The sequence below is a fragment of the Rhinatrema bivittatum genome, chromosome 3, assembly GCF_901001135.1.
Source record: "Rhinatrema bivittatum chromosome 3, aRhiBiv1.1, whole genome shotgun sequence".
Classification (NCBI taxonomy): Eukaryota; Metazoa; Chordata; class Amphibia; order Gymnophiona; family Rhinatrematidae; genus Rhinatrema; species Rhinatrema bivittatum.
The window spans coordinates 111,387,780-111,459,868 of record NC_042617.1 but is presented as its reverse complement, the minus strand read 5'-3'; the positions used below and the strand labels follow the sequence as shown (position 1 = coordinate 111,459,868).

The following is a 72,089-nucleotide window of genomic DNA, read 5'->3' as shown; positions in this document are numbered from 1 at the left end:
CCAAAGATGAGAAGGAGAAAAGCTTGGGAAGGCTGCAGCCAAAGGAGAGAAACCCAGAAGGTATGCTGGCAGAGCCCATCTCATCCACAGCCAAAGACAAGGAGAAAGGCCCGTGAGGGTCATGACCCAAGGAGAGATGTCAGGCAGGGATGTGGGTGGAGCCTATCCACTGACTACCCAAGACACAAAGGAGAGAGGCCTAGTAGGACAGTGGGTGGGGTCCAACCCATCTATAGCCAAAACACAAAAAAGAGAGAAGCCCAGAAGGGCCACAATTGGAGCCCATCCCACCTGCAGAGAAAGAAGACAAGAAGAGGCCCAGAGTGAGAAAGCATTAGGGAGTGTGAGTGAGAGAGAGAGAGGAAGCCTGCATGAGAATGTGTGTATGTAATTAAGATAGAGCCAGTCTGTGTCAGAATGTGTGTGTATGTGAGTGAGAGAGACAAAAGAAGCCTATGTGTCTGAGGGAGTGTGTGTGTGTGTGTGTGTGTGTGTGTGTGTGTTTGAGACAGAGAGAGCGAGCCTGTGTGAATGAATGATGGGTTGTATGTGAGAGAGGAAATGTGTGTATGCATGTGAAAGGGTATATGTGCTAGTCGGAGAGAGTGTGCATGTGTTTGGGGAAGATATTTGTATGTGTGTATATGTGAGACAGAGAGAAGAGAGAATTTGTACACAACATTCCCCCTCCCCCCCTTACTCGCTAATCCATGACAATTTTAAGGCATCTAGAAATCAAAAGTTCCCAGAAATGGAGAGTGGATGACCCTTTTTATCCTTGTTAGTTTTAATCATTGGGTGTTTTTTGTGTCTCCTGTTCTGAAATATATTTTGATGTTTGGAACTTTTAAAAAAATGTTTATATGAGTTTTTAATTATTGGATTTTATTCTATTCATCAGTTGTTTTGAAATATTCTTTTTATGAGTATGGGTTTGCTATTATCAATTTTGTTTTTAATTTTGTTTGATATTTTATGAGGAATGGTAAGGATTTCTGTTGTTCTTTGGATGCACTGCATGCAGAGTCTGCACATTTCTATTTATATGGCCTCTTTATTCTATATTTAGTGACATCTGTCTGTTCTGCATGTGTGACTGAGGTGAAGTTTTCTACTAGCATGTAGTTTCTTCTTTATGGGATCTGCCAGGCACCTGCGACCTGGATTGGCCACTTTTAGAGTCAGGAAGCTGGGTTCAATGGACCTAGCATGGCCTGATCTAGCATGGCAATTCTTATGCTCTTATCAATAGCACCCTGATTTGTTCTGTTTTCCTGACAAGAGGTCTATTCTTGTTTTAGGATCTGGTGTAATCCTTGCGGGTTGTCTTTTCATAGGCAGGGTTGTTACTTTTTGAGTGCTGGCAGTTAGTGCTCTATTGGTATGGGAGATTTACTATATTGTAATTATAATTCAGTTTACTCATGGCTTTCTGAGAGCCAAGTCCACACCCAACCTGCATTATAATAGGTCTAATACCAAAGTGTCTTTTTTGCAGAGTTTTCTGATTGGCACCACAAGAGTGCCTTTTCATATAATATACATTTTGTAAGTCATATTTTTACCTCAGACAACTGTATTTTGAAGTCTTTTTTCATGTAAGAACTGTTATTATATATGTATAATTTTTAGTGTGTGTGGTGGCCTGGGAAGAGAGGTAGTCAGGGCCAGTGGCAGGGAGGATATAACACAAGGCTGTAAGGTTCCCCGAGGGCACCTAATACTCTTACACCAGCTCTGGTTAGCATTCATAAACTATAAGAGATCACAGAAAGAGGAAGACAGGTGACAATACCTGGAAAAATTAAGAGAAGCTGGGATAATAGTCAGGAGAGCAAATATGAGAATAGAAGAAAAATTAGCAAATACAGTAAAACAGGGAACAATTACCCTTTTAAAAATGCTAGTGTTGAGAAGAAGTGCAAAAATATAATTTTGTGACTTGGAAGTGAAGGGGATGAATATGTGTAGGCTGATAAAGAAAAAGCAGAATTGATTAACAAATATTTTTGTTCAGTGTTTACCAAGGAAGGGCCAGAAGTAGGACCACAGAAAAAGGACACAAATAGGATTAGAAATAAGGAAAATCTCAAACGATTTTCAGAAGACCGTGTTCGTGGGGAGCTAGCTAACTTAAAAGTAGGTAAATTGATGGGGTTAGACAGGCTACATCTAAGGCCGGCTTTTGTGATGTGCGACCTATGGGTTCATGGTATTTTGGGTTGGAGAGACCCTGAAATCCCTCATGGTTGACATATTGTGGAAATGTTTGAATATTTTAAAGTTGCAGTTTTAAAGAGTGACCACTGGGTGGCATTTGGGAACACAGAATTGTGGTGCTGTATGTTGATCTCTATGGTGGAAGGGTTTTGGGGAGGGTTTCCCTTTAAATCTATGGGATAGTTGGATTGGATGAGAGGCTTTCCTGGGAAAGTATAAAACTGTGAGGATTTGGCGGAAGTTTACCCTTGAGCCAAGGTAGAGTTGATGCTACCTGCAGAGCAAGTCCTAGGGGTCCCCACCGTCGGTAGGCAGAGCTGGCTGGCTGACGGAGGCCGGCTGGAGCTTCGCCAATACAAGCCCTTGTTCCCCACAGGTTGAGCCTTTGGGTACTGGGGCTGGCTGGAGTTAGGTGGGCCTCCATCTGAGGTCTTCTGATGGATGAGGAGGAGGTCAGCCTGGAGCCAGCAGCAATGAGGGTAGCGAGTCTGATCTGGACAAGGCGGAGGCAGACGCCAATTGGAACGAGAGGCAGACATGGGGCGCCTGAGTAAGAGCAGGCCAAAGCCTGAGAAGCCAAGTCCAGTAAGAGTACAGTAGAAGCGTCGTTGAACAGGCTGAAGTCAGGGCAGGCAGCAGGCAAGGTAGGATGGTACGGCAAGGCAATGGTCAGGACCAGGAGATGATCAGTAGTGTGGTCAGGCAAAGCAGAGGTCGGGTCCAGGAGATGATCAATAGTGTGGTCAGGTAAAGCAGAGGTTGGGTCCAGGAGATGATCAATAGAGTGGTCAGGCAAAGCAGAGGTCGGGTCCAGGAGATGGTCAATAGCATGGTCAGGCAAAGCAGAGTTCAAGTCCAGGAGATGGTCAATAGTGTGGTCAGGCAAAGAAGAGATCGAGTCCAGAAGTCAGTCTGTAGAGCAAGTAGAGGATCACAGGAACACAGGAACAAGGGAGTTCACCAGAACTAGGATCAGGAACACAAACAAGACAGGAACCAGGAACACGAAGGAATCACCAGAGGAAGCAATGAAGTACACGACCAGCATGGAGGCAACTAACTGTGGCTGGGCCCGGCCTTATATCCCGGGTCCCAGTGACATCATCATCCGGGGCCGTGGGTTGAATTCCCGCAGTGGCCTAGAAGGGAGAGAAGATGCACGCGCATGCTCCTAAGGAGGGGTGCGGCGCGGGACGGCGGCGTCTCCCCGTGGACCACGCAGGGAGGCCCGCCGTGGAGACTGGCCAGGAAGGAATTCAGGAGAGGAGCGTCGATGGATATCTGTGGATTTCTTAGCCCGAACCGCTGCTTGATGCAACCAAAGATTGGTCTGATTCCACAGGGCCTTAAGGGCATCAGCAGTGGTTTACACGACTGGTGAGGTCACTGCCAGCGGGATAGGCAATGGAGGCCTTGGCTGCCTACCATAGACGATTGTGAACGGCGATACTCCTGTAGCAGCGGTGATGTGGGAGTTATGGGAAAACTCCACCCAAGGGAGAAGCTCTGCCCAGTTGTCCTGCCAATCATTTATATAGGCACGTAGAAAGGCTTTCAGGGCATGGTTCATACGTTCTGCTTGACCGTTGGCCTGTGGATGATAAGCTGTGGTAAGGCTGATGTTGATGCCGAACTTGCAGCATAGAGCACGCCAGTAGCGAGCTACAAACTGGGGTCCTCTATCCGAGACTATGTCCTTGGGAAAGCCGTGCAAGCGGAATACATGGAGAAAGAAAAAGGCGCGCCAGTTCTGGAGCAGAAGGTAGGCCAGGCAGTGGAACAAAATGGGCCATTTTAGAAAACCTGTCGATGATGACCCATATAACAGTGTTTCCTTTAGACAGCGGCAGATCCACAATAAAATCCATGGAAAGGTGTGTCCATGGCTCCTCCGGAGCAGGAAGTGGCTGGAGGAGGACCCAGGGCCAACCGACTGGGGGCTTTTGCTGTGCACAGGTATTGCAGGAATCAACATACGCCCTGGCATCCATGGCCATGGTAGGCCACCAAAAGAATTGCTGGAGTAGTGTAAGTGTTCGTGCCCATCATGGGTGACCGGCGAATTTAGAATCATGTGCCCATTGGAATACTCTCTCACAAAGGGAACGAGGCACCACTGTTTCCCGGCAGGGACTGGGAAAGTAGCAGGTAAGCAGATACATGCGGGATCAATGATGTGACTAGGCTCTTCGGGAACATCTTCAGGTTCAAAGGAAGGAGACAGGGCATCAGCCTGGAAGTTCTTTTCTGCTGGCGGATACCGGAGTTCAAAATTAAACCTAGAGAAGAACAAGGCCCAAAATGCCTGACGAGCATTGAGATGCTGGGCATGACTCAGGTGTTCGAGGTTTTTGTGATCAGTGAAAATTGTAAATTTATGCTGGGCGCCCTCTAACTAGGGTCGCCATTCCTCTAACGCAGGTTTAATTGCAAGCAGCTCCTGATCCCCGATACTATAATTCTGTTCTCTGGAGAAGAACTGGGGGGGGTGACGTTTGAGCCAGGGTAAGCCCAAGACCACGGGATGAATTGATTTTTCTAAGACATGGAATTCCACATGGAGAGCGCCAATGAGAAGGCGAACTGGCTTGGTTATCAAGGAAATCCAGCCAGATAACGGCTCGCCATAAATAGATGCAATACACAAAGAGGTCTCTAAGGAGCGGGTAGCAATACCAAGGAGCTGAACTAAATCCTTGAGAATAAAATTCCCCCCTGCTCTGGAATCAATCAGAGCAAGGACTGGGAAGGACCGGGAGTCCCAGGTTAATGTTACTGGGAGAGACAACTGAGGGGCTGGAGAAGTAGCACCCAAGTTCAGGACCTCCACTGAACTTAGGCCCAGTAGTTTCCCGGACGGACTGGACAGGTCTGGAGATGGTGGCCTGAAGCTCCACAATATAGACATAGGTCCGACTGCCTCCACTGGAGGCACTCTTCTGGGGACAAATGCCCATGGCCCAACTGCATGGGCTCTTCCACTTTCGTTAGCGAGGGAGTCCTGCCAGAGGTGGGACTCATGGTAGGCGGTGAGCAAGAGCGCTCCAAGGTGGACCTTCGGGGCATTCGAGCCTCCCGATGACACTCTTGGAGGCGATGGTCAATGCGGCTTGTCAGGTTGATAAGGTCTTCAAGGGAAGACGGGAGCTCACGGGCTGCCAGTTCATCTTTGAGCTGAGAAGATAGTCCATCCAGGTAAATGGCTTGAAGGCAATCTTCTTGCCAGGAAAGCTCTGTAGCCAAAGTCCAAAATTCTATGGTACAGTCAAATAGGGTCTGTTAACCTTGCCACAAATGAAGCAGATTGGTGCTTGCCACAGCCTACCGTCCAGGGTAATCAAAGGTCCAACGAAAGATGGACACAAAGCGAGAAAGTTCTTGTAGGAGCGAGTCCGACTGCTCCCATAGGGGCGAAGCCTTACCCTCCAGTTGAGACAGAATGAAGGTAACCTTCGTGAGTTCATCCTGGAAGATGGCTGCAGAGCAAATTGCATGTAGCATTGATTAATAAATCCTCTGCAAAGCTTGGATTCACCTTTGAAACTAGGTGGAGCTGGTAGGGCCAGCAAAGCCCTGGAGGAGGAGGGAGATGGCTGTTGGTTGGCTGAAGCTGGTACTGGAACTGAGTGACCAGGCTGGGCATCAAGCCGGCATGGAGACGCTCAATGGAGGAGGCCAATGCCTCAAGGAACTGCTGCTGTTCTTGCACTTTAGAGGCCAGGCCAGGGGTGGCCTGGAGGGCACATGGCTCTGCCGAGTCCATGGCCTTTGCAACCTGTTGCGCAGGATGTGGACCCTTGAGCCGAGGTGGGATTCACACTACCCACAGGGCAAGCCTTACGGGTCCCCACCATCAGTAAGTTCCAGGCAGCCTGACTGACGGAGGCTGGCTGGAGCTTTGCCAATACCAGCCCTCATTCCCAGCAGGTTGAGACCTTGGTACTGGGGCCTCCTGGAGTTAGGTGGGCCTCCATCCGAGGTCTTCTGATGGATGAGGAGGAGGTCAGCCAGGGGCCAGCAGCAATGAGGGTAGCGAGTCTGATCTGGACGAGGAGGAGTCCTAAAGACCCGGATGCAAATTGGAACAAGAGGCAGACAGGGGGTGCCCGAGTAATAACAGGCCGAAGCCTGAGAAGCCAAGTCCAGAAAGAGTACAGTAGAGGCGTCGCTAAACAGGCTGAAATCAGGGCAGGTGGCAGACAAGGTAGGATGTTACGGCAAGGCAATGGTCAGGACCAGGAGATGATCAGTAGCATGGTCAGGCAAAGCAGAGGTCAGGTCCAGGAGAAGATCAATAGCGTGGTCAGGCAAAGCAGAGGTCAGGTCCAGGAGATGGTCAGAGCGTAGTCAGGCAAAGCAGAGGTCAGGTCCAGGAGATGGTCAGAGCGTGGTCAGGCAAAGCAGAGGTCGAGTCCAGAAGTCAGTCTGTAGAACAAGTAGAGGATAACAGGAACAAGGGAGAATACCGGAACTAGGATCAGGAACATGAACAAGACAGGGACCAGGAACATGAAGGAATCACCAGAGGAAGCAACGAAGTACATGACCAGCATGGAGACCTGTTGCAAAGGCAACTAACTGTGGCTGGGCCCGGCCTTATATACTGGGACCCAGTGACGTCATCATCCGGGCCGTGGGTTGGATTCCCGCTGCGGCCCCTTTAATGGGAGTGAAGATGTGCGTGAGCATGCCTAAGTAGGGGCGTGGTGCGGGATGGCGGCATCTCCCTGCGGACTGCGCGGGGAGGCCCGCCACGGAGCACAGACATCTGTTGCGGAGACAGGAGTACCGGTGGTTGCCCGAGGTCGTAGGCGGCAGCTCACAGCCACGAGAGAAGTGGAACCAGATGGTAGAGGAAGCAAAAGAGGGTAAGAGGGCCTGGCCGCGAGCCTGCCGCAGCCTGCACACGCAACAGTAATATGCACTTCTATTTGCAATCCGCCCTCTTTCCAGATGACCTGACTAAGATGACATATATTCTGTCACTGCTTGAAGGGAAAGCCCTGGCCTGGGCTTCACCCTCCTTTGAGCACTCAGACTCCCTTCTGCTGAACCTCTTGGGGTTTCTGGAATGTTTCCGGGCCGTGTTTGAGAGCCCTGGTCGGCAGGCCCAAGCCAGTACAGAACTCTTGCACATCCGGCTGGGCGGATGCTCTCTGTTGGATTACACTTTGGAATTTCGTACGTTGTCCACTGAGCTCCATTGGGAGGAGCCTTTTCTCCCCGCCATCTTCCTAGATGGTCTCTCGTCAAAAATTAAGGACGAGCTAGCGGTGCAGGATCACCCCGTGTCCCTGGATGCACTGATTGACTTAGCGAGTAGAATCAACCACCGACTCCAGGAGAGATCCCTTGAAATCTCTGGAGTCAATCGACACTCCAGTGGGCCCACTCGTCCATGCCCAGCTCTGCCTGGTTCTTGTTCTCCAGCTTCGTTGGAAGCATCCGAAGAAGAACATATACAGCAGGGTCGGGGGCCATTATCCTTGAAGGAACGTCAATGACGGAGGCGGGCCAGACTTTGCCTTTACTGTGGAGCCTCCGAGCATCTTCTGCTCCCGTGTCCAGTGCGGTTTTCAAACTTCAGGGCTTAGGGTTCACTGGGGGAGTGTCCCTAGGCCTAATTTCACCAGTTCCTGACCTTACCTATGACTCTCATTTTACAAGGTCACGTCCTATCCACTCTGGTGCTAGTTGACTCCGGGTCCGGAGGAAACTTCCTTATGTAAGAAATCATGGACCTGCTATTAATTCCCACTCGGCCTTGACCTGTACCACTTATGATTGCCTCGATCCACGGAGGTCCTCTTCCTGGGAAGATCACACACATGACCTTTCCCCTGGAGTGCCATATCAAACCAGGCCACCGGGAGCAAATTTCCTTTTACGTCATATGGAAGGCCATTCATCCAATGGTCCTGGGTATCCCATGGCTCCAGTTACACAATCCGCATTTTGAGTGGATCTCCCTTTGGCTCGACCAATGGGGTCCCTCCTGTCAGCAGACTTGTATCCTTGCACCTACAAAACTCTCCAGTGATCATTGCCCTGACCTACCTGCAGAACTTCCTCCACAATACACACAGTACGCGGATGTGTTCTCCAAGAAAGAGGCCAACACTTTGCCGCCTCACCAGGAGTTTGACTGCATAATTAATCTGACTCTGGATACTACCCCTCCACGTGGGAGGGTGTACCCCTTATCCATGCCTGAAATGTATGCAATGTCCGACTACATCAAAGAGAATCTGCAGAAGGGCTTCTTCTGCTGCTCCAACTCTCCGGCTGGAACCGGATTTTTCTTCGTGGGAAAGAAGGACGCCTCACTTTGCCCATGTATAGATTACCAGGGTCTCAATGCCATCACGATGAAGGATCGATATCCTCTGCCTCTGATAACCGAGTTATTCGACCGTCTACAAGGAGCCGTGTCTTTACGAAATTAGATCTCTGTGGGGCATACAATTTTGTTCAGATTAAAGAAGGTGATGAGTGGAAATCGAAGTTCAACACCAGAGACGGACTTTATGAATACCTAGTCATGCCGTTTGGCCTCTGTAGAGCCCCTGCCGTCTTCCGAAATCTTATGAATGAGATTTTCTGGGACCTTCTTTATGCCTGTGTGGTTGTGTATCTAGACGACATCCTGATTTACTCCAAGACCCTGAAAACCAATCGCCAGGACATCTGCAGGGTACTGCAACATCTGCGAGACAATAATTTATATGACAAACTTGAGAAATGCTTCTTTGAAAAAACTTCCTTGCCCTTCCTGGGATACATTGTATCCAATCGCGGCTTCAGTATGGATCCCACTAAACTCGACAGTATTCGAGGCTGGCCACGACCTCAACTCTACGTGCTCTCCAACAGTTCTTGGGCTTCGCCAATTACTATCGGAACTTCATTAAAAATTACTCTAGTCTGGCTGTGCCCCTGACCGCTTTGACCCACAAGGGGACTCCCATGAATACCTGGCCGATTGAAGCCCTGGATGACTTTCAGGCACTCAAAGACACCTTCCTGCATTGGCCATGCCTTCACCATCCGGATCCTAGACTCCCATTTATTCTCGAGGTGGATGCCTCTTCGGAGGGAATAGGAGTGGTCCTGAGTCAATTCGACCCAGCCGGGTCTTTGCATCCCTGTGCTTTCTTTTCAAGAAAATTCTCTCCGACCCAACAGAACTATACCATTGGCGACTAAGAACTCCTGGCTGTTAAGCTTGCTTTTGAAGAGTGGCAACAATGGCTGGAAGGCGCCCAGCATCGTATAACGGTCTACTTGGACCACTAAAATTTGGAACACCTGCAACAGGCTAATCGCTTTAATCCTCACCAGACCTGCTGGGCACTTTTTTTCATGTTTTGATTTTGACTTGAGCTATCGTCCTGCATCCAAGAATCTGCATGCAGATGCACTTTCCCACTCATTCTCTACCCAAGAACAGCCTGAACCTGTAAGACACATAATTGACCCAGCGCGGGTTATTGACGCAGCGATGCAGCCAGTTCCACCAGGGAAGACGGTGGTACCCCACCGACTCAGAAACCGTGTCTTGACATGGGGGCATGACTCCCATTCCACTGGGCACCCTGGTCGTGCGAGAACTCTGGCTCAACTACAACAATACTATTGGTGGCCCAGTATACACTAAGATGTTAATGCCTACGTAGCTTCATGCCCCACTTGTGCTCTCCTCTCCAGTTCTCCCATGCTGCCGCTGCGACCTGACCAGGCCACTGCCGGGATGTCGCGTGCCGACCAGGCCACAGTCAGGCCCCACGCTGGCCTCCCAGCTAACCCCCTGGATCCCAGGCGCGCGCACCACATGACCCCTTTTCAGCGTCATTTGCGGGAGGGGCCCGGACTTCTCCTCCTAGGCCTCAGGCTATTTAAGGCAAGGCCTGCTCCTCAGGCCTTGCCTTGGCTACTCCTGGCTCCTGTTTGTTCCTGGAAGCTTCGTCTCTTGTTCCTGAGTTCCTGTTCTGCCTAACGTCACCTGCCAATACCCTTGCCTGCCTGACTAAGCGATAAACCGCCTGCCAAGACCCTTGCCTGTCTGACTACGAGATACGCTGCCTGCCAGACCCTTGCCTGCCTGACTATGAGATTCGCAGCCTGCCAAGACCCGTGCCTGCCTGACTACGAGATATGCTGCCTGCCAAGACCCTTGCGTTTTGCGTGATAGAAATTAAAAAGAGCCAATATTTTAAAAGCTAGGATTCCTCTGCTTCACTTTTGGTCTGGATGATGCAGGCACTTCAATATTTGAACATACGTGCGGTTTAAATGCATATACCGTAAATTAAGAGTTTAAACATAGAATTGCATGCAGAATAGCTCACTATTGGGACCATTTATCAAAGGCTTATCGCACACGATAGCATATAAATTAGGGGGAGGGAAGGAGATGGGGCGGGGCGGGAAGGAATTGACGGTGTCTTCGCTGCCAGCGATAATGTTACCAATGTTATCATCGGCAGTAGCGCACCGAATAGCACCACCTTTCACAGTGGCGCTATTCGGTGCGAAAGCTGGCAGCTAGCACATCTCAGTGGTGCGTAGGCTGCGGGCTTTCGCAGACCCACACCCCCCCTTCACCCCCCGTCCCCTGATTTTGCTGGATTAATCATTCATGAGACGGGTTGTAGCCCTTTGCGGACAAGAGCCTAGGAGATTATGGTAAAGCACTCTTTATTCTGATACCGATTCCCGATATTTTAACAATTAAATTAAAATTCATACTGTAAGTTACAGTTTCTCCCACATGGGCAGAGTTTTTGTAGTTAAGCTCTTGCATATGCATATCCTGGCTTTTTAAAACAGCATGGGAGAGGGGCTCAGGGAGGCAGTAGTGAAGATGACTCATTAACACCAGAGCACTGCATGGACAGTGAACTACAGCATCTTTCACTGCTCAGCCACAGAGGCCTCTTCAGGGTGAGAGTGAAAGTATCTTCTAAAGTTATGGGGATTTTTAGCTAAGTTTATTAATAACATTCAAAGCAAGTCAAGGTTATCATGATATTTTTGCTCTGAATTCATCTAGGATATGCTAAATTTTAATTGTTATAAGTATATGATGTGTTAAGAATTGTAGTATAAGTTTCTTATATAAGAGGTATAAGTTGATGTATTATTCTACCTGGTAAAATCTGAAATGTCTGATAATAAAAAGGTCTGATTCTGAGATAAACAACTGTCCTTTCCTGGGTGTCTTGGATTGCATATAAGGTAAATAAGTGGTAATCTTCAGCATCACTGCCACTCCCCAGAGAGACAGGGAAAGAGAGAAGTGGGAGGAAATAAGGCTGTAACCTATAGGCTACAGGATACTCATATTCTTTACACAATATTAATTTGGTTTTTGCTGATATCTACTCCTCTCTAGCCCTGATTCCATTTTAAGGGGATTTGACACAGGAACCTCCTACATACTAATTTTACTAGACTTTAGCTCAGCTTTTGACACCATAAACCAGCTTGGTTCTTTCCTGGTTTTCCTCCTACCTTTCAGACAGACTCTAGCAGGTCAGAATATCATTCATTCCTCATGGTGTCCTATAACTACTGGTGATCCACAAGGCTCTGCTCTCTCTGCTGCTCTCTTTAATATCTATCTTGCTTCTCTCTCTCATCTTCTCTCCACCCTAGGTCTCACCTATAAAATTAATGCAGATGACATATAGGTTTTTTTTTCCCTCTAAAAGCCTTCTGGACCTCCACTGTCAACTATTCTTCACTCTGTTTTTCAAGTATCAATAGCTGGTTATCTCATAATTGTTTATCTCTGAACCTGAAAAAAAACAGAACTTCTCATCCTGGATTGCCGCCTCAAATTCGACATACCAGATTCTTTCTTGTATAGCAACCAAATACTACATATCTCAAAAAAAGTATGCAATTTAGGAGTGATATTTGACCCTATGCTTGCTATGAAACCATACATTTCACACATTACACAATTTTCTTTATTTAAGCTCAAAATGCTTTGACATACCAAACGCTTACATTCAGGTACTGTAGGTTCAGTCATTCATTTTTTCATCTCTAGATTACTGTAATTACTTATTCACAGGCCTACCACAAAACACTATACAAGCCCTTCAGATCACTCAAAACGCAGCAGCACGATTATTGACTGGTACCAATATCTGTGACTACATTATGCCAGTTCTCTTTTCCCTACATTGGTTTCGCTGTCAAATTCAGTCCAAACTGGCTTCAATTATTCACAACCTAATCTACAATCTCACCTCACCCTGGACCAAACCAACACAAACTATACACCCCCAGCAGAACTTTACATTCCACTAATCAACATCTACTTGAAATTCCCTCCTTTCTCAATAGCTGGCCCAACACTTTGGAATTCACTGCCTATCCAACTCCATTGCATTAATAATGACTAAAAAATGTTCCAGAAGGCACTGAAAATGTCTAGAGTGAATTAAGTAGTCCAACTACTTAAGTCATTGATAACACTCTCACAGAAGATGGATCTATAGCCTCCTGCATATATTGTGTCCAGACAGTTGTATTTGTTTATCTTTGTTGCATTTGTTTATGGAACCTCTGTGAGTATTTTTATGTTATCTGCCCCAAACCTTGGAAGGCATGGGAATCAAGCTCTATCAAATAAATAAATAGATAGATAGATAGATAAAGTGAGGAGGTGTAAACAGTCAAATTATTTAAGGAATTGTAGAAATGCTTGCTGCAAGAAGAATGGCCACAAATGTATTAAGTTTCATTGGTGAAGATTCATTGAACAGTTTCAATTCTGTATTGCTAAATATACTATCAATTCACTTTTACAACCCATCAGTAAAATTGAGTTGGAACCTATTCATTCTCAAGTGTGATTATTGCTGCTGTTTATGTTGGAAGATCATCAGTGCTGTTTACAAAGTTTGGGGAGAAAGAGATACTTACAGAGGGGTTCAAGAGGAACTAATGCAAAAAGGGCCTCTGAAGCCAACCTCGCCCTCACAGGGGATCCTGGACTCTCAGAAAGGTTTGGTATGGTAAGAACTGTTGCAAGTGGGGTCCAAAACCTTTGAGATGGAGCCTTTGGGTTTAAAATCAGGGATTTCCCACCCAGGGGTTACATTTAATGTAACTGGTTTAAGGTTAAAGTATCTGGGTACATGTATTTGGATGACTTTGAAATCTAATTGGCAATATTCAAACATAGCCAGTTAGTTGCAAATTTATCAGGCTACATATGACTGGATAATTGTATTCAAGGCTATTCAGCAGGAGGTTTATTCCACTGAATATCTCTGATAACTTAACTGTAGCCAGTTAATACCATTTTTTTTCTAATATTGACCTCTAGAGCATAGACATTTTGGGGGCAGTACCAGGGACTTCTATGAATGAATACACAGGACTCTGCTTTGATGTCTCTATTGGCCAATGCTGGAATCTGATGCAGCAGAGAAGCAGCTACAGGGAACAAGAGGCAAGGAAGGAGTACCTGGAGCAGAGAAAGCATAGAGCAGATCAAGGAAGAGACAATCTGCTCCTTAATTCAACCGCTTCCCTCCTGTTTCTCTTGCCTTTCTGTCATGCAGAGAACCTGATACGAGGGTATGAGGCTAGAGCACAGGTTCTATAATCAGGCAGGGTGAAGTGGCTGCCTCAGGTGGCAAAGTTTTGGGAGCAGCAGCAATTATTCCTCTTCCCCAAAAAAAACCCTGCGGCAGCCGCCTTATTGTGACTTTTAAGCTGTAAGGTCAGTGAAGTTCCCACACCACGCTGGCAGGAAAGACCGTGGCAGCATGGAAGAATGATGCTGGCAGGCGGTCCAACTCCCAGCCAGCATGAAGAAGTCCCCGCGGTGCTAGTGGAGCAGAAAAATCTGAATCTACTCCTGTCAACACGAAGAACTTCCCGCCAGCACATTTGGCACTGGCAGCAGGGTGAGAAGGGGAAGAGACAAAATCAGTGTTGGGGGAGCTGATCAGAGGAAAAGAGGCCCTTGCTTGTGATCTTGCTTGTGCTCGACTGTGTCCCTAGTTTTCTGTACATAAAGATGTCTGGGCCTTACTATTATGAAACACCAAGCATGTTCCAATAATGGGAGGTTACTGGGCAGCAGTGTCACCAAGAGTGACAGGGCAGTTTCATCCCCTAAAAGATGGGTTAAGTAAATGATGATATACGGTGACTCCATGAGTCTTTGGGAGGAGTCATGGAGAGTAGCAGAAGTTAAGAGTTGGAGGAGAGACATCTTTCTTGCTGGAAGCCATGGAGGGCAGCAATGAGGCTGTACCTGTTCTAGAAACCAGTGGGAGGATTTGTTCTGGGCCTGCCAGCTAGTTGTGAGTAACTGAGATTAAAATAAGGGGATTTGGTAGATTTTCCTTATTGGGCTGAAGATACAAAAGCCTTGGCAAGAATTTCTGGGATCCTAGTGTGTGGTATTGAATTTAAGCAGCATAAGATCTTGTGGACAGAGTGACCCTGTTTCCCCCTTTTTGTGTATGCTTGGTCCACCTTAAATCCCACAGAGGGAGAAAGCTCTGTGGGCGGGACCCTGCAGGACAGGGGAGAGTCTTGCAGGCAGGACCAGCTGGGACAGGATAAGAGTGCAAGCCCAGCTGGGTTCAGGAGGCTCCTGTGTCTCCAGGAGAAGCAGCTCCTGTAAATCTATTCTGATCCAAACCAGAAGGACTGGGAATTGTACTGCAAAGGTAGGCAGTCGACTATTGTATTATGTACACTGCCCAGAGTTAAGGCAGTCTACCGTGGTGCTAATAAAGATGAAATTGCATTTGTAGAAAGGATGGAGTCAGTGAGGTTTTCTGCTCCCGCTTAGGTGATTCGCTTACCCTCACAGATCTGATTCTGCATATGTGATTTGTGGGAACATTGAAGAAACTATATTCTATTCTATTTCTGGATTGAATTTCTCTGGACTGTGAAGTGATTCTAACTCTGTCGGACTTTTGATTTTTTTCCTGTGGAACACACCATTTTTTTGTGTGAACTTCTTAGTAACACTATAGGTGTGGCCCGTCCCCGAATCACAGAACCCCTGTGTTCCCATCCTTGCTATAAGTGGTTCAGTGCTCTTCAGCGCATGGAAGTGTGACCCCATTCCCAAGGGAGGGGTGTGCGTGTTACATATGATTCCTTGGAGTCTCAGGAAATCCCTGGCAAGAGCTGGATTTGTGGCCTGTGCCCCAGCATCGCAGGAGACCAGGGGTTCTAAGAGTTATTAAACAAATACCCTTAACTGCACAAAGTAACAAAAGTCTTAACCTTTTCATTTATAGACATCTCAGTAAAGTGAATTACTATGCTATACAGTTAACAGTTCACCATGCACTATTTACTATATTTAATAATTTCAACTGGAAAACCAGATTAAAGATATCTGATGGCTAAACTGAACTCAAAGATTAGCAGGTAAGGTACTGTATCTGACAGGGAGTTGAAAACATCTCTCTTTTGCACCAGGCTGTTCCATCTCCTCCAGGAGGGAGGTTTATAAGGCAGGAAAACAAGCTCACATTTTTTTCTTTCTTATCTCACTCCATGTTGTTACTCCTGGGGGAAACTGTGTGCACAAAAATTTAAAATTCTGCAAACTTTTGCATACTTTATATTGGTCAAAATGACACAATATACATGACAGTCTTTGAGTAATTAATTAAAAATGTAATACAGAAAACAGCACATAAAGATGAAGAGTTTTAAATATTTTGAACAGAATTTCCCTAGAAGTACACTGTGAGAGTGTCCCTTCCATCCTCTCTCCCTAGTCCCCTAGCCATACCCCTTTCACTTTGCCCTCTCAGGCCCCCAACTCCTCCACCCTCCACTATCTCTCCCCTCCTCCTCCAGGCTCAACCTCCCTGAGTTTGACCCCTCTCTCAATATTGCCCTTCACACAGGCTCCCTCTGAGCCCCTCTCTTCCAAACCCCTTCACACAGCCTCCCTCTCTCTCTCTTGCACACACTCCCTCACCTCAAACAGGTTCCTACTCTCTCTCTCTTACATACATACTCCCTTTCACAGGTTCCCTCTTTCTTTTGCACACTCACCCACACAGGCTCCCTCTCTCTGTCACCCATATAAACACACAGACACAAACATACATACCCACACACACACACACAAACACATACCCCTTCACACAGGATCCCTCTCTCACAAACAAATACACAACCTAACTCCCTCATACACACACACACACACACACACACACACTCACACACAGTCCCCTTTTCACACATACCAGATCCCAGTCTCTCATACATATACACACTTCCTCACAATCTTCTCACATAGGCTTTCTCTCTCTCTCTCTCTGACACAATCACCCTTGCACACAGTCTCCCTCTCTCTCTCACATACACCCACATCTCTACACACAGGCTCTCTCTCACTCACTCTCAATGAGTCTTTCACATCTTCACTGTGAGTGGGATGGACTCTATTCACAGAATGCTGGGGCCTGTTCCAACTTTGCCGTGAGCAGGATGGCTCCGCTCACGGCACCCTGGGCTTGCTCCAAATTCTGCGCAAGAGGGGAATTCTGTGCAAATTTTGCACTCTGCAGTAGCGCAGAATTCCCCCAGAAGAAGTGTTGTGTAATGGCTCAACTCTTCCTCTTTCTTTTTTTGATTCAAAGATGTAGCACTCCACTTACAACAGATAAGTTCTTAGCTGAAAGTTTCCGGTCTTTTGCAGAGAAATGGAATAGTCTCCTTCCCATGCCCTTCAAGAGCCCACGCTCTAAAGTTAACCTGTTTATGTCAAGTCAGAAACACAAATGGTAGTTTTGGGGGGTTTTTTTTAAACTAATAAACCCTAACACAAGAGCCAGGAATCTCCATCCAAAATGACACAGATCACAAAAGCTCTTTTTAAAATATCCCTGGAATTTACTATGCTCACAGTGCAATAGGTGGCTAGGTGGTTAGATTGTAGTTTACAGGGTTGTTAAATGTCAATAAAAGTACTGATAGTAAAAAAAAAAATTATATGACCACAAATATAATTTCATGTCCGTAAAAATGTTCTAGGTGATGGGGGTCTGTCTCCAATGTTATGAGGGCCTGCTCTGCAAGGCTACACTAATCAGAGGATGGCAACTATGCCACAGTACATAAAAGATACAATGATTCTGGCCACTTTAATTATATATCACAAAGTTGTCAACACGAAACAATGTATAGTGACATATGTTTATCTCAATCTTTATTACATTGAAACAATTTACAAAAACAGTATTTAAATATTTAACATATCACCCTCAGGAATATGCATCTAAAAAAGCATTCACCAACCCACACTCTACTCATTCATCATACAAACATCATACAAAATAAAGAAAAATTGAAGGATCTGTCGTTTTTCAAACGAATAAAAATATGAGTAGAGTGTGGGTTGGTGAATGCTTTTTTAGATGCATATTCCTGAGGGTGATATGTTAAATATTTAAATACTGTTTTTGTAAATTGTTTCAATGTAATAAAGATTGAGATAAACATATGTCACTATACATTGTTTCGTGCAGTACATAAAAGGACAAAGTAAGTCCAGCTGTGCACAAAATGAGAATGGTAAAATGTGTGTCTGTAAAATAATTGGGTGTAAGGGGATTATGTGCCCTAGGTGAGCCTTCAATCTCATGCACCTCCCCTTACTCACCTGCCTAAGAGGGACAGCTCTCACCCTCTACCAAATACTGCATCCCCCTCCCTTTGACCCCTGTGCACAGTGCCCAGCATCTTTTTCCTCTGTCCCTTTGTCCAACATCTATTTTCTCTTCTTCTCCCCCCAGCATCCTGCTCTTTCTCTCCTTCACTCCCTGCTCAGCACGGCATCTCTCTACCCCCTTTTTGCAATGCCCAGCATCCTCTCACTCTACACCTCACCTGACCAGAATCCTCTCTCTTTCCTCCCCACCCTCACCTGTCCACCACCTCCTCTCCACAACTCCTCCATCCACCCAGCTTCCTCTCTGTCTCCACCCCTACATCTACCCAGCATCCATTACCTTCTCTTTTCTGGTAATGCCTTCAAGGTGAGTAGACAGCAACTTGAGTTTTTTGCTGCCCTCTCCCCCTAAAAGTATGGGGTCCTGAGAGGCAACCAACTAGTTAAACTAATGGAAGAACCCGCCCTGCCATAGGTTGTGTTTGGAGTCTGGAGGCAACATGGAGGGCCTTCAAGACAGTGGCCTGGTGGTACAGGAATTATCCAGAGGGCAAACCGGACACTGTTTACTTCCAGTGAATAGCATGCAATCAGAGAATGTTAAAAACTTAGTTTATTGGCTTGCATGTAGATAAAGTCTCCCACTAGAGTCTGTAATGAATAGTTTCATAAATATGCAAATTCTGCAGAATATTCTTAAATATGCCTGGGACTCTCTGGATTTTATTTTCTCCAGAAGAGTAATGCTGGATTGAGACACAAGACATATAAACTGCAGTTTCACTAAATTGCAAGTTTTACATGTTTTGGTAATGCTACCAAGCATCCTAAACTGGACATAGTTCAGGGCCTCAGCATGTCTTAATCCAGCCCTGAATGGTTGGCAAATATTGTTCCAAAGTCAAGATTACTTATATATTTAGAATCATCATCATCCTCATCACAGGAAGGGAATATAATTGGAATCAAAGCTGCTTTACACTAAAAGAGATCTGTTAAAACAGTTCCTCAGCTTTTGCAGTCCACTGGTCTTGCCTTCTCATTCCCTTTGAATCAGTTTCTCCCTTATGTATGCGTCCCTTTCATCTTTTTCAGTCCCTATTCCTGTGCTCTTGTGCTAAATCTGCAAGGATCAGAGCTTTCCCTCTCCCCCTGCCAGATTATATTGTTACAGTCAGCCCAGGATTAGCAGCAAGGAAACTGGTTAGAAACGCCTCTGACTGCAGCTTGGAGCGCACTCTCTCTATGCGTCTGTCCCACAGGGAGTGGGGGGGGGGGGATGTCACTCCTAGACCTGCTCGGCCGCTGCCTCTCGGCTCCAGATCAGATCTGATTCTCTCACCACCCTGCACGCCACCCCTGCGAAAGGATGGGAGAGATTCCAAGCCTGGTGAAAATAGCAGTTTCGTTAAAAATCCAGCCCAACGACGGACCTGTTTATTTCAAGGTAGATGGCCAAAGATTTGGACAGAACAGAACGATCAAATTGCTCACAGGAGCTAAATATAAAATTGAGGTTGTTTTGAAACCTGGAGCAGTTCAAGCCACGTAAGTACAAAAGAAAGCTTTATATCTTCCGAACTGATAACAGTAATGTTTTCTTAGCTTTTCCTTTCTGGGCTTCGTTTCCGTTATATTTTTTTAGGCATCTTGTTTAAATATTGTTTTTCCTGGCTGACAGATGTTCTGGTTTCCCTTTTTTTCTTTGTTTCATTTTGGTTGACTGATCTATTTCTTGAATGGAAAAACGCTCTACATTTCCTTGTTCTCCCTGGGTCCATACATCCCAGCAGCTTCCTACAAATCACTTGCTTTTCTCCCTTAGGACTAAGCTATAATCTGCAGTGAAGAAAGACCAGGCTTCTTAGGACCAGCTCTTTCTATTGACTTCCCTAGCATCTGGTCCTCTAGGTCGGAGTGAATTTAATGACAATCTTGACAAATTTTTTTTTGCTGACAGATTTGACCATCTGCAGACATGATGGGGAGGGTATCATTGTTTCTCCTTGAGTGGTAGTTCCTAGGCTTAATAAGGTGTCATGTTTGTTTCTGTTTGTTGGATGTATTGCATTTTTTTTTTTAAATCTATTATTGTTCACTGATTTGGGCGGTCCCTTTAAAGCTGAAAAAGCAATTTACAAGTATTTTAATAAAATAAATAAAATCTAAAGCAAAGGATGAGAGAAACAACTGTTCTTTGGCAGTAGAAAGCAATGCACAGAAGACACAGTGGGACTGCGGAACTGAAATGCCTGTTAGATAACTAAATCCCAGATTTATCTATCTCCATAAATAAACCAAAAATGTTAATTTCTGTATCTAAATTATGATACTGCTCTAGTCACAATGCTTCAGCATAAATGTACCGTAGCCATATTTCATTAATCATTGGTAAATGGCCTGCAGTAGATGTAATAGAAATATTTTCTTATCCCTCTAGTTTTCAATGTAAGCAAATAACCTTTAACAGATCAGTGTCCTCAGACAGGAAAGTAAAACATGTGCATAGCCAGTGTCTTCCTGTGTATTCAGATCAGCATTGTCTTTTCTTTGCTGGGGATGTGCAGACTGGTGAGCTCTTCAAGGCCATGTATTTCAGGACTATGAATATCGGAGGAATAATCATCCCCTTGGAAGAGAAAGCCAGAGACCCGCAAATGGCTTGTTATACTGCGATGTATGATACAGAAGGAGTGACCCACACCAAAAGTGGGGAGAGACAGCCCCTGCAAGTCATCATTCAGGTACTGACTCCTCTGGGCATGGCAAGCGTAACGTAAAATGCATCAAAATAAAAATAGCATCATACAGTGAAAGTGAGAAGATGAGGAAGAGGCAGATTTCAATGCATTTCTTTTCACATATCAATGATCAGAAGCCATTCTAATGACAAAGCATTTTAGAGATAAAAAGAAGTGAGGAAATGCTTCGGGTCTGCATCTTCAGGTATGATGGTTTAATCTGGCTTAGGTTACTGTATATATGGTTGTGACAATGTACTAATTCAGTCTTTGCAAGATGGATTAAGATATGCTGAAGCCGTAAGATATGTCAAATTTAAAAGGCCACATAGCATTACCAAAACATGATCAAACTTGAAATATAGCAATTTTTTTCTTTTGTAGGCCCCTCATAACATGATGCCCTAAAATGTAGCTTGTTCCTAAATCCAGCATGGATTCTGTGCATTGTGGGCCTGATGCATTAAAGCAGGAGTGGCCAACTCCAGTGTTGAGAGCCACAACTAGGCCTGATTTTCATGATATCCACACAGGTAGATTTTAAAAGGGTTACACGCACAAGTTATGCGCGTAACCCTTTCAAAACCCCCCTGCGCACGCTGAGCCTATTTTGCATAGGCTCGGCGGCACGTGCAAGCCCCGGGATGCGCGTAAGTCTCGGGGCTTTTCTGGGGGAGGGGGGGCGTGTCAGGGGGGCGGCGCGACGTTCGGGGTGTTCCGGGGGCGTGTCAAGGGCGTGGTGCCGGCCTGGGGGCGTTTCGGGGGTGTGGCCGAGGCCTCCGAAATCGCTTCCAGGCCAGGGAATCGCGTGGCGGCAGTCAATCAACGCGCGCGAGTTACGCCTGCTTGGAGCAGGTGTAACTTTCACGATAAAGGTGGGGGGTGTAGATAGGGCTGGGCGGGGGTGGGTTAGGTAGGGGAAGAGAGGGGAAGGTGGGGGAGGCTGAAGGAAAGTTCCCTCTGAGGCCGCTCCGATTTCGGAGCGGCCTCGGAGGAAATGGGCAGCACGCACAGGGCTCGGCGAGCACAAGGTGCACAAATGCTTGTGGTTGGTCAAGGTCCTATGGAAGACACACGCGAGCTAGCTGTGCTCAAGTAATCCCTTACAATTAGGCACATACTAATGCAGGCAAGGGCGCACACAATTAAAAATTCCAGTGTATCCTCGCTTATGCGCCGATACCTGCGTTTCTGGGTGCATGCGTGCTCATTTTAAAATCAGCCTCTTGGATTGTAAACCCACTGGGCATAGGGAAATACCTACAGTACCTGAATGTGTCGGAAAGGTGGAATATAAATCAACTAAATAAAAAGAAATACTGGAACAAAGTAATAAAAGAACATTTACAGGATACACCTGTGGATTCTGTGCACTTTGCCCCCAGTGGAATAAACATGACTTGGATAATCTCATTAACCGCAGATTCTTTTTAATAATTGACAGTGGATGAGAATAAGTGTGTTCTAGTTCAGAGCGTTCCCTTTAGTTTACTGAAGTTTCTCCTTCCAGATGTTTAGGGTGGGATGGAGCTGGGTCTGAAAAAGTTTGTGGGGACACTTCCATGTCTTGGCTAGATCTATTGCAAAGCCTAGAAGATCCGTTTTACAGTGCTGGACACAGGAACTAAGCAAGGAAAACAAGTTATTTCATAGGCTTCTTTGTTGTCAAGTCCCAGATCAGGGTGGCCAACTCCAGCCCTTAAGAGCCACAAAAAGGCCAGGTTTTCAGGATATTCATATGAATATGCATGAGATAGATTAGGAGGCAGTGCCTCCATGGGATGCAAATATATTTCATGTAGTGCATTATGGATATCCTGAAAACCAAGCCTGTTTGTGGCTCTTGAGGACTGGAGTTAGCCACCCCTGGTCTAGATTGTCTTTGGACCCATGCACCCATGATTTTTTACATTTTTTGAACCACACCTTACTTTGTCTTAAAGTTCTCTCCAAAGAGTGTGCCAGAAATTTCTTTTTCCATAATAGGAGACAAAATATTATGTGTACAGAGGCGTGTGTCTGTGTTTGTGCACTGACATTAGAATTCAGGCCCTTATCCCATAAAGCTTTCTCACCATATTTAGATCTGTGAGAAAAACCTCTCAAATGAATTGATTGAAATATAATAATTTACTGAAGTTCCTAATGAAGAAAACACACATTGTCTTCAACCTCTGCATGGGGTTCCCAGTCGTAAGCCCCTGCTCTAACCACTATTCATCCTCCCTAAGGAGACCAGGGTTCGAGTCCCGCTGATCGCTCCTTGTGACCTTGGGGCAAGGCACTTTACCCTCCATTGCCTCAGGAGGTACAAACTTAGATTGTAAGCCCTCTGGGGATAGGGAAATACCTACAGTACCTGGAATGTAAACGATGTGATATCTCAGATCGAATGTCGGTATATAAAAATAATAAATAAACCAGAATAGAATACGCTGTTACACCCCATTGCATTACTGTACTTGTAGTGCCTGATTTTATTACAGGAACTGAAAAACTGCAGTATCCATGCAATGAGGCAAACCAGAACTGCTTGAACCTGACCCTGATGACCTGGAGCCATCTAGTAATCCTAGCTCTGGATTTGTTTCCTTCCTATTGATATGCCAGTACTATTATAATTTTGCTTACTAGGATTAGGAGTATTTTTGGCAGCAGTGACAAGAGAGGAGCTAAGCAGTAGCAGGTAAAGTAGTTCATAATAATAATGTTATGATTTCTAGCCTGCCTTTCAAATGATGCTAAGGTCAGATATCCCCAAACTTGGTCCTTGAAGGCTGCAACCCAATCATGTTGTTGCTGCGTTTCCCGGCCATAGCAGGTCTGCAGCTGCGCTCACTCACCCCCGACACCGGGCCCCCGGAGCTGGCCCGACCTCCTTGGTGGCAGTGGGCAGTTGCCTCCATGCCCATGTTCCCTCCATGTTCCCGAAACCGTCCTGTGCTGCCTCGAGTTGCTCTGGAGCCAACCAGGCCTCCCCACATGCAGCGCAGGGAGATGCCGTTACTTCCTCCTCTTCGGACTCTTGGTCTTAGGTGTGCGTGCATGTGCGCTTCTCTGGCATTTAAAGGGGCCGCAGCGGGAAAGCCTCCCGCATCCCCAGGTGATGACGTCAACCAGCTCCACTATTTAAGGCAGACACTCAGAGCTTGTCTTGGCAGCAGGTCTCCACGCTTCTCTGTCATGCGCTTTGTTGCTGCTCCAGTTCCTGTTCCACTACCTGTTCCAGTTTCCAGTTCCTGATCCAGTACCCGTTCCAGCTCCAGTTCCTGCTCCAGCTCCTGTACCTGTTCCTGCTCTATGTTCGGACGGACTTCCTTGGCTTGACCCAGACCTGCACCTGACCTCGCCTTGAGCAGCATGCCTTCGACCCTATGTTCGGACCTGACCTCATCTTCAGCCACCTGCCTTCGACCCTTTGCTCGGACCTGACCTCGTCTTCAGCCACCTGCCTTCAACCCTTTGCTCAGACCTGATCTCGCCTTTAGCCACCTGCCTTTGACTACTCAGCCAAACCAGACCCTGTCTCCAGCCGCCAGCCCTCTGTCTGACTCGACTTCAGTTCTCGTCTTGCCCTACTGGAATCCTCCATCCCCGCTGCCTCCTAGCACTCTGCTTCTGGACACCTCCATTGGGATCAACCACGCAGAGGCCCACCTAAGTCCAGCCGATCCCGGTACCCAAGGGCTCAACCTGTGGGGAACAAGGGCTGGTATTGGCGAAGCTCCAGTCGGCCTCCGCTTCCTGCTTGGTCTTGCCTCCTGACGGTGGGGACCCATGGGGGTTTTCTCCTTGGGTGGAGCAAACACCACCTCAGATCAGGGGTCCACCTCCGCAACAAGTTGCCAAGGCCAAGGACCCAGCAGAGCCATCAAGCCTCCAGGCCTGGCACTGAAGATCTAGGAACAGCAGCAGTTCCTTGAGGCATTGGCTACATCCATAGAGCTTGTCAATACTCGTCTGGACTCTTATCCAGCCCCAGTGGCTTCCATGCCAGTCTCATCCAGTTCCCCGGCACAGGCTACTTCGGTCAGAGCTTCACTCTCCCTACCTGCTCTGCCCCATTTTAATGGTGACCCGAAGCTTTGTAGGGGTTTCATAAACCAATGCTACATGCAGTTCGCTTTGCAGCTTCCATATTCCAGGATGACATCACAAAGGTAACCTTCATCCTTTCTCATCTGGAAGGTAAGGCATTGGCTTGGGCTTCTCCCTTATGGGAGAGAGTAGAATCTCTTCTCCAAGAGTTACCGTGATTTGTTTGCACCTTCCAACGGATGTTTGATAATCCAGGAAGGCAGGCAAAGGCAAGTTCAGACCTTCTACACCTGCAGCAGGGCTGATGGGCGCTTAACGAATATACTATTGAGCTTTGCACCCTAGCAACTGAGCTGAGCTGGCAAGAAGATTGCCTCCGATCCATTTACCTAGATGGTCTTTCACCTCAGCTCAAGGATGAGCTTGCAGCCTGTGAACTAGTGACCTCTCTCAAGGGCCTCATTGCCTCCAGGAGTGCTACCGGGAGGCCTGAGTGCCTCATTGCCTAGCTGCAGAACGCTCCTCTTCTCCTCCCTCTGAGGGGCCCACTGCTAGCAGAGCTCCACCTCCTAACAAACTCGAGGAGCCTATGCGGTTTGGGCATGAATGTCTTACCCCGGAAGAGCACCTCAGGAGGAGACATTCAGGCCTGTGCTTGATTTGCGGGGCTGCAGGACATCATCTGTCTTCTTGTCCCATCCATCCAGGAAGCTTGTTGGCCTAAGTTCTGTAGGGGTTCTGAACTGGGGCGCTATTTCTCTGGCCCCCCAGCTGACACTTCCAGTTACCCTGACCTAGAATTCCTGCTCTTTTCCTACCCTGGCTTTGGTTGACTCAGGAGCCGGCGGAAATTTCCTATGAAGGATCTGCCATACACTTAGGTATCCCTACTCACGCCATTGAGATACTGTTACTCATCACCTCCATTTATGGTGACCTGTTACCTGGGAGGATTACACAAGTTACTGTTCCTGTTTGTCTTCAGACTGGAACTTTGGCAAGAGGAGGAAGCTGATTCTTCATACTAGACAAATCCCATCCACCCATTAGTGCTTAGCCCTACCCTGGCTTCAGATTCACTCTCTGCAGTTCGATTGGAGACACTGCAAACTGTCCTGAGTGGAGTCCTTCCTGCCACCACTCCTGTTTAAGAAAGGTGAAACCACCCTCCATGCTCCTGCTGGCTGCTACCATCTCAGGCATTCCAGCGCCTTACGCTGACTTGAGGATGTCTTCTGCAAACAGAAGGCTGACATCCTTCCTCCACATCGGGAGTTTGATTGTCCCATCAACCTCTTGCCTGGAACATTGCCTCCCAGGGACAGAACCTATCCTCTCTCTGTACCGGATTACATCTCTGTCGGATTACATCTGTGAGAACTTGGCTACGGGATATATTCGCCCATCCATGTCGCCTGCTGGTGCATGCTTCTTTTTCATTACTAAGAAGGATGGATTCTTACAACCATGTATTGATTATCATGGTCTAAATGCCATAACTCAAAAGGACAAGTACCCTCTACCGTTAATGAATGAACTATTTGATCGTCTTCAAGGGGCCACCATCTTTAATAAATTAGACCTGCGAGAAGCTTACAATGCGATTCGCATACGCCCAGAAGACATCTGGAAAACCACCTTCAATACCAAAGACGGGCATTATGAATATCAGTGCATGATAAATTAGATATTCCATGATCTGCTGTATATGAAAGTCGTCGCCTACTTAAGAACATAAGAACATACTTGGACAACATACTTGTTTTTTCAAAGATATTACCACCCATCGCCAAGCTATCCAATTAAGCTCGCCCTGGAAGAATGGCGCTCCTGGCTGGAGGGTGCCCAACATCGGTTTACAATATTTACAGATCATAAGAACCTAGAGCACCCCTACATGCCCAGCGTCTGAATTCACACCATGCCCACTGGGCATTGTTCTTCACCCGGTTTAATTTTGATTTACATTATCGCCCTATAGAAAAGAATTTACAAGCCAATGCATTATCCCACTCCTTTGAGGCCAAAGATTCCCAGGAAGAGCCTCAGCATAATAATGACCTGGCTTGTATTTACCTGTCTGCTGTCGTGAACGTGCCTGCAGGGAAGACAGTGGTACCCCGCAGACTCCGTGAAAAGATGCTTATAGTGGGCACACAACCCCTTGAGTTGCCGGACACCCCGGATGCGCACAGACATTGTCCCTTCTTCAACATTACTATTGGTAGTCAACCATGTCTTTGGATACTCAAGCTTATGTGGATTCCTGCCTCACGTGCGTGCATCAAAAATCACCTGTGGGTCAACCCTGGGGGCTGTTACAGCCATTGTCAGCCCAGAGGGAGCCCTGGACCCACATGTCTACCAACTTCATGGTGGACCTTCCTGCATCTAATGGCAATACCATTATCTGGGTGGTTATGGGCAGGTTCTCCAAGATGGTTCACTTTATCCCGCTTCCTAGATTGCCCTCTACACCTGAACTGGCATACCTGCTCTTCTTGCACATATTCCATCTCCACGGATTACCTGAACATATCACCTCGGACAGAGGACCTCAATTTGTCACCTGCTATTGGTGTTCCCTGTGCAAGAAATTTGGTATATCAGTTGGATTTACTATGGACTACCACCTCAGGCAATGGCCAAGCTGAGCATATGAATCACTCTCTCAAGTTGTTTATGCATTTGTATTCCAATGACCAACAGGATAACTGGGCTCAACTGCTTCTGTGGGCAGAGTTTTCTCATAACTCACATGTCTCTACAGCCATGGGAGCCTCCCCTTTCTCCATGGTATATGGGAGACAACCACGGCCACCTCTACCAATACCCCTCACAGTCCCTTCTCCAGCAGCCCAAGCAACTGCGGATGTCCTTCATGCTCTGTGGACCCCCATGAACCAAAGACTGCAACAAGCGGCTGCACATGCCAAGAAATCTTCAGCTGCTCTTTGAAGACCAGCCCCAGAGTTCCAGCCTGGCAACAGGGTATGGCTGAGTATGTGCCATATTCATCTGAAGCTTCCTTCACAGCATTTCGCCCCCCAGATATATCAGTCCATTTCCAGTCACTTGACACATCGGCCCAGTGATTTATCAGCTCCATCTTCCACCCACGCTGGGAGTCCATGTGTCCCTACTCAAGCCATTGGTGCTTTCCTGGCCTTCTCGCAGAACTTCTGAGCCCTCAAATCTTGTCTCTGAAGCTGACACCCTTTATCGCGTACAAGAAATCCTGGACGACCAAAAGAGAAGCTGCCGTTGGGAGTATCTCCTCTCTTGGGAGGGATACGGCCCAGAAGAAAACTCCTGGGAACCCGCAACTAATATCCTTGATAAAGGTCTCCTCCAGCAATTCCATACAACCCATTCGAGTAAGCCCAGACCTCCAGGAGGGGGCGAAAGGGGGAGGTACTGTTGTGCTCCCTGGCCATGGCAGGCCCATGGCAGGGCTCACTACCCCCCAATGCCAGGCCCCTAGAGCTTCCCCAATCTCCTTGGCAGTGGTGGGCAGTCGCCCTCGCGCCCGTGCTCCCTCCGTGTTCTGAGGACCCTCCTGTGCTGCTGTGAGTTCCTCCGGGGCCAACCAGGCCTCCCCGTGTGCAGCACAGAGAAAAGCCGCTGCCTCCTCCTCTCTGACCTGTTGGCCTTAGGCGCACGTGTGCGCGCCTCTCTGGGATTTAAAGGGGCTGCAGTGGGAAAGCCTCCTGCAGCCCCAGGTGATGATGTCAACCAGCTCCACTATTTAAGGCAGGCTCAGATGCTCAGAGCTTGTCTTGGCAACAAGTCTCCACACTTCTCTGTTGTGCACTTTGTTGCTGCTCCAGTTCCTTTTCCAGTACCTGTTCCAGTTCCAGTTCCTGATCCAGTATGCGTTCCAGCTCCAGTTCCTGCTCCAGCTCCTGTTCCTGCTCTACCTTCAGACGGACTTTCTTGGCTTGATCCAGACCTGAACCTGACCTCGCCTTTAGCCACTTGCCTTCGACTACTCAACCGAACCAGATCTTGTCTCCAGCCGCCAGCCTCGACCTCTGTCTGGATTCGACTTTGGCTCTCACCTCACCCTACTGGGACCCTCTATCTCCGCTGCCTCCCGGCACTCTGCTTCTGGACACCTCCATTGGGATCAACCACGTGGAGGCCTGCCTAAGTCCAGCCAGCCCAAGCACCCAAGGGCTCAACCTGTGGGGAACAAGAGCTGGTACTGGTGAAGCTCCAGTCAGCCTCCGCTTCCTGCTTTGCCTCGCCTCCCAATGGTGTCGCCAATACCACCTCTGGCCGTTGCAACAGTTGTCAGGATTTCCAGAATGAATATGCATAAGATCTATTTGCATACAATGTAGGCTGTGTATGCAAATAGACCTCAATCATATTCATTGTGAAAATTTTGAAAATCCAACTGGGTTGAGGCCCCCTACTCAACACAGGTTACAGCATTATTAGAGTTCAGGTGCTATAAGTCCTTAGGCGTTGTTTGTTAGTATGTAGTATATAAACTTTTTAAAATAAAAATATAAATCCCTGTTATAAAGAGCTAACAATCTAATGGGTACCTGAGGCAATGAGAGAAAAAGTAACCTGCCCAAGGTCAAAAGGATTGTCAGTGAGGGAAGTGGGATTTGAATGCTGGTTTCCCTGGTTTGCAGCCTACTGTGCTAAGCATTAGGCCATGCAATCTCATTCCATAATATCGTAACACCTTACAGGGTACACAGAATGATGGTAGGCAGTTTCCACATTGTTTAAGAGTCATCACTTACAAATTTGTTTGGTGGGTTCTAAAGTTTAGTCATGGAGATGATGAAGTGGACCTTAATGGTAACAGCCTACTAACTTTCAGGAAAAGGCTCAAAACATGGTTATTTAAGAAAGCCTTTCCAGACCCCAACTAAACCCTAACTCACCATCAATTTACTATCAGACTTTAACATTACACTGTAAAAAATTACAATTACATAGTAAATATCATATCATTGTAAATAATTGCTCTTTTTGTTAAATTTCCTATCGCCTATTTCTTTTTCGGCTCCCAGTTGTGTACATCCCTGTTTTATTGTAACTGCAACATTTCTAGCTTCGCACTGGTCAAAGTTTTATTGTATTCTCTCATTTTATTCACCCCTTGTTTAATGTAAACCGGCATGATGTGATGCCTATCATGAATGCCGGTATAAAAAAACACTAAATAAATAAATAAACAGCAGGAGTAATGTATGACTCTCTTCTCTTCTTTGATTGACTGGACTGTTACTGTTACGGACTGGATGGTGGACCCTTGGGCCGGCCTGGCGGAACCGAAGCTCCGCAAAGGAAGAAAGGCAGGGAGGCGGAACTTGGCTGGAGGGTCAAATGAAGTCTTCGCCCTGGAGATCTGAGATCCCCCCAGGAGGAGCCCGTGAGGAACCGGACCGCTGGGACTTAGGTGATGGCAGCGAGGTATCGAAGTGAAGGAATCTTCACCCTGGAAGTCCTTGGTCCCCCCAGGAGGAGCGTGTGAGAACCAGGACCGCTGGGACTTAGGCGACTACAGCGGAGAGAAGACAAGACGATCCAGAAGCCGGGGCGGGCAGCAGTCACGGAGAATCAGGAGCAAGCCGGAGTCGGTACCAGAGAAGCAATCCAGTGGAAGCGGGTTCAGGAACAGCAGGAGTGGATTCAGGAATGGCAGGAGCGGACTCAGGAACAGCAGGAGCGGATCCAGGACCAGCAGGAGCAACTAGACACTCACACGGAGAGACCTCGCTGCAAGGCGAATTGGTGAAGGCAGACGCGGCTTAAATACCCTGCCGGCGTCTGACGTAATTTTGGGGACTGTCCAGCACTTCCAGGTGCTGGACCTTTAAATAGCTCCCCCTCGTGCGCGCGCGTTGCTTGGCGGGGGCGGGGCCAGGATCGGGCCTCAGCGGCATCTCCCTCGTGGAGACGCCGCTGCAACGCGGCCTGGCAGGCCCGGACCACGGTGGGCCTCGGTGCGGCTCGGAGCGCGGCAAACGAGGTAAGGACCCGGTCGCTACCGCAACATGGACAGGAAGGATACCCATCAATTCCATTTCATGAGGTCTGAACCCATGCCTCACCCCAGTGCTGGCTAAATAAGTGTAGCAGACACCAAAATTCAAACTTCCAAAGCATTAACTTTTATTTTCTGGATGAACCACCCAGCAACTATTTACATGGATGTGAAACAGGTTTCAATTTTAATCACTGGATACATCAGAATTTCATGGGCTTCCATAGCCAGAGAATCACATTTATCAGAAATGAATCTGGAACATATTAATTACATCCCTTCACCTCCATCTCCTTTTCTACACATAATAACTTTTTTTCTTGGACTAACCATAAGAGTTGGCCTGAACTCTCGATTCCATCCCTGGTTCAGGAATGGGATTCTCATTTTAGCATACCCACCTCAAAATTCTCATCCAAAGGGGACAAAATACAGCTTCAACTTACAAGATTTACTCACTTATCTGCTGGTCACAGACCTTCACTCAAGATTCCACACCACCTTTCTTCCGGTGCAGGTTCCCCGGGCCACTGCACTCAAGGGACACTCTGGGGCACTCCTCATTGCAGGCTCACCCCGATGCTTGAATTCCTGGCCCACTCCCTCAGAGGGAGGAATTATCTCTTCTTTTTGCCACCTCTTGGTTAGCTCTCCTTCCACCATCTGGTTAGTTCCTCTGGAGGAGCAAAAGAAATGTTCACATGGGCTTCTCCCCTAGAGGAAAAGAGCTCCTATAGGGCCCATTCTCACTTGTGAGGATCCCTGGGCTTCCACCAGCCCGCGGGCTGGCTACTCCAGCAGGTCACATATTGGCAGTCCATATTACCCACTCTTCTTCAATGAGGGCAGGAACCAAATGGCAAAAGTCTGCAAAAAGTTCCCACTTTTATACCTACCTCAATATTTGGCCAGCCGATAGAAAAACCTCCCAATTTAAACATACAATTTCCCCATAATCACATTATCAGACTAACCTACAATGCAACCTACAATGAAAATTCCCATTTTTGTTAACATCTCATTTTTGATTTAAACATTTTTCACACATCTCTAATGCTAATATCTGTTGCACTCACTTTATTTAAGATACCAGCTGGTGTTTCCAGACCTTCCCCATCTGTGAACTAGAAATGTACCCAGGAATTGGTGGAAAAAGCAAAAATAGCAAAAGTTAGAATTTGTAACAAAATCAGAGAGTGGGACCATGCTAAAAATGTTGGCAGTAGTGGGGTATTCTAAAGAAAGCAAAATCCATGGAGGAAAGGGAAGTGAAGCGTGTGTCAAGGCCACCAGCATGTCCTGGTGCATGAGTGATATCTTTTAATGGCGTCTTAATGCAACTTATTTTTTTGCTGATTTCTAATTATTAGCGATACACATTTGTTCTATGCACTTTTGGTGGTTTGTGCACTTGTTTTTTTGTGTGCATAGAATTTGATTTTATGCATGTAGGTATAAGTTAAGGGCATAACATTTGATTTTTTCCCCATAAAACAGTGTAGCCCGCTCTTAGGGGTGGATTTATCAAAATGCGGTAAGTACTGCATGCGATAGCAAAAGGGGTGTGTTTTATGCTAATATAGCATTTATTACCTGTGTGAAGAGCTAAGTTAGCACAAATTGCAATACCATTTTCAGATTCTGTGATAAGTGCCAGACCTGTTGTATTTCCTTCATTCACACATATGAGTGAGAGAGAGAGAGAGAGAGAGAGTGCACCTGGCCATAATATCATGGCCCATCTGTAGGTATTTGTATCCCTATGGTAGGCCCACCTAGTAACTCGAGGTGGGGTTTAGGTAAGAGTGTAGGGGGTTAGGGGCCACTTTGACATTCTACGTGACACCTACGAACAGAACAGTGGTCTCTTGTGAAGATTTACTGGCCTTCGGAGTGAGGAAACTCACTCCAAGATGAGATTTGGGCAAGGTTCTCTCAACCTAGCTTGTTGAGAGAACATCAAGCTAGGTTGAGAGAACTGTTCTGTTCGTAGGTGTCACGTAGAATGTCAAAGTGGCCCCTAACCCCCTACACTCTTACCTAAACCCCACCTCGAGTTACTAGGTGGGCCTACCATAGGGATACAAATACCTACCTATGGGCCATGACATTATGGCCAGGCTCTCTCTCTCTCTCAGCATTACAGCTGTGCGATAGCTCTTCACAGACAGGCTAACCCAGCCCACTCTCTGCCCCTAACTCCTCCTATTTTCTGAATTTGCATCGCACCATACGATATGGTGCAATCGCATGCGTTAAAGGCCTATCGCATGCGTTAACGGGGCTTTTCGCATGCAATAAGCCCTTAACGCATGCGAAAACGCCTTATCGTATTTTGAAAAATGACCCCCTTAGTTTGAAGACCGAATTCAGGGCCACATAGTCCTCAGGCCAACCTCCATGTCCAGGATCTATCATTTTTTCCCCTCTCAAGCACAGTTAGCCAATGTGGTGTTGGGGTTCCACCAATGGGGAGGAGGACAAGCTGCTGGGGTGCTAAGCTTTTAGGAGTGGGTACTCTATACAGTCACTCTTCAGGTAGCACTCACTGTGCAGAGTGCAGCAGGACTGGATCTCAACATGGGAAAAAGCAGGTAAAGATTTGGAGTGGTGTTCAAAGAAAAATAGTTTACTGCAACTTAAAAAATAGCATCCAAGCAAGGATAGCAAAATTTTCATAAGGAAAACAGAATGATAACTCCAAGCGTCACAGCCTCTTTTTATCTATCTTCAGCCCTTACACCTAATCTGAGTCAATGTCCTTTCCTTAGCCAGGAAAAGTAGTAGATATTTCTGCTTCAAAAGTAGGCAGGGAGATAGTGATGGAAAAAATACCCTCCCTCTTATAAAAAAGGTGAAACAAAAGCGTCAAATTTCAGTTGTTTCTTCGCTTCCTTCTTGGCAACTAGAGGGGAAAATAGCACCCTGGCAACTGTAGACCTCACCTAGACTGTTGAATACCTAAGCAGATGCAGTATTTTAAGATTCACAGAAGAAAATTGCCCTGATGCAGTATTGGCGAAACATTGGCAACGTTGGCATTTCAGAGCTTGAATTGACAGCGTTGTAGCAATCCCCAGGAGAAAGAAAAAAGTATTGGGCTGCATTAAGGTACCGTATTTTTTTGCTCCATAAGACGCACCTGACCATAAGACGCACCTAGGATTCAGAGCGGGAAAATTAAAAAAAAAAATGGTGTGCTAAACTGGCTCTGTTCCCGGGCGTCTGTGCATCTTATGGAGCAAATTAGGGTAGGGCATAAAATGTTTTTTTTGTCCCCATTCCCCATCCCAACTCTTTAAATTTAATTAACAACTCCCCACCCTCCTGACCCCCCCCCCCAAGACTTGCCAAAAGTCCTTGGTGGTCCAGCGGGGGTCCGGAGCGATCTCCTGCACTCGGACTGTCGGCTGCCAGTATTCAAAATGGCGCCAATAGCCTTTGCCCTTACTATGTCACAGGGGCTACCGGTGCCATTGGTCGGCCCCTGTCACATGGTAGGAGCACAAGATGGTGCCGGCAGTAGGGTGGGGGGTTGTAGTTAATTAAATTTAAAGGGTTGGGATGGGGAATGGGGACAAAAAAAACATTGGTAGTAATTAGTTTTGTTTTTTTTTTAAATATTTGCTCCTTAAGACGCACAGACATTTTCCCCCCACTTTTGGGGAAAAAAATGCATCTTATGGAGCGAAAAATACGGTAACTACAATGCCTCCCCAGCGGCGGCTGCGAGCTCCGCTAGGCCTTGGCATCCTGCGGCGGCAGTCGCCGAGCCTTCCACTGTGCACCAGGCCTCCACTGTGTACGGCATCTCCAGTAGCGTCGGCCACGCCCCTATGTGCACGCGGACCGCCCGGCCTCTTGTAGGGCCAGGTGCAGGTCCTAGCTCCGCGGCATGCCCTGATTGATGGAATAATATAAGGAAGTCCCTGCCTGCACTTCCTTGCCTTGGCAATCGGGTCGGCATTGTTTGTGTGCTAGGTTGCCTCCATGTTCACAGTCTTGTTCCAGGATCCTACTGTTCCAGCCTTGTTCCAGCGTCCTACTGTTCTAGCGTCCTCCTATTCCTGCGTCTGTCTGTTCGTCTTCCCAGGTAGTACCCTCGGACTGTCTCTCTGGTACTGACCTCAGCCTGTACCTTGACCTTCCTGTCTGCTGCCTGCATCCAGACCTCTGCCTGTCTTGTGACCTCGTCTGATCTCCGGAACCTGACCTCTGTTTGTTGACTACTCCTCAGATAGATCCTTGGATTCTGACCTCAGTTACCATTGACTACGTCTCCTGATTCTGGCTCTGTCCCCTGCCTTGTCATCGCCTAGGCTGTTTGTCTTGTCATCGCCTTCCTTGCCTCTCCAGGCCAACAGCGTGAAGTCCGACCACGCTCCCTTGCTGATCGTGGGCACACCTCTCTACTACCTCTTCAGGAGACCCTGCGAGGCCCACCTAAGTCCAAGCGGCCCAGGTCCCTTCAGGCTCCACCCAGGGGGACCTCGGGCTTCCAGTGGTGAAGCTCATCCAAGTCTCTGTCTCCTCCTGTGCTCCGCCCCCTGGAGGCAGGTGCTTCCTGGTCCCTACCAGGGAGCCGTTCTCCACTGCTCCAGGACAAGGGTCCACCTCCAAGCGCAACAGGTTGCATTAAGATAAGCAATACGCTGTGACGCTTAAATGGTTATTTTTGTTGGACAAATTTTTGATTAAAGACAATATGAATTAAAAATTGCTCTGGAGAAATAAAGAAAGGAGATGGACTTTTAATAAACACAGATAAAATAATAGAGATGGACTTTTAATAATAATAAAAATAAAAAGAGAGGTTTTTTAGATCCATTATTGCGTTACGTTTTCAACCAGTGCTGAGGTCTTTTCCTCTCTAATTAAAATTTTTAAAAATTAAAAATCAAATAATTAAGAATGTAATGGTAAAATAAATTAAAAGAATATCAAAATTGAATATAAAACGGAAGATTATGCATACTAGCCAGTTTTTTTGTGATTCTTAGAAGATTTAAAACCATCTCTAAAGATGGAAAAGGGAAAAAATATTTAGTAAAGGAGAGAAGCCAGCCTTACAACAGCATTTCCACACATAAACATCCAAAGACAAATGGAATGACATGGGTATTTTGGAACAAATATGGGAAATTTTCTTTTCATCTGAAAGTGAATAAAATGGAAATTTTTCCCATGGATATCCTCACCATTTGTTTCTAAATTTCATGTGTACATAAACCTTTGTGTTATGGAATTTAATGGGAAAAGTTTTTACTGAAACAGGCAAAAGACTGCACAATTTTCCACTTTCTCTACAATTGAAAAACCCCCATTCCATGTAGGCATTCCTGTCCGAAGTGTAGCAAGAACACCTAATGGGAAAAATGCATCTTTTTTTCCTCTGTGACATTGAATCACTGGCAAAATGACGAGTGGTAAGATGCTGTGCTTTGGTATAATTAGAGAGTGTGATGTGATAGTTGCTAAGTTTCATGCTGGTGAGGAAGACTCGGCCTGGTCTACAAGAACAGCACTTCCTCACCTGTATACTCTTAGTGGGAGCACATGTTTTTTAATTTTTTTATTTATAAACTAGTGATCACTGAGGAATTGGTGAGTTGTGCCATTTTCTGCCTGTAGCAGGAAATTCTGGTGACATCTATGGAGAATAATTTGTAAAACAGATAAATATGCAAAACTAGACTCTAAATGAACATTCCCGTTAAACGCACCCCGGATACATCACTTAATAAGAGTGGCACTGTTTCAACTCATGACATTTTGGTACAAGGGGCCATTATCCATCTTCCAAGTCAGGGTTTCGCGAACCTCTCCTGGGGACTCCACAGCCAGGGCCAGCTTTTGGGTAGGGCAAGCAGTGCAGTCACCCAGGGTGCACTGGGACAAGGGCACCTCCAGCTCAGGGTCACCGTCAACACTGTTCCACGTGGCATGTACATTGTGTGCTTGAGCAGGGTTCCTTAAGCAGCCATGCATGCATGCAGACCCAGAAGCAGCCAGAAATCGGGAGGAGCAGTGAGAGCCTTGCTGCTGCTGCCACTGTTCCTTCCCGTCTGTGCCAACCCTGCAAGCATGCTCAAAACGTGCGGGCCGGCACTTCCTGTATGCTGATCTTGTGCATCATGAGATCAGCATAACAGAAAGTGCCATGCTCACAGGGCCAGCATAAGCAGGGAGGAATGTTGGCAGTAGCTCTCTGCTAAGCAGGTATTTTGCCCATGGAGAAGGCGGGAGGAGCAGGCAGATGTGGTAGCAGCAGTGGGGTGGGGTGAGGGAGGGAAGCAGAAGATGCTGGGACAGAGGAATGGGACAGGCAGTAGGCAGATGCTGAGGTGTGGGAGAGGGTTAAGAGACAAGGGAGAGGATACAGGGGATGGGGTGGCATTTAAGAGACAGGGAAGTGGATGCCTAAGATGGGGGAAGGGGGTAAGAGATAGGGGAAAAGATGCTGGGGAAGGGTTAAGAGACAGGAGAGGATGTTAGAGGAAAGAGGCAGGAAAGAGGATGCTGGGAGAGGAGAATAAGTGACAGGGAGTGATTCTAGGGAGAAGGGACCCTGCCCCTGCCTCTGCTGTATCCCACCTCTATCACTCAATTGTAAAGAAAACTTGCGTGCACCCCCACTCCTATAAATACATACCAAGGATAGGAGGTGGGAATCAGTTAATTTTTACCCAGGATGCATTTGCCCTAGAGTCGGCCCTGCCCACAGCCAGTTGGTTGTTTTCAGAATGTGAACAACGAATATGCATGAGTTAGATATGCATATTCATTGTGGATATCCAGGCCTGGATTTTGACAAAAACATCTGTCTCTGGCACCAAACTTTGGCCTATGGGCACTGAGCTGCGATTTCTTTTTGTAGAAGGGTTCCCACTATCACGGGAGTGGGGCCCTCCCCCCGAATGAACATCGAGGCTGTATGGTGCATTGTTTTGTCTTGGGAAAAAACACGGTGGGCGAAAACAATGTGACTAGCAGCCCTTTAGGCACGATGGTGGCCTCAACCTCAAGGATCCATCATCATCTTAAAGGGTTGACCTCAGAAAAAAGGCACCCCCCAAAAAAGGTTGATGGATGTCCCAATCCTGTCCTCAATAAAAATTGTCCCCCCACTCCCTTTCCAAAATCCTTAAGCCTGACACTGGCTCCCCCCAACCCTTCAACCCTATAACTATTGAAAATCATTGGTGGTATATTGTGCCGATCTGACCTTGCCCCTATCATATGGGGTCGGAGGGACACTTTTTATTGAGGACAGGGTTGGGGGGGCCATTGCCATATGTGCACTTTTTTTTAGTTTTGGATGTTAGTCCTGGTTCAAGTGGTGGCCCCGGTTGAGCCAGGGGGTCTTCCATGACCCCCGCTCAACTTATTTTTTGCTTGGCAATTTTACATTTTGCATGGCCCTTTAAATCTTATGTGGGAGCCTTGGGATCTGTGTTAGGGTCCTAGGGCTCTTACATTAGGTTTAACGAAATCCAAGGAGATGTGGTTAATTTATTGCGGCTGACCACTTTCTCAGCTGGTCACAGTAAATCAACATACAATTCACTAGCAATGAGCTGCTTTGCATGAATTTGCATTATTCATGTGTGCAAATCAAATGCAAAGCAGCTCATTGTAATAGGGGAGGAAATCTGAGCAGGGCCATGAAAGATATCGTGTATATCTTGTGATATCGCTGTATATGGCGATATCGTGTGATAAACAGCGTATTTCATGCGATATATGCTGTTTAATGCGTGTTAGAGCCCTATTGTGGCTTGATGCATTTCCCAGTATGATTGGCGCTACAGCTTTGCTGCCACCATCACCAGTTATTTATTTATTTAAATATTTGTATACTGCACTATAAGCAAAACTATCAGAGCAATTTACAGTAAAAACATCCATAAAAAATAAAATAAATAAAGAACAAATATAATCAACATCTTCACCTTTTATCTCTGCAACCCCAGCCACTCAAGCACTAGGGAATAGGAAAGCTTGGACTACTGCCACTGGGTCATTCTTCCCTAACCCCTCGCGCATTCCGATGATTTCTGGGGAGGGAATGGCACTCACCTCCCCCTATCCCCACATACCTTCTGAAGATTTATGGGGGTGTAGGGAATCTTCTCTACCTCCACCCCTTCCAATGATTTCTGAGTGGAAGAGGGGCCTTGTCTTCCCCCTTCACCCCATTGCCTATGGGAGCCTAAGTTTTAAATCAGGATGGTGGATATTCTGAAAACTCTGTGGAGTCCCCAGGATAGGTTTAGGAAGCCCTATTGTAAGTCAAAGATTCTCAGCTCAGTCACTGAAGGCTGTAAACAGAAAGTTAGGAATTATTAAGAAGGGAATGGCAAATAAAATGATGGATGCCATAATGCCTCTGTATTGCTCCATGGTGAGACTGCATCTTGAATATTGTTTGCAGTTCTGGTTGCCGCATCTCAAAAAAGATATAGTTGCACTTTAGAAAGTGCAGAGAAGGGTGACCAAAATGATAAGTGACATGGAACGGCTGCCTTATGAGGTAAGGCTAAGGACATTAGGCTGTTCAGTTTGCAGAAGAGATGACTGAGGGGGATATGACAGAGGTCTACAAAATCATGAAAGGAGTTGAAAAAGTTAATGTAAATCAGTTATTTACCCTCTCAGATAATAGAAGGACTAGGGGGCACTCCATGAAATTAGCAAGTAGCTCATTTAAAACAAATCGCTACATTTTTTTTCACTCAGCGCATAGTTAAGCTCTGGAATTCATTGCCAGAGGATGTGGTTGCAGCAGTTAGTGTAACTGGGTTTAAAAAAGGCTTGGATAAGTTCCTAGAGATAAAATCCATAAACAGCTATTAATTAATAAGCAATAGTATCTTAAGATTTAATGTTTGGGTACTTGCCAGGCACTTGTGACTTGGATTGGCCACTGTTGGAAGCAGGATACTGGGCTTGATGGACCCTTGGTCTGACCCAGTATAGCAATTCTTATGTGGTTTTCAGGATGCCTACAATAAATATCCAGCACTACTACTATAGAAACTGATCAATATGATGTAAAACAATTCAACAAAACAACATCATATATGGAAACTTGAAATTTTTTGATGAAATGAGTGGGAATCTCATAAGATAGTAAACCACAATAGCTATTTAAAGCTTTGAACAGTCTACTGCATCGAGACTGTAAAAATTTTTTTAATCATTGATTCCCGTTCATTATATTAGATGTGGGACAACTTGGCATTTAATTTGTTTCATGCCTTCATAATATCGAACCTTTTTTAAAACGGTTCGATATTAAATCGGTTCGATATTATGAAGGCATGAAACAAATTAAATGCCAAGCTGTCCTACATCTAATATAATTAACGGGAATCAATGATTAAAAACATTTTTACAGTCTCGATGCAGTAGACTGTTCAAAGCTTTAAATAGCTATTGTGGTTTACTATCTTATGAGATTCCTGCTCATTCATCAAAAAATTTCAAGTTTCCATATATGATGTTGTTTTGTTGAATTACAATAAATATCCATCAGACCTATCTGCATATGCTTGGTTCAAGAACTGCTTTAAACTAAATTAGATCTGAAAACCAGACTTGTTTGTAGCCCTCGAGGACAGGAGCTGAGAATCCCTGCTCTAAATCATATCTTAATGCTTAAATGCTTAAAAGTTAAGAGACCAGTTTAATCACAACTTGGGTTTTGTGGAATGAAAGGAACAGTGTCTCTTTAATGTTTTCATACTTATCACAGTGCCATTCACCAGTGATAAAGGATCAGCAGCTCCTAGGCATGTGACCAGAGTACAGACTTCACGTCAAAGAGAAATCTAGTCATAATTCAGGCTGTTCTTAAAAGAAGAAGTAACGTTTGTAAAGCAAGCATTCTAATTTTTATAGAAATAAATGTGTGACAGTTATCAAGCATATACCTTCACAAAATTAGTTTTCATATTATTTATGTCATAAAGAACCCTATACAGATTCTATCACATAATGTTTTAATAGAAATCTAACTGCAGTGTGTCACAGTTTTGCCTGCTATGCAGTTACCCTATGTTCAGGTTCCACCTGCTGAATAACCTTCCTTCCACCAGGGGTCCTCAGCGAGCTTTGCCAGTTATCTCCTCACTGGTCACACCATCCCTCAGCTTCATTCCTACTCAACCCAGCCTGTTTAATACCTCAGTCCCTCTTTATTGAGTCATCTTGGCTCTCTCATCTGACCATTCTTATCTTGCTATTCTGCCTTGTGGCCTCCAGGCTTTCTGCCTTGACTTGTAGCCTATCCATGCTTCTACCTTGCTCTGTGGCTTTTCTTGGCTCTTGCCTTGCTCTGGGTTCTTCCATGCCTCTGACTTTGTTCTATGGTCTCTCAGGCCTCCCTGCCATGATCTATGCCCTCCTGGGTTTTTCTGTCTTACCTTTCAATCTCCAGGCCTACTAGGATTACCTTGCTCAGTCTTGTGCCCTGTTGAGATTTCTGGTTCCCTGTTCCCTGTCTAGTCCAATCCTTTCCTTGTCTAGACCAGTCCTGTCCTTGTCTAGTTCAATCCTGGCCCAGTTCATGCCGTGCTCAGCCCAGTTCAGTTCCTTGTCTATTCCCCAGGCCTTGCTCTTGTCCTTTGCCTCAGACCCAGCCCCAGCTTGTGTTCTGTATCCAGCCCTCAGCCAGTACCTATAGTCAGCTCTCAGCCAGTGTTTGCTCTCAGCTTCCAGCCTGCCTCACCTTGTCTTGCCAGCCTTGCCTCATCCAGCCTAGGCCTGACCTCAGCTCTCAGCCTTTACTCAGCTCCCAGTCTCTGCCCTGATGATCCCCAGAAGAAAAGTCCCCAGCTCAACCTGCGGGGGAGAGGGTTGGATAGGCAGAAGATCAGCTCCAGTCCTGTTCTGCAGCCCTGTACTACCTCTGTGGGTGTGCTCCCTGACTCCAACCTGCCAGTCCATGACACAGTGGAAAATTCTAGAGAAGATACTTTATAAAATTCTATACTGTTATATAGAACATTTTTGAAATAGCTTAACAGGAGTTTCACTTAAGTAGGTGTACTGTTTTAAACTCCTTCTGGCAGCTGGTCACCTTATAGCTAAAATTAAATGTTCTGTTAAAATACCCTTTATTCCACTGAGCCCATACAGGCGCGTACTGTTAACCCACGTTTGGACGTGCAATTTCGACACACTAGCTTTACCCCTTATTCACTGGGTAACCCCTTCCGCACGCGGCATGTATATTAAATGTAAACGATCGAATTAGCTATTCCCTCCCATACAGTAACGCGCGCCCTGACTATTGCCATTTTACCCTGCCGTTTTTCCGCGCGTTTAACCTGCTAACTTACCGCCTACCCTTACCCCTGCGTTAGAGGCAGGGGTAAGGGTAGACGGCAAACTTTCCCCCAAAAGGAAACCTCTAAAAACCTAAAATCCCCTCCTCCCGAAGCGACTCGACATTACTTTTTGTTGCTTTCTTAATTTTTGTTGCTTTTCAGCCCCTTCCCTTCTCTGCCGCCCTCCGGAGGGGGCAGCCGGCGGCAAAAGCGGCTTGCAGCGTTCCCCCCCGCGCAGGTCCCGGTTCTCTTGGCTCGGCCCTCATCAAATTGTGAAGTCAGGTGAGAGCCCACTGTTCTGTGCTTTTCAGCCCCTTCCCTTCTCTGCCACCCTCCGGAGGGGGGAGCCGGCGGCGAAAGCGGCTTGCAGCGTTCCCCCCCCCCCCCCCCCCTGCGCAGGTCCCGGTTCTCCTGGCTCGGCCCTCATCAAATTGTGAAGTCAGGTGAGAGCACACTGTTCTGTGCCCTCTCCAGTCACGGCGCGAGCTAAGCGAAGCGTACTTTCATTGGCCTGAGCGCCCGTCAATTTGGGCGCTCCAGCCAATGAAAGCACATAGACGGGCATGCGTGACGTCACGCGCGCCCGTCCATGTGCGCCTCAAACCTTGGCATTGCATACTGATGGAGATACTGATGTGAGAAGATTTGATAGATTAATGCATTTCCAGCAGATCCAAGCAGCAAATAGTGTGCATTAACTGCAAATAGTACACCCTAATCACAATAAGAGGGACAAGGTGACTGCATGTGTGAGCCAGAAGCAGTGCAAAAGTGATTGTGTGGGAAAACATTAGTTCAGCCTTGAATCGGATAACTCCACCCTATATAAAACCAAAAACTGTGTAAGAGATGCTCTATGGTTTTCACAATCTTTAGCTGAACTAAAGAGATGTCTACGACGTGCCGAAGTTAAATGCGCAAATCTAATTCTCCCAATGATCTCCAGGAATATCGTATTACACTAATAAAGTATAGATCCTTAACAATGAAAACCGTAAATATTTTACAAAACTATTAAACGGATCCCTTAATAAACCAAAGGAATTATTTGTCATAGTTAAGCATCTTACTACAAATCTTACTGTTCCAACTAAATTTCCTCCAGCAGACATGGGTTCTGAGTTATGCAACTTATTTGCAGACCATTTCAGAACAAAAACTGAAAATCTATGCTCCACATTTTCGTCAACTGCTATTTAACATCCTCAACCAACAACTAGCAAAGCTCCATTATGGTCAGAATTTGAAAAAGTATCACAATCAGAAATATTACAAATTAAGAACATAAGAAATTGTCATACTGGGTCAGACCAAGGGTCCATCAAGCCCAGCAGCCTGTTTCAAACAGTGGCCAATCCAGGCTACAAGTACCTGGCAAGTACCCAAAAACTAAGTATATCTGACAAATAGGATCTGAACCACAATATTACGGTTCCTGATATACTGGTTTCAGTGATATCATTAAAGTCATCCAATTCTCTCAACCCCTGCTCTACTGGATTACTGAAAATCATATCTAGAGAGTTCATTAAACAGGTAACTTTAATGGGCAGTTCATCTCTTTCCTTGGGATCTCTCCCAGCTTCACTGAAACAGCTTCAGTCCACTCAATACTGAAGAAACAAAATGCAGATCCCTCTTATTTCCAAAATTATCATCCAGTCTCATCAATTCCTTTCTTATGCAAAGTAATCAAAATATCTGTTCTTAAGCAGCTCACACAAATCATTGATGAACATGCAGTGTTAGACCAGTACCAATTTGGTTTCTACCAGTAAAATAATACTGAAACTTTGCTGCTTTCTACAATTGACATAAATACCAAGGGCTTTGACTTTGGCGCTTCCTACATTATGATCTTCCTTGACATTAGTACAGCTTTTGATACAATAAATCATGACATACTTCTTAACTGTATTAATGAAACCAGTATATCAGGAACCATAATATTGTGGTTCATATCCTATTTGTCAAATAGAACACAGCAAATAAAAATAGGTGATAATATTACCTCCTGACTTCCCATCACAACAGGTGTCCCCCAAGGCTCAGCCTTCTCGGCTACTCTGTTTAACATCTACATAGCACCCCTTTACCATCTCCTAGCTACCCTAAGGTTATCCTATTATATCTATGCGGATGATATCCAGTTTTTTTTCCCCGATCTCAGCCTCATGGACAACATCATCTCAATTCATTTTGTTATGTCTTTCTTCCATCAGGGCTTGGCTCACCTATAACAGATTATCATCGACTCTTAATGTAATGCCCCCTTGACCTCTTATTTCACGGGGAATTCCTGGGTCTGGGATTGACCTGGTGGAAGCCTCTCTTGGGCAGACTCCGTCGGTCCTCATATTCTTGGTGCCTGGAGCCTTCACCTGGGGAAGAAGGTGTTAGTGGATGGGATATACCTCCCTTCAACCCAGGAAAACAAATGGAATTGTGAACAAGTCTGGCAGTATGTACAAATATATACAGGTTTATTAGACTATACAAGTATATACATTTCTACATAATTATGTACATTGCTAATAGGATGTCAAGCAGCATGCTTATCTACTCATGGTTAGTAGTCTCAGTCTACACAACTATATATATTTCTACAAGGTAGCAAGAACATTTAATATTTGGCAATTTGGGGTTGTTGGCTCCCACAGTATACCACCCTATAGAATAGAAGCGACCTCTTGCATTCCAGCTTGCTCAAGTATTATTATTATCCTCCCCCCTTTATCCCAAGTCTCACCATTGTGAAAAGATGCAACTGGGATGATGAGCAGCATTGGCCTGGGGGGGGGGGGGGTTCCATTGTACCTAAACTGTCTCCTTCCACTCTGCTGAGAGACTGGACTCTGCCTCCTGGTCTGTTGCTGGGGTCCCTGCCCTCTTGGGGGATCTGACTCCACCTCCGGTCTGTTGCTGGGGTCCACACCATCCTGGGGACCTGACTCCCCCTCCCGGTCTGCCACTGGGATCCCCACTCTCCTGGGGAACCCGACTCTACCTTCCAGACTGCCCCTGGGGTCCACACCCTCCTGGGGGACCCAACTCTGCCTCCTGGACTGCTGCTGGGGTCCCCTTGCTCAAAGGGGTCCACTCTACCTCTGGATCTTCCGCTGGGGTCCATGCCCTCCTGGGGCACCTGACTCCACCTCCCAGACTGCCACTGGGGTCCTCTTGCTCAAGGGAGGACCGCTTGATCTCCAGATCTGCCACTGGGGTCTCCTCACTCAAAGCGGGGACCACTTTACCTCCAGGTCTGCTGCTTTCCTTCAGTTCTCCTCCCTTGGTAGGAAGTTTTTCCCTGGCTTGGGCTTATAGCTCCACTAGGCTCATGGCTATTTTAGTGATCAATGGCTCTGGCCCCCTGCAGTCTCAGCTTTCAGTGATTTTAGCTCCACTAAGCTCATGGCTAGTCATGTACTGTTACCCAGCCTGGCTTTTGTTTTATCTGTTGTCTGACCCTGGATGGGTCACTTTCTCTCAGCCGAAAGATCAAGACCCAGGCAGGACCATGGCGAGAGAACATGTGCATGCTCCATCCTGCTGACTAATCATCCTGTTGCCTGGGATCTCAGTACCCACACGTCTGAATACCCTTGTTGGTCAGGGTGAAAATCTGTTTGCTTCCTGGGACTGTTTTCCAGTACATTTCTCTCATAAATCCCTTTCCCAGTCATGGTTCTGTAATTTAGGAGTTTGAATCCTCTGATTTTTTAGTGATATTTCCTACAAAAGTTTCCAGCAGAAGTCAAGGAAGCTGTGACATGCAAATCCCCTACCTGAATATCTGACTAATCTATTTAATGGTCAGTTAAGTACCTTCACACTAAGGGGGTCTGATGACCTTTTCAATTTCATTCTGTTTTTCCTGGGCTGGAGGCTCATGTTACACAGCTGCATTATTCACAGCCTATTGCCATCTCCCATAGTGTTTGCTACCTCAATGTATAATTAGAATCCATGCAATCCCTTATACATTTGGACATTCAGAGGATAAATGTCTTTCCTAGAGTTACAGTGAAGATGGTGGATCTGGAAATCAAAATCTTGGTTCATACTTGGTGATCAGATTAGTAGGTCACATTGCTAGTTGTCAAACTTTTTCCCATAGACACAGAATGGGAGAAAAACTGTAGTGAATCAGATCTTTAAAAATAGCATTGCAAATGTGATTGAGTGTATTTACAATAGGGCCTCTGTGCTAATGGGATAGTAGCTTCACAATGAGAGAGAGAGAGAGATTCTTTATAAGGCTCTCATAGTAGTCAACTATTTATACCACTATAGCTTGATAGTGCCCAGGTAGAGAGTGCATTACGCTAGGGCGAGAGAACATTGTAGAAATCTCATCTTTGGCTATCTTTCCTCATTCCAAATCACATCCAGACTTCGCTGATGTGTACTGTGCTGTTTGTACGTCTGACTGTGCATGTAAAACTGGCTCCAAAACCATAGTCCAGCACAAAAAACTCACCCCGAGTTGCTAGATGACCCACTTATAGTGGTATAAATAAATGACAATTATGCATATGCCACCCCAGAGGTGCTCTCTTTCTCTCTGTCTCTCAACTGAATTCCATTTTGGGCATATTACACAGCTTAACACCAGGAAAAAAGATGTAGTTATTTCCGGCATTGATGATGTGTGTTATGCTATTGCACACAGCCTTAATGCCCCTCATTTCATTATACTCCTCCCCTTTGACTAAAAACTAAAAATTTGCATTCGCATCATGAGATGCGATAATGCATGTATTATGGTATAACGGCCTAGCGCACTTTGATGAATGGCACTGTTTGTTGGTCTTTGGTTCAGTTGGGTTTTATTTGTAGATTCAGAGTTTTGAGAGAGGAAGTTTTTGTGGTTATCCCAGTAGGCTTCACAGAGTATAAAAAAGCAACCCATCAAGAACTGTGTCTCAAGGAGCTCTCATGGACCCAATATTGCTGACTTGACAGAAAAAGGACTACATTATTTTGTTTTAAGAAACTCCTGAAAACATATCTATCTATTTTGATTAAGTTCTGTAGACACTGGGTTTTTTTCAGGGCTGAACAGATGGGAAACATTAACAAGTCGATTTTAAAAGGCCCGTGCACGCAAATACCGGGGGTTTTGTGTGTGGCTGGGCCCTGCGCGTGCTGAGCGCATTTTAGAAAGGGCCCAGCCACGCATGTAAGTCCGGATATGCACAGAAGCGCCGGGCCTGAAGAAAGGGGTGGGCTGGGGGGGGGGGGGGGGGGTGTCTGGGCGGGGAGGTGAGGGGCAGGGGGCCAGGCCGGGACAGCACTATTAGACTGTCCCCGGGAAGCGCACGCCAGCAACTGGCTGGCTCATAGAGTTTACTTCTGCTCCGGAGGAGCAGTAAGTATAAAAACAAAAAAATTGGGATAGCTAGGGTAGGTTTAGGAGTTGGGGAAGAGGGAGGAAGGATAGGGTTAGGGTTACGGAAGTTCCCTCCCAGTCCTCTCCTTTATTGGAACAGACTGGGAGGGAACTGGGCAAAGGCTCGATTGTGTCACCGCATGATTCTTTTAATATCCCCCCGGCACGCGGAAGAGGCCACCCGCCTGCACATGCGTGCCCAGACATTAAAATCCGGCATGCATGTGCATGCGGGATTCACATTTTATGACATGCACACACTGATGTGCGCATGTTATAAAATAGTCACATCCATGTGCATGTGCCGGGAACCGCGCTCACATGGACGCGTGTGCGGGCCTTTTAAAATCTACCCCTAAGTGTAAGAACATCTACTAAGGCTCAGATCTGGATTATCAGTGTATACTTTGTTTAAGGGTATGATTTTATGTTTGTATCTTTGTTAACCACTTTGAACCTGATCTAAGTGTTCTATTCAATTTTTAACTAAATAAATATTTTAGGGGAAGTTCCAGGATATAAGCGCAAGATTCCCCACTGCCAACAAGTCTCTGTATGGCCTGAGTCCTGTTATCTCCTTGTGTCTCTGTAATCCACATGAAAACAAGAGGCTTATCTTAATCTGGTTTTCACAATAAACACATTAAACAAAAAATTGACCTTAAGGAGGATCCTGCAGGCAGTATTGAACTTTTAGTTTTGTAAATATTTTTCATCCTTCTCCCCATTTTCTCATTTAAAACACCCTCTAACCCAGACAGCATGTCTGGGTGACCCATGTGCTCTCAGCAGGTAGAAGGCCAGAGAGTAATTCTCCTTCAATACTGTTCCTTTGGCCAGTGGGGGTCACTGCAGGTCTCCTCTTTCCCCAGAATAAATTGTGTCACTTTTAGCAGTGTGCCCAGCCTCTGCTGGCCACAACTGGAAAAGAGATTCAAATCTGAGTCTCTTGCCCCTCACCACTGCAATCTGAGTCAAGGGCCAGCCCCCACCCATCTTTTATATAATTGAAAAACATATCCAGTGGCTGATGATATTGCTGCTGCCATCTAGTAAGAGCCATGCATCACACAGAGCTTGTTTGTCCCTTGGAGACTTCCATAAATGGGCTCCTTTTACAGCATGGATGATAGGGGCTGCTCTAATGGAAATGCATGCTATAGCTTTGCACTGTGAAGAGACCTTAAATCTTGTTGGTGATAAAAAAAAAAAAAAAATCTGTAAGGCACAACTATTTAGCAAGATTATCAGGTGTAAAATTGATGCCACTCTTTAATTAGGTATTTGAGCAGTAATAGCAAGATGAACTCACTCTCAGTACCAGTGGGCATTTTTGAGCAGCAGATCCCTGCTCTGTTGTAACTAATCAGAAACAGCTTGTTTGGGTTTATTGCTCTGACTCAAGCCATTACATTACTTCTCCAGAATCCGAGCATTTCCCATTTCGTTAAAATTTCAAGATTTATTTTTAACATGTTTTGTATACCGTATATTCGGTTATGCGATCATAACGGTTTACATTAGGAGAGTGACATTAGAATTTTAACAAATACAATTTAAAGATAAAGTTGGGTAGCAATGGGGTAAAAGAGGGTTAGATTTTATAGGGAAAAGTTTTTAGATGACTGTTACAGAGTTCGTGGTTTGATTAGTCTGTCGTAAGTTGATAGCATGGTGTCTTTGTTTTCTTTTGAGTTGTCTGGTTGGGAGTTTGTTGGTGTTGATAGTTAAGATCTTCTGAAAAAGCTCTGGTAAAAAGCCAGGTTTTTAATTCTTTTTTGATAGTTTTGGTGTCAACTTGGGTTCTTAGATTTAGGGGTAAGGTGTTCCATAGCGATGGGCTGGCGATGGATATAGCTCTCTCTCGGGTTGATACTAGGTGCGTGATTTTAGCATGAGGAATTTTGAGGAGGCCTTTATTCATTGAGCGAAGATTCCTTTTTGGAGCATGTAGTTCAGTGTGTTCAGTTAGCCAATGGTTTTGTTGTCCTGTGATTAATTTATGGAGGATTGATAAAACTTTGTATTCTATTCTGTATTTAATTGGGAGCCAGTGCAAGGATATGAGAGAAGGTGTAATGTGATTTTGTTTCTTGGTTCCTGATAGAATCCTGGCGGCTGCATTCTGAAGAATTTGTAGTGGATGTATGGTGGTAAAAGGGAGGCCGAGGAGTAGGGCGTTGCAGTAGTCCAGGTTTGCAAAGAGCAGTAGTTGCAGAACTATTCTAAAGTCATTTTGAGTGAGGAAGGGTTTGAGACGTCTGAGTGTCAATAATTTGTGGTAACCTTCTTTGATTTTATTTGTTATATGGGTTTTGTAGGATAATTCATTGTCAATTGTAATTCTGAGGTTTCTGGCATGGTCAACAGCAGAGATTATTGTTTTGGGGTTTTCTATTTTGAGTGATTGGGTGAGTCGTTGATTTTTTTGTCGAGAATGATTAATTCAGTTTTATCAATGTTGATTATGAATTTTAGGTTGGCGAGACATTGCTTGATTTTTGAGAGATAAGAGGTTATTTTCTTGTAGGTTTCTTCTAGCGTATTTTGGATTGGGACTAATATTTGGATGTTGTCAGCATAAAGGAAATGGGTCAAACCTAGACTGATCAGTGTGTGACAAATAGGTAGGAGATAGATGTTAAAAAGTGTTGCTGGCAGTGCAGATCCTTGTGGGACTCCGGTATTTAGGTTCACTTTATTTGATAGGTTGTTGTTAAATAATACTTGAAAACTTCTTTGGGATAAATATGAGGTGAACCATTTTAGAATAGTGCCTGATATTCCTAATTCAGAAAGTCTGTCAAGTAAAATGGCATGGTTGACTGTGTCAAAGGCGGCTGACAAATCCAGGAGAATTAAAATATAACTTTGTCCTTTGTCGAATCCTCGAAGAACTGTGTCATTAAGAGAGAGGAGTAATGTTTCCGTGCTTAAGTTTTTTCTGAAACCAAATTGTGTGGGGTGAAGTATATTATTTGTTTCAAGTAATCTGATAGTTGGAAGTGAACAATTTTTTCTATGATTTGTGCAATGAAAGGTTGGTTAGATATAGGTCTGTAGTTTTGGATGTTTTCAGGATCTAGGTTGCTCTTTTTTAAAAGTGGTTTGATGATTGCAGATTTAAGGCATTCAGGATATATCCCTTCAGTGAGGGAGAGGTTTACTATGTCCGTTAAAGATTTTATAATTGAGATATCAAGTAGTTTAATTGTTTGTATTGGGATGCTATCAATGGGGTGGTTTGCTGGGTTCATTTTTCTGATTATTCTTTGGATTTCAAGTGTTGAAGCAAAGTCAAAATCATTCTAGGTTGTTGTTATTTCCAGAGGAGGTGTAGGAGGTTGGATGTGTGAAGTGTTGTGGATGTTAGAGTTATTTAATAGTTTTCTGATTTTTTCAGTAAAGTATTCTGCAAAGTCGTTGCTATCACATGTATTTGGAGGTTTTCTTGTTTCATTGGGTGATTTGATGAGGTTTTTTACTATGGTGAAAAGCATTTTAGGGTTCTGTTGGTATTTGATTATTTTGGTTGAGTAGAATTCTTTCTTTGCATTGTGGATAAGTTGTTTGTAATTTGCTAAATGGGATCGGTATGCATTGAGTGATGGAGAGATTTTATTCTTTCGCCAGAATCTTTCTTTTCTTCTGAGTTCTCGTTTAGCTGATTTTATGGTATCATTGTACCATTGGTTGTTATATTTAGGATTCTTTAATGTTTTTGTGATGATTGGGTTTGTTCTATCAGCTATAGATTTGGTAATGTTTATCCATGATGTCATTGCTTTTTCAGTGTTTGAAAGATCAAGATGAAGACAAAATGCAGTTCTTATCAGTACAGTATAATTAACACATCTTTTTTTTTGTTTCTTTCTCCCCCCATCCCTTCACAGTTCAATGATATTGGCAGTTTTGAAACGGTCTGGCAGGTGAAGTTCTACAACTACCACAAACGTGACCACTGCCAGTGGGGTAACAGTTTCAGCTGCATTGAGTATGAATGCAAGCCTAACGAGACCCGCAGTCTGATGTGGATCAACAAGGAGATGTTCCATTGAGGACTCTCAGGGCTAATGAGGCCGGACAATCATTTGCAAGTAAAAACAACAAAAAAAAAATAAAAAAATCCCTAGCCTTTTAAAACCAGCACACCTTGAAAAAGGCACGTTGTATGCTGGCTCCATCAGAGTCCGAAATGCATGTCGAGCGTTCTAAAAGTGCATAAGTTTGGAAACCTGCTCAGCCAGCATTCTTCAATATCTTATGTTAATATTTAAGATTCAAGTGAAGAATCATGATGATGATGTTGATAATTTTTGTTGTAACGTTTGTGTTGCTTTACCAACGTGCTAAAATCATTCTGTCTACCTCCCCCCACTAGAAAGCAAAACTACAAACTGTAAATGTACCGTTTGGTAAGTAGCAGTATTATTGAAGTTTCAGGGAGTTTTTCTTCAAGCAGAAGACAGAGTTCTGTGTGCTCCCTCTTTTCGTAGTGAATGTTGCAAAATATGCTTTGACCGATCTTCCTTTCTTGTGGATTTCGTAAAAAGGTAATTTTTGTTTCATTTCACATTGTGTGATCCCTTAACTCGGCAGAAGACACAAAAACTGCTAATGTAAAATAGTTCAAAAGCAGAGATCAGTCTCTTTAGATATATTTACAGTCTTTTTCTGCATTAAATACTAGCAGAAAATAGACCTTGATTTACACACTGGAAAAGCATTATCTGTTTCCAAGCCAGGGTGCAAACCAATGACTCCAGCAATGTTAATAATCAGGCCGATTCAGTACAGTGCGCTCAGGCTGAGCGCACCGTTACCCCCATCTAGACGCCCATTTTCCATGCGCTAATATTACCCCTTATACAGTAAGGGGTAATAGCGCGAGGAAAACGCGTGTCCAACCCCCCAAAAACGAATAGCGCCCGCAACATGCAAATGCATGTTGATGAGCCTATTAGTTAGTCCCGTGCGATACAGAAAGTAAAATGTGCAGCCAAGCCGCACATTTTACCTTCAGAAATTAATGCCTGCCCAAAGGCAGAAGTTAATTTCATCTAGCACCGGGAAAGTGTACAGAAGAGCATGTAGCGATATTAAGTTGGAGGCCCCAAAAATAAAAAAAAATTAAAAATCTGCCTGTGGGTTGGAAGACAGATGCTCAATTTTGCCGGCGTCCGTTTTCCGAACCCGTGGCTGTCAGCGAGTTTGGTAACCGACGCAGGTAAAATTAAGCGTCGGCTGTCAAACCCACTGACAGCCGCCGCTTCTGTCAATAAGGAGGCGCTAGGGACACACTAGTGTCCCTAGCGCCTCCTTTTACCGCGGGCCCTCATTTAAATACAGAATCGTGTGCCGAGGAGAGTGGCCTGGGCGCGCGTCGGGAGAGCAGGCGCTTGCCTCAGAGCGCCGGCTCTCCCGCAAATTTTACTGAATCGGCCGGAGTGTAATTAGAAAGAGAAGAGACTTATTTTGCATTCAGCACTTCTGGGTGGTAACTATCTGTCAACTGTATAAACTGAAATCAGACAAACAGTCATAATCTCTTGAACACTATTGGCTTAAACTGTCTCAATGTGTGGATTGCATTATGTAGCTGATGATGATGATGATGATATCTGCCTCCCCCTCTTTTCTTCTCAGCAGTCAAAGATGCCTCCACTCCCCCTTTTCCCCTCTCCCCCAATCCTTAGAAGGGTACTGGGGTTGCTGCTCAGGGAGAAAAATTACAGGTTGACACATTGAAATACTGCAAGGTTAGACAAATATTGTACCTAGACACTACCAAATGCATATAAAATATATCACTCAGGGTAACAGTGAACTATAATGTTTATTTATAGAGTCTAGGAAATTAAAAAAAAAAAAGCTATGAAAATCACTATTCACATATGCAGTATATAGAAATATACATAAGCAAATTGCAAAATATTTTGTGAGCACTAGGCTTGAGCAGTACTCACTAGTATCAGGCCTGATGGAACAAAATGAAAAGAGCTCCCCCTGCCACCTCCTCCTCCCCCCCACACCCAGAGTTTAATATATGTGAAATGTGAGAGCCTTGAGTAGAGAGAGCCTCTGGCAGAGTGAACTGCAGTGAGCTGGGCTACAGGATGGGAGATTCAGGGAGGTAGGCGCAAGATTGTAAATCCACAACAGAACTACACCTTTGGGACAGGGCTGCCTGCAGAATATTTTCAGAAGGGGGGGGGGGGGTAGGGAGAAATAGCCCTCCCAAAGTAAAAAAATAAATAAAAAGCAAGTATACAAACAAAATCATAGGAATGCCTTGGGAGGCTAGTAGTATTAAATCCCTATAAATAAATTCCTTACCTCTAAATCCCCACATTTCCTTTTCCTTTATAAAAATTACATATGGATGCAGCAGTTCATCAGCAGGATGGGGCTACTGCATCTTTTGCAATGAATGGCATGTACACTGTTTCTCTGTTGGGGAGAGGTCTTATGTTAGCTGCCAGTGCAAAGAGCTCCTACCTCTCAGGGAACAATTACAGATTGGAGACTAGCATGGCAGACTCAGAGGAACTGAAGCAGACAGAGGGGTATATAGAGGAGGCCATCAGGGGCACACTAGACAATTTCCACCTCCTGTCTAGAAGCCCCTGTGCTGCTTTGGAGGCGCAGAGTCTCCAGGAAGGAGAGTATCAATTTGGAGTGGCAGGAAGTAGATCCAGTAGCTGAGACCTGCCTTCCAGGATGCGTTAGCCTTTCATGTCCAGGATGAGTCTCCATAGGTGTGTGCACATGAAGGTACAGTTAGTACAACCATGGTTACTAGGGATTCAATAATTAGGAATGTGTATAGCTGGGCTGCTGGTAGCCAAGAGGATTACATGGTAACTTGCTTGTCTGGTGCAAAGTTAGCTGACCTCATGTGTCACCTAGATAGGATTTTTGAGAGTGGTAGGGAGAAGCTGGTTATCATGGTTTATGTGGGTACCAATGACTCGAGGACAGAACCTCTCTAGAAGCATTCTCAAAAATATTTCTAGTTCCATGCACAGGACCTCTGAGGCAGGCTGAGCTCCAGAATCGTGATGTATGGGTGAGATAGGGGTGCAGGGAGGAGGGCTTAAGATTCATTAAGAATGGGGGAAACCATTGGATATTTTCAAACTGTATGTATCTCAAGTACTAAAAATTCCCGAAGAAATTAAGCCTGTTATTACAAAAGCTTATTATCTATTTCCTTCTGATCCTAACCAAGGTAACTTGGAAGAAATATCATTACCCGACTTAACAACTCTCTTGGATTCATCGCAAGAAATGGTGGTCTCCCAAAGGAGGCCACTATTAGTTTCCTTTGCTTTTTTGATGGACAAAAATAATGTCTTTAAGCAGTTTTTTCGAAATAACCAAACGTTATTTTTCGGACAAAAGATTTGGTGCTACCCGGATCTAATTAAGCAGACGCAACAGCGGAGAAAATTATTTCTTAATATGAGAGTGGAAGTCCTCCAGAAGGGGGGAACTTTCAAACTCCAATTTCCCTGTAAATGTCTTGTAAAATGTGGGGAACATAGATACATATTTTTGGAACCATCTCAATTAAGAGACTTTCTGGACACTCATACCAACCCCATGTAAGCTTACTGCTTAGGTGAATGCGAATGTATTAGGTGGAGGAATTCAGGACGTTCATTTGTTTGCCTGTTTTGTTTATTTCAATATTAGATCGCTCCTTGTTTCTTGCTCTCCCGTATTTCTTTTATTAAGATTGAGTACAATTAAGACTATTGGCTAATGGAAATGTTTGCGTTGTTATTTACTATTATAATTGTACTTGAGATATTTCTTTGACAAGTGGATACTTGTATATTCTTAAAATGCAATAAATAAAAAAAAAAAAAGAATGAGGGAACTTTTGGGGAAAGGGAGAATCCGTTCAGATGGAATGGATTCCACCTTAACAAAAATAGAACCTGGCTGCTAGTGCTAAGAATTTAGAAGGAAATAGGTCCTGGGGGAAAGCTGATGTTGCAGAGGAGTGCATGGATCGGAATGAGGGTTCTTATAAAGATATTGTTAAAGCAGAGTAAATAGAGTATACTAATAGACAGGAAATAGAAGAAGCCAAGCTGTACAAACTAACAAAAAGACAGTCCCTGCTCAATAGAGCTTATAATCTAATAAGACAAACATAATTGAATCAACTATTAAAAATGAATAGGTTGTGAATAGGAATAATATAGAAACATAGAATATGATGGCAGATAAGGACTTTAAGGTTCATTTAGTTTGCACAATTTCATTCCTGATGCAGTAGCAGAAATTTTTTATTTTCCCTTCACTTCTTCACACCCAGGAAGCCTCTGTGCTTATCCCATGCTTTCTCCACCACTTCTCCTAGGAGTCCATTACATACAAATAACAGAAGTCTAAAAAGTAAGATTGGAGCATTAGAGTGTATGGCACTAAATGAAGATACAGACTTAATAGGCATCTTCAAGATTTAGTGAGATATTGTGATACCAGGGTACAAAATATACCAAAATGATAGAGCAGATCGAACAGATGATAGGTAGCATTATATGTTAAAGGTGGGCATAGGGTCAAGTAGGAATAAAGTTCTGCAGGAAACAAGCTGCAGTGTGGAAGTTCTATGGATAAAAATGTAATGCGTGATGGGGAAGAATGTAGCAGTAAATGTATATTATAGTTCCCCTGACTACAATGGTGAGACAGACTGTGACATGTTATAGAGAATGTACATTCATTCAGTTTGTTCTCAGAGGTTTGTGCACATACATTTTTTATGTATATATAATTCAATTTTATGGGCATAAAATGGCATTTATATCCATAACTTCTGGAAATGAATGGGATTTTGTCATGGACTCTAGAGTCAGGGAGCACCCCCACAGAGGCAGTACAGGGCTACAGGACAGGACTGGGGCTGGTTTTCTGCTTAACCATCCCCCTCTCCCACAGCTTGAGCCCTTGGGTTCTGGGGCCGGTAGGATTTGTCTTCTGTGGAACAACAGGGCAGGCTGGGAGCTGAGGTCAAGCGTAGGCTGGTCGAGACAGGGCAGGCTGGATGAGGCAAGGTTGACTGGACAAGGCACGGCAGGCTGCAAGGCAGCCTGGAAGTTGAGGGCAGGCACAGACTGGAAGCTGAGGGCAGGCATATGCTGGGGGCTGGATAAAGGGACCAACTGAGGGTTGGATACAGGAACTGGATGAGGGCTGGATACTGGGACTTGCTGAGGACTGGATACAAGTATTGGCTGAGGGCTGGATACAGAGCACAAGTTGGGGCTGGATCTGAGGCAGACAATAAGGGCAAGGTCCAGGGAATAGACAAAGTTCTGAGCTGGACTGGGCAGGACAAGGACAGGACTGGACTAGACAAGGATAGCACTGGACTAGACAGGTAATAGAGAACAAGAAAGCCCAACAAGGCATGAGACAGGGCAAGGTAATCCTAGTAGGCCTGGAGGCTATAGGGTAAGACAGAAAAGCCCAAGAGAACACAGAGCAAGGCAGGGCAACCTGAGAGGCTGCAGAGTAAAAGCAGAAAGCCTGGAAGGGCCCAGAGCAAGGTAAGAGGCCACGAGAGGCCACAAAGCAAGGAGAGAGGCCAGAAGGCAACGCAGGAGGCCTGAGAGCCCACAAGGCTAGGCAAGGTAGAATAGGGTGGTAAGAGTGGCCAGGTTAGAGAGCTGAGTCACTCAATAAAGAAGCACTGAGGTACTGGACAGGCTGCATTAAGTAGGGCTGAGGCTTGGGCATAGTATAATCAGTGAGGAGATAACTGGCAAGGTAGTGAGCAAGGCTCTCTGAGGGCCCCTGGAGGAGGGAAGACTGCGCAGCAGGCTGAACCTTGGCATGGGAAGATTGCACAGTAGGTGAAACTGTGACAGTCTTTCAGCATCAAAGTTCCAAAAAGTGGTCAAAACAAACCGAACCAAAATGTTTTGGCTGCAAACCTTTAATATATTAACAGAGATTAGATAGGCTACTAAAGTCAGAATCACAATAATGATGGAGGATTTCAATTAAATTCTTATCAACTGGGTGAATGTCTCCTCAGGGCATATTATGAAGGTAAAGTTTATAGATGACATAAATTATTTACTTTGAGCATCTGGTCCTGGACCAAATAAAATCAGGAGCTACTTTAGATTTGGTTTTCAGTACAGCACAGAACCTGGTACAAGGGATAGTGGTAGTGGAGTCGCTTGGCAAGAGTGATCAACCAAATTTGACATATTTACTGGATGGAGAATAATAAATAAGACTAGCACAGTAGAATTTTAAAATGTATGATAACATTAGGAAATTAGAAGAAAACTAAAAAGAGTGGCAAGAACTAAAGTCTGCATGAAGTATGGAGATTATTTAAAAACAGCATCTTGGAAGCCCAGATAAAATGTATTCCACAAATTAGAGAAGGTAAAAGGAAGAACAGATGACAGCCAGCATGGCTGAATAGTGCTGTAAAAGAGGCTATTAGGGCCAAAAAAGCATCCTTTAAAAAATGGAAAGAAAATCCTTCTGAGGAAAACAGGAACAAGCATAAATTAGAGAGACTATGAGGAGAGATTTGCAAAGATTCTTAAACAAATAAAACCTTTTTCAAATAAGTCAAATGCAAGAAGCCTGTGAGGGAGTGATTTGGAACTTGTGACAATCAGAGGGCAAAGGGATGAAGTTTGGGATGATACATATGCTGGAACCATTCTTTGTTGATGATGACTTGAAGGAACTAGACAGAAATCAATGTGAATCTGGAAGAGGTACTAGATAAACTAAATAGTAGGAAATCATTAGAACAGGATAGTATTATTCACCCCTGAGAACTGAAGGAACTTAAATATGAAATTGCAGGCCAACTCTTGATAATCTATAAAATCCTATCAAAAACTGCCACTGTACTTGAGGGCTGGAGGGTAACCAATGTAATACCAATTTTTTAAACGGACTCCAAGGGTAATTATGGCAACTACAGACCATCAAGCTTGATGTTGGTGTTGGGCAAAAGAGTGGAAACAATTGTTAAAAATGTAATTACTCAACATATGGATACACATGTCTGTAACAGGTCACTGCCTGGGCCCTGCTCATACGGCTGACAGTTCTCTGGAACTAACACTCAGAGGCAGCTATTTTGAACTTTAAGCTTATGCAACGATATTCAAAGGATATAACCATATAAGCACCAACAGAACTGGATAGAAAGCAAGCTCAAGCCAGTGGCCTGTACGCTGCTCTCCCCATACCACTTGAAAGGTATTAACTTTGGAACCCACCCCTTCCACAAATCCCCCCAAAATCTTTGGAAGACTTGTGGCTACCCATCCCCCCCCCCTTGCAATTTAGCCTGTTGTTCAGTTTGGAGTTATTTGCAGGCATGTTATACACTGAGGGAAAAGGGTGGGTCCAAACACCAAGAAAAGTCCTAAGGATCTGAAAGGTGAAGTGAGGCCTGTCCTTCTCAAAAGTGCAAATAACATGAGAACAGGGTGAGGGTTATGTGACTGTTAGAATGTGAAATAAGTCCTACTACCTGTTCTGAGTATTAAGGTAAAGTAATATAGAAAGGAGATTTATTATTTTTTTTATTGTTAGTTATCAAACCAGTAGAGAGCAGTACAGACCCTCTAATTCAGACACACTGCGTTTCTTTAGGACAAGGCAGAAGACATCTTGCACAGAGTATGTAGAAAGAATTTTAATTTTATTGTAAGAGAGGTTAGAGTCAATTTTATAGAACCCCCTGCCTCTTGGGCTTGCATTGAGGGACAAAGATCTGTTAGCAATCTTTCCACTATTCAAGGGTCACTGGAGGACTATCATGTCCCATGCAGCACCCGGACTTTTCTTTCAGCAGGAACCCACTGTTTCACATGGGCTCTATAAAGACACATACACACATTAGGTCTGAATGATTAGAGTAAGTTAAATAAGTACATTAATGTACATGGTTTAATCTGAAAAAAGAACTCACCTGTAAAAAACTGAAAGGATAAAATAATCCTAAGGGATGGCTGGCACCATCTTGTGCTCCTACCATGTGACAGGGGCTGACCAATAGCACCGGTAGCCCCTGTGACATAGTAAGGGCAAAGGCTATCGGTGCCATTTTGATTACTGGCAGCCGATAGCCTGAGTACAGGAGATCGCCCCCCGACCCCTGCTGGACCACCAGGGACTTTTGGCAAGTCTTGGGGGACCCTCCTGACCCCCACAAAACTTGCCAAAAGTCTTGTGCAGGAGCGACCTCCTGCACTTGGGCCGTCAGCTGCCAGTATTCAAAATGGTGCCAATAGCCTTTGCCCTCACTATGTCACAGGGGCCGGTGCCATCTTGTGCTCCTACCATGTAACAGGGGCTGACCAATGGCACCAGTAGCCCCTGTGACATAGTAGGTCAAAGGCTATCGGCGCCATTTTGAATACTGGCAGCCGAGGGTGTGAGTGTAGGAGATGGCTTCCGGACTCCCCGCTGGACCACCAGGGAGTTTTGGTAAGTCTTGGGGGGGTCAGGAGGGTGGGGGGTTGTAGTTAATTTAATTTAAGCTGGGAAACGAATAAGAATTAACGTATAAACGTATTGGGGGCCCCCCTTGCCGAATGCAACATATCTGCCCCCCGACAACTACAAATCCTGAATGCAACGTATGGCGTTCCTCTGCACATCCCTAGCATCCTATGAACTGATTCTGTTTTGAAGTATTTGGACTTGCTATTAGGGACTATTGACTGTCCATGATTCATGCCCCAAAAAAACATGTAGTTTATGCTAGAAGATGTGACAGTGAAGTTAATTTGTGTACTGTTTCTGTTAATCCTCCTGTTTAAGAATAAACTTTGTTAAACTGAGAACCGATGATAAACAGACTAGGAGTCTGAAAATACCTACTCATTAAAGAAACTGGAAAGAGGCAATTCTGTTAAAGAAAGAAAGAAATTATTAGTCAATGTTTGTGATACAAAACTTATCTTAATATTATAATTATTGTTGTCATTTGTATGGTGTTTCCAGGATTATGCAGTGATTTGCAGAGAGATATAATAGACAGTCCCTGCTCTTTAGAGCTTACAATCTATTTAAGATAGGCAGACAAGATACAAAGACAAAAAAACAAATAAGAGGCTTAGAATTAAAACAGTGAAACTTCAATTGGGAAGAGGAAATTCAGATGGGTGTAGTATTGAAGCAATAATATACTGACACCCAGACTACAGGGGTATAACCAGAACTGAGTATTTGGTGGGGGGTGCCAAGGTTAACATGGGTGGGCAGTATAGCCAGCTCTCCAACCTGCCCTGCACCCATCCTATCTAGGTCTTTAAGGCACTGGCTATAGAACCCTTTTACTTGCTGGCCACACTCTCTCCTTGCCCTGCCACTGCTGTTTCTCACTCTTTCTTTGTGGTTAAGGCAGCTATTTTATACCAGGGCTAAAGAAGAGCAATTTTGTAATTAGGCTTCCACCCAGCCCAGGCATTCCTGAACATTTAAGGGTTGAAAGGAGAGGGGAATACATAATCACCTGCAAAAAATGTAAACAGAAATTTTGATGACCTCAGACTTTTACATGTCTAGCCCATGTTTCCCATTCAAATTAACCCCCATAAAGGCACAGAGGATTGGGGACTGGCAGTGACTTCAGTGCCTCCAGGCCCTCTAACTGCTGCACCTTTAAGGGGTGAACCCAGATGGGACTGAGCCAAAATGAGAGGGCACAGGTCCCTGAGGCCTACCCATGGTTTTGCCCCTGCCAGGTTGATTAGCTTTTCATGCTAGCTTAATACAGGCCTCTATAATCCTAAACAATACACTGTACTGTAAATACTATAAAGTCAGAAAATAAAACACACATATTGCCAGGCTGCATCCAGAACTCACAAGTATATAATTTCCTTATCTGAAAATCAAGATGATTTATCAGAAAGCAGAAAGGCTTTTGTAGGTGTATTTCTGATTAATTTAAATATTGCATGCGCGGTACTGGCGAGAAATTGCATGCTCGCATTAAAACCGTGTGCGTTCCTAATGAACGTATTTCTTTGTGTGTCTTTTGTTGCATCGGCCCCCTTGCTCTCTGTGCAGTCACACCATCATGCCTTTCAGAAAAGTGCACTGATAACTTGCTACTTCTGGGACATCTGCAGCCCTTCTCAACATGGCTGCTTCAGCCTGTCATTTTTGCGTGAGACTTCACTATGCCCCCTGATAACATAATTCTAAGAGCCAATGGAGCACAGGGGATGATTTGATCAATGAGAAAACTGATCGGATATAGATTTCAAATCTGCCTGGGTTTTTGGAGTGCAGTTATAGTAGGACAGCAGACGTACTGCCTGTGACTCTCTGCTCAACTAGCTCTGCTTTTCCCTGCTGAGATGTACACAGTGAGTATCCTGGTTAGTGGGAGATTAGTGGACATCTTGGGAAGAGACTACTTATAAATCATGAGGAGTTATCAGCACCAACTCTAAAACCATTTTGCTGTTGTGGCCGAGAGCTGGTGCCAGGCCTTTGTGATCTGTGACTGAAGCATTGTTTGCTGCAACCAATATGTAGGGGATAAAGATCCCATAGACCAGAGGAAAAACCACTACTCAGAGGAGTCTTTTGGATAGCGTGAGTAAGCATTCTTATGAACCTGCAGGGAAAGAGGTCTGTACCTGGCCTTGGCATAAATTGGTGAACCATCGGACTACATTTTAATGACAACTTTCACTACATTGAAAGCAGAGTTATTCAATGTCACCAGAAATATACGGTACTATCACATCAGTGATGGCAATCATAGGAGGGTAACTAAACAGTAATATTATTAGAGTTTATAGTCAAAGAACGGCTATACTACTAAACTTGAATTGGGCAACACCGTGCTGACTGCCTGTGGAAAATGTCAATCATTTACCAAAAGACAGCTGAACAAAATAATAAAGGCATTATGGCCATTAATTAATATCATTATTGTTTAGCCGCAGGCTATGATTGCCCTCAATGTGATGTGATAGTCGATGCGTTTTATGTGAGAGGCTTGGCAATTTTGGCTCTTCAAGGAACACAATTGTACACAAGTTCTTCATTTTTCTAATTTTAACCATTATATCTCAAGTCCCTTCAGCCTAACCTAGGATTTGAAAGGGGTTTCCCTTTGCGTGCCCCGGTTGAACTCCTTGCGTGCTTCATTACTGCCTGTTGGTCTCAGGCACATCATGTTGCTGCTAACCCCCAAGTGTTGAGGCTACAGATGTAGCACAGCAATTGCTTTTGAGGACTGGGAGGAATTGTATATCTTTATGCATGTATATTATTGGGTCCAGTTATTAGTGTGAATATATTTATTTTAAAAATTTATAGACCGCTTCTCACTAATTCAAAGCGGTTTACCAAAATTAATAGTCATAACATAGATCATATAAAACACAACTTAAAATCAACAGAACGTGCTGGAGGCAGGAACCACACTGTCTCCAGCCTTTCTTCCAGCAACTTTCAACTTTAGTACACTTCTCAACATATACAATAGTAGACTGCTTATCTTCCAGCAGTGTACCCACACCATTAATTTCCACCAGAGAGGGTTCAGGAGCTGGCTTCTCCTGAAGACATGGGCCTGCTATTCCCAGCTGGGCTCTGCCTTTTCTTCTGCCCAGCAGGTTCCCTCCCACAGAGCTCTCTCCCTCTATGGGGTTTAAGGTGGACCAGGCCTCTAGCCTGGTCCCGCACAGATTAAGGAGGAGTAGTAGGGCCACTCATTTACAGCTTGTATAATCTGCATCTGCTAAAAATCAAGTTTTATCTAATCCAAATACCTCTCAAAACAAGAAGGTCTTCAAAAATGTTTTTAAACTTTTTGTACAAATTACTAACCTCAGGCTATCAAATAGGCTGTTGGACTAGCCAACAAAAGAGGCTTTTCCTCTGGTCTCATCTAGATATGCACATTTAATAGAGGGCCTTGTTAAAAGCCTAGACTGGGAGGAATGCAGAGTATGAGATGGATTGTAGATTTTAAGTAAAGCACTAATACATGACGACTCACTCTGCTTTTATGTTTATGAATCAAGACTGATGTTTTGCATTTCATATGTGTTACCACTGGAAGCCAATGTAAGTTAATTAACACAACGGTAATATGCTGTTTATGACTAATGCCTGACGATACTCTTGCTGTGGAATTTTGTGCTATTTGTAGCACCTGTAAATATGTACATGAGAGCACCAAGATCCAAGGAATTGCAATAATCCATACCCGAAAATAACAATGCCTGTAACACTTTATAAAACTCATAGGATCCTAATGATTTCCAATGCTTCAAAGTTCTAAGTTTAAAGAAAGCGGCTCTAACTAGGGATGTGAATCGTTTTTCAACGATTAAAATTATCGTCCGATAATGTTAATATCGTCTTAAATCGTTATAGAACACGATACAATAGAAATTCTAACGATTTATCGTTAAAAATCGTTAAATCGTGTTAGTGCGCACTAACGGGAGTTAGTGCGCACTAACTCCCAGTTAGTGCGCACTAACTCGATTTAGTGCGCACTAACTGAAAATGATACAAATAAACACTTTCCAGGTCACTGAAGGTCAGTTAGGAATGAATATGTGTTCCTATTGGCTGGCTGCCCTCTTATCTATTGATGTTACCAAGGTTACCACTGAGGTGATGGTTGGGGGGATGGGAAATGGAACTGGAAACTAACGAACACCAACAGAAAATGAAACAAAGTGTTCACACTTCCCAGGTCAGTAAAGGTCACTTAGGAATGAATATGTATGTATTCCTATTGGCTGGCTGTGCTCTTATCTATTGATGTTACCAAGGCTAACACTGAGGTAATGGTTGGGGGGATGTGAAATGGAAACAGTTGGAAGCTTGACAAAAAAAGTAATGTAATGATCAGCACTCACGTGACTAGAACTTGTTTGTTTATTATTTTTGTTAGCAGGCACCTGAAATGCTAGTGCATGTTGAATTTGCCAATCACTGTGCATTTTAGAAAGGTGGTCCTGGCTGGAACTGTACACAGTTCAAATATATGTAATTGATTGTTGGTAAGTGTATTTTTTAAGTAGCCACACTGGCACCAGTATGTTTACTTTTCCTCCTACTTAACTCACTAGCTCAGCTTTGTAAGAAGGGCTTCTCTGCTTGTGTGTTGCTTTTGTTTGGTGTGAGGAGAGCAGAAACATCAGATCTTTATTCAATCTACTACAGTCATCTCTTACAGTGCCCTATCCCTATTAATACCAGGAGTGTTATGATCTTCCTGCACACACAGTGCCCTAACCCTGGCACCAGGGGTGTTGTGATTTTCCTGCACACAGTGCCCTAACCCTGGCACCAGGGGTGTTGTGATCTTCCTGCACACACAGTGCCCTAACCCTGGCACCAGGGGTGTTGTGATCTTCCTGCACACACAGTGCCCTAACCCTGGCACCAGGGGTGTTGTGATTTTCCTGCACACAGTGCCCTAACCCTGGCACCAGGGGTGTTGTGATCTTCCTGCACACAGTGCCCTAACCCTGGCACCAGGGGTGTTGTGATCTTCCTGCACACAGTGCCCTAACCCTATTAATACCAGGACTGTTGTGATCTTCCTGCACACAGTGCCCTAACCCTGGCACCAGGGGTGTTGTGATCTTCCTGCACACACAGTGCCCTAACCCTGGCACCAGGGGTGTTGTGATCTTCCTGCACACACAGTGCCCTAACCCCGGCACCAGGGGTGTTGTGATTTTCCTGCACACAGTGCCCTAACCCTGGCACCAGGGGTGTTGTGATCTTCCTGCACACAGTGCCCTAACCCTGGCACCAGGGGTGTTGTGATCTTCCTGCACACAGTGCCCTATCCCTATTAATACCAGGAGTGTTGTGATCTTCCTGCACACACAGTGCCCTAACCCTGGCACCAGGGGTATTGTGATCTTCCTGCACACAGTGCCCTAACCCTGGCACCAGGGGTGTTGTGATCTTCCTGCACACAGTGCCCTAACCCTGATACCAGTCTGAGACAGCTCCCTCCCTGCATTACTAGTGAGAGGCTGGCTTCACAGACAGGGGGGAGCTGCCTGACCCTCACTCCTGACTTCCCCCATGTCCCAGCTAGTGAATGGTGTGTGGGTGAGGGGGGGGGGGAGGATGGTGAAGTCTGAGACAGCTCCCTCCCTGCATTACTAGTGAGAGGCTGGCTTCACAGACAGGGGGGAGCTGCCTGACCCTCACTCCTGACTTCCCCCATGTCCCAGCTAGTGAATGGTGTGTGGGTGAGGGGGGGGGGGGGAGGAGGATGGTGAAGTCTGAGACAGCTCCCTCCCTGCATTACTAGTGAGAGGCTGGCTTCACAGACAGGGGGGAGCTGCCTGACCCTCACTCCTGACTTCCCCCATGTCCCAGCTAGTAAATGGTGTGTGGGTGGGGGGGGGGGGGAGGAGGATGGTGAAGTCTGAGACAGCTCCCTCCCTGCATTACTAGTGAGAGGCTGGCTTCACAGACAGGGGGGAGCTGCCTGACCCTCACTCCTGACTTCCCCCATGTCCCAGCTAGTGAATGGTGTGTGGGTGAGGGGGGGGGGGGGAGGAGGATGGTGAAGTCTGAGACAGCTCCCTCCCTGCATTACTAGTGAGAGGCTGGCTTCACAGACAGGGGGGAGCTGCCTGACCCTCACTCCTGACTTCCCCCATGTCCCAGCTAGTGAATGGTGTGTGGGTGAGGGGGGGGCGGGGGAGGATGGTGAAGTCTGAGACAGCTCCCTCCCTGCATTACTAGTGAGAGGCTGGCTTCACAGACAGGGGGGAGCTGCCTGACCCTCACTCCTGACTTCCCCCATGTCCCAGCTAGTGAATGGTGTGTGGGTGAGGGGGGGGGGGGAGGATGGTGAAGTCTGAGACAGCTCCCTCCCTGCATTACTAGTGAGAGGCTGGCTTCACAGACAGGGGGGAGCTGCCTGACCCTCACTCCTGACTTCCCCCATGTCCCAGCTAGTGAATGGTGTGTGGGTGAGGGGGGGGGGGGGAGGATGGTGAAGTCTGAGACAGCTCCCTCCCTGCATTACTAGTGAGAGGCTGGCTTCACAGACAGGGGGGAGCTGCCTGACCCTCACTCCTGACTTCCCCCATGTCCCAGCTAGTGAATGGTGTGTGGGTGAGGGGGGGGGGGGAGGATGGTGAAGTCTGAGACAGCTCCCTCCCTGCATTACTATTGAGAGGCTGGCTTCACAGACAGGGGGGAGCTGCCTGACCCTCACTCCTGACTTCACCCATGTCCCAGCTAGTGAATGGTGTGTGGGTGAGGGGGGGGGGGGGGAGGAGGATGGTGAAGTCTGAGACAGCTCCCTCCCTGCATTACTAGTGAGAGGCTGGCTTCACAGACAGGGGGGAGCTGCCTGACCCTCACTCCTGACTTCCCCCATGTCTCAGCTAGTGAATGGTGTGTGGGTGAGGGGGGGGGGGGGGAGGATGGTGAAGTCTGAGACAGCTCCCTCCCTGCATTACTAGTGAGAGGCTGGCTTCACAGACAGGGGGGAGCTGCCTGACCCTCACTCCTGACTTCCACCATCTCTAGAGACCTGCCTTATCACCAAACTGGAGTCAGTGTGTGCAGTAAAGGAGACCTGCCTTGTCCCCACCCAAGCTGGAGTCAGTGTGTGCGCATATTATAATGCAATGCACAGGAAGCAATGAGGTGACTGCAGGAGTAGTGCACTGGCTGCCTACCTAGGCTTGAATATATTAATGCTGCAGTACTAATACAAATAAATTATAATTCTGCTAAACTGCCACTAGCCTCACCAGTTACACTAGCCAAGTAGCTTAATCAGACATTCACCACCACCTAATAATAATGAATTATTAATTCAGTGATATAACAAATCATTTAAAAAAAATTGAGTAGGTTAATATAAGAGATGACTGTAGTAGATTGAATAAAGATCTGATGTTTCTGCTCTCCTCACACCAAACAAAAGGAACACACAAGCAGAGAAGCCCTTCTTACAAAGCTGAGCTAGTGAGTTAAGTAGGAGGAAAAGTAAACATACTGGGGCCAGTGTGGCTACTTAAAAAATACACTTACCAACAATCAATTACATATATTGGAACTGTGTACAGTTCCAGCCAGGACCACCTTTGTAAAATGCACAGTGATTGGCAAATTCAACATGCACGTGTCTGCTAACAAAAATAATAAACAAAGAAGTTCTAGTCACGTGAGTGCTGATCATCACATGTCAAGCTTCCAACTGTTTCCATTTCACATCCCCCCAACCATTACCTCAGTGGTAACCTTGGTAACATCAATAGAGAAGAGCACAGCCAGCCAATAGGAATACATATTCATTCCTAAGTGACCTTTACTGACCTGGGAAGTGTGAACACTTTGTTTTATTTTCTGTTGGTGTTCGTGAGTTTCCAGTTCCATTTCCCATCCCCCCAACCATCACCTCAGTGGTAACCTTGGTAACATCAATAGATAAGAGGGCTGCCAGCCAATAGGAACACATATTCATTCCTAACTGACCTTCAGTGACCTGGAAAGTGTCTATTTGTATCATTTTCAGTTAGTGCGCACTAACTCGAGTTAGTGCGCACTAACGGGAAGTTAGTGCGCACTAATCGGAAAAAACGATTTTTAACGATTTTTCAATGAAATAATCGTGCCAAACACGATTTTCTTCTCCTGCCACACGATTTCTATCGTTAAGACGATATGGAAAACGATTCATATCTCTAGCTCTAACCACAGCACTGATCTGGTGGCACATAGAGATTAAAATGACTCTGTGGCTTTTTACCTGAGAAACAATGGATTTGTCAATGGGCACACTAGGCCTTTCCCTAGGGCAGCAAACACCTGGGGGGGGCAGCAGGCTGCCCGGAGATTTGCTGCCTGTCAGTCGTGCTGAATCTCACTCAGCAGAGAAGAGCCCTTTCCTTCCTGATCCAGTGCCTCCCTTCCAGGCAGGGTCCTGGGAACAGGAGACCCTGCAGCAGATCGATCAAAAGGGCATCATTTTGGGGAGACAGGGAGGGGCTAAATATTGATCATTGGAGGATGGGGAAAGAGGCTGGAGGCGTGTCTGTGTATGTCAGATTGGGTGGGGTATTAAAGAGGGAGATGCAAGGAGGAACAGGACTTGGGTGTGGTCAGGACCCCTCCCTCCTTTCCTCCCACTCACTGAAATTCAGATCCTCCCTTCCTTGATCAGGTATTCTATCCCCAAATCCTGGAACCTCCCTTCCTTCCTTCCTACCTCTCCCTTCTCTCCAGATCCTGAAACCCACTCCCTAACCCTTCCTAAATCCAGGATCCTTCCTCTCTCTCTCTCTCTTCTCTTACCCCTCACAGATTCCTAATCTTTCCCATTTTCCCCATCCTGAGTCTTCTTTCGTTTTCACAATACTTCCCTTTCTCCTGACCACATTCCTGATCTCCCCACCCTTCCCCTCACCATCTCCTCCCTTAACTGATACTTGAGATCACCCAATAAAAATAATGTAAAATTATACTAATCATAGTGTAAAACTACTTTATTTTTATAATGTAATATAAAGATGGAAATGTTTGCCAATTTGCTTCTGAATGTTTTAAATTTTGCCACAACAAAATCTACCCCTGAGCAGCCACTGGAAACTAGGGGACTGTGCCTTAGATCTTCTGCTCCCTGTTGTCCAACCTTGGGGAGGGGAAGTGATAGAGGGTGCCTAGGAGTGCAAAAACCCTAAATCCATCACTGCATATAAGAAGTAGACTTATTGCTAGCAAGAAACCTCTCAAGAATCATAATCTCAGTTTTTGACAGATTTAATAGATGTTTATTATGAGATAACCAAGATTTAATTGTAGGGAGGCAAAGCTATACCAAATGGAATTTATCAGCCCAAGAAGATGACACAGGAACAAAAAATTGAATATCAATGGCACCCAAGACATGCCAAAATCTTATGTAAGGATACCATGTAGATTTTGAATATGGTGGCAAATAACCCCAATCCATGTGGGGCTCCTGTTTCAGTCATGTGCCAAAATGAAGTACCAGAATCAAAACAAATTTGTTGATGCCAATTAGTCAAGTAGGAAGAACCTTTCCCTGAAAAACCACATTCACTCAACCATTTAATCAAAATATTATGAATTGCAGTATCAAATGTGGCAGAAATGTCTAATAAGATCTATTCAACACATAGCTTTGCCCCATGTCAAAACTTTGCTGTATAATATAGATAGTAGAAATGAACAAGACCTCTGTACTTAACGATTTCCGAAAACTGAACTGATAAGGGTCCAAAATAGGTGAATCTTCCATAAACACATTCAATTATTTAAGAACCACAGTTTTGATTACTTTGGCAAGAAAAGGTAGTTGTAAGATTTGTTGACCCTTGTTGCTGTGGCGAGGTTGGCTCAACCTATAGGGAAGGCCCTGTAGTTTATCACCAACAGCTGGCGGGACTAGGTTAGCTGGAAACTGGTCAGGAGCTTCACCAACATCAATACCTTTCCCCTTGGGCTGAGCAATTGGGTTATGGGGGACAGCAGGTCTTAAGCAAGAGTCTTTTAGGAGTTGGTAAGAGCATAGGTCCCAGGCAAAGCTAGGGCCGAAGGCAGCAACAGTCAAGAATGGTCAAAGTCCAGGTTATGGTCAATGGCAGGCAGCAGGCAAGAATGTTCAGGCTAGGGTCGAATTCAGTAATCAGTCCAAGGGCAAGCATAGGAGATACGAAGAAGGACTGAGACAGTAGGGCAGGCTGGGAGATGGTGACTGGACAAGGCAGGGCTGGAAGGATGAGGCAGGCTGGGCTGGAGAAAAGAAGCAGGCTGGGCTGGAGAGAAGAGGCAGATTCAGGAACAAGAACAGGAACACATGATGAGCAACAACTCACTCTGCACAGAATGCAGCCAACACGTTGCTGAGGCAGAGAATGAAGGTCCTGGGAAGCCCTTTATAGGGCTGGAAGAATGATGTCATCAATAGATGCTGTGGGCACTTTCCCACTGCAGGCCTTTTAAGAATGGCTGGGTCTGGCACGTGCGCACCTAGAGGCATCTCAGGAGGAAGCAGGAATGGAGGCATCCTACTGCAGAGCATGCAGTCGGCAGCTTCCCGCTGTACAGGAGAGATAGTAGTGTCGGGTGAGTGCCGCAGCTCGTGGGTAGGCCCCATGAGCCACAAAACATAACAGTACGGAGCTCCCCCTGGAGCGAATGTAGCGTCTGTCCCTCTCGCGCGCCGTCCCCCTCCTCCTCCTCCTCCCAACTCAGCCCAATCTGTATAGTGGCGCAGGTCAAATGCATGAAACATTTTATCATAATATATATAGTATATTACCCTCATGATTTTCTAATATATCTAAACAAATGAGAAGGAAATGGCCTGTACTAACTTTGATGCCATGTATCGTCTTCTGCCGGCAGAGCTTCAGCTCCCTGCCGGTCTGCTGTTCCCGGGGTGCATCTTACTGCGAAGCTCGGCGTGGCGCAGGTCAAACATCAGCTGTTTGAACCGCGTGCGCTACGGAGGCCCCTCCAGTTCAAACAGCTCCCTGCCGGTCTGCTGTTCCCGGGGTGCATCTTACTGCTAAGGTCGGTGGCACCTCGGGAACAGCAGACCGGCAGGGAGCTGTTTGAACTGGAGGGGCCTCCATAGCGCATGTGGTTCAAACAGCTGATGTTTGATCTGCGCCATACTGATCGGGCTGAGTTGGGAGGAGGAGGAGGGGGACAGCGTGCGAGAGGGAAAAACACTACGTTCGCTCCATAAGACGTACAGACAATTTTCCCCCAATTTTGGGGATAAAAAATTGCATCTTATGGAACGAAAAATACGGTAGGTTGTTAAACACTTGAAGAGGTAGAAGGAAACCCAGCTGAAATGCACTTAACCTTGTTTTAAAAAAAAACTGTACAAAACCTTCGCATTGAGATGGAACTAAAATTCTTAGCACTACAGGTTACACATGTTATAAAATACGGTTCCCGCACGCACATGTGCACTGGATTTTAAAATCTGTGCGTGCATGTGCGGGCGGGTCGGGACTTATAGAAACATAGAAAGTGACAGCAGAAAAAGACCCTATATGCCCATCCAGTCTGCCCAGCAAGCTCCCATAGTTATCAGTTTCCCATATCTATCAGCTACTCAGACCGCCAAAGTCAGAGCTCTTGTTGGTTACTGTTTAAGTCCAATTTCCTTCCCCCCCTGCCGGTGAATCAGAGAGCAATGTGCAATGTTGGAGTTGCAAGGTACCCTCACCAAGCAAGTTACCGTCATGCTTATGTGTTTTCCCAGACCATACAGTTCAATGTCTTTGTTGGTTTGATCACAGGGAGGGAATTTCCAAAGCTACACACAACGATGCGAGTAGGTCTTCCCCAGTTCCCTCCCAGTCCGCTCCTTCGGAGCAGCAGTAGACTCTGCACGCCGGTCGGCTGCCAGCACGCACTTCCCTGGGACAGTGGCTAATGACGTTGTCCCGGTCTGCCTCACTCCTCGGCCCTCCCCACCCAGGCCATGCCCCCAGCCCACCTCTTTCAGACAGGCCGTCACTTCAGCACTTATCAGGGGATATGTGTGTGGCCGAGCCTGTTATAAAATGTGCGTGTCACGCTCAAGGCCCGGCTACGCGTGTTACCCCTGAAATTTACGCGCGTGGCCTTTTAAAATCGGGGCGTCAGT

General features: G+C 45.5%; 1 protein-coding gene across 1 annotated transcript; it reads left to right on the top strand.

The window, feature by feature from the left end:
* Positions 1-19,176: 19,176 nt before the first annotated feature.
* Positions 19,177-52,399, top strand: CNRIP1 (cannabinoid receptor interacting protein 1). Its single transcript, XM_029596913.1, has 3 exons — positions 19,177-19,450; positions 20,502-20,646; positions 51,313-52,399. The coding sequence occupies exons 1-3, from the start codon at positions 19,272-19,274 to the stop codon at positions 51,475-51,477; spliced, it is 489 nt and encodes a 162-aa protein (XP_029452773.1). The 5' UTR covers positions 19,177-19,271; the 3' UTR covers positions 51,478-52,399.
* The last annotated feature ends 19,690 nt before the right edge of the window (positions 52,400-72,089 follow it).

What these genes read in the sequence shown, in the direction of transcription:
- CNRIP1 (XM_029596913.1), top strand. Translation starts at nt 19,272, where the DNA reads ATGGGAGAGATTCCAAGCCTGGTGAAAATAGCAGTTTCGTTAAAAATC. An exon ending in CCTGGAGCAGTTCAAGCCAC is followed by an intron (nt 19,451 to 20,501) that starts GTAAGTACAAAA and finishes CATGTATTTCAG; the next exon opens with GACTATGAATATCGGAGGAA. An exon ending in CCCTGCAAGTCATCATTCAG is followed by an intron (nt 20,647 to 51,312) that starts GTACTGACTCCT and finishes ATCCCTTCACAG; the next exon opens with TTCAATGATATTGGCAGTTT.